Genomic DNA, 72,089 nt, shown 5'->3' with positions numbered 1-72,089 from the left:
TGGTACTATCTATTAAGTTAAAATGTTGAAAATTATTATAATTTCTTATTTTTGTATCTGAAAGGGCATGCTTTTTCCATTACAAGAAATCTTAATGTATAGCTTTTATTAAAATCCTCACCATAATATATGCTATTTGCATATGATTTTTCACAACATATTTAATGGTAGGATCTAGAAATAACTTCATTCTGTATATGAAAATTACATTAATTTCCAAATGTTACAGTTCAGCAAAGCATTAGCAAAGATGATTAAATATACATCCAATTCTTAATTATTCACACTAATGGAGGGGAAAAAAAGGTATATATGTAGTATTAAAACAAAGGCAAATTCCTAACTCATTTTTAGCTTTGGATATAATTCATCATATCTATACCTCTCTGTAACAGATCACACTTCATATTTTTCCATGGCAGTCCTATACATCTTAGATTTAATATCAGGGAATCAGAAGATCTAACCAGAATCTTTTGAGATGTCAGAATCCAAAGAATAAGTCAAAGTGGCATTTTACTAAATGTAAATTGATACTATATCAACAAAAACACATTATTTAGAAGACTTAAAATTTCTCATTTTAATAGGTAAGGAAAACACTCTGGCAGCATATTTATATTCATTCATTTATCACATAGGTACTAGATATCCTAAGCATTTTTCTATGTGCTGAGAATACAGTGTTGAAGTAAACATAGTTCCTGCTATTTAAGCATTACATTGTAATAGTGGAGATCAGACAACAAACACAAAATAGATACATACCAGTATGTATGTAGTAATAGGCCCAAACTGAAAACGATCCAGCTGTCCTTCAACTGGGGACGGATGAGCAAAATGTGCTCTATTCACATACTGGAATACCATTTGGCAACAAAAGGAACCATCGTACCTAGTACGATAAGGATAAGAGGTAAGAAAAATAAGAGTAATGGTGTTGCTATTTTAGAGTTATCATAGTGATACAAGGAAGGAGATAGTTAGGGAAAGAATATTGAATACAGAGGGAGCCACAAATGCAAAGGCCCTGTGGTGAGCTTGTGCTTGCCATGTTTGAGTCCACACGATATTTGAAGATGAGTGAGGGAAGCAGATTATGTAGGGCACTGTGGCATAGAGTTTTATTGGGAATTATATCAAAGGCAATTGGGAGATTCTGTTTAACACTGATATAGTCTGATTTATATCTTAATAGAATACCTCATGTGAATATTAAACTGTAGAGAAAAGAGGATGGATGTGTGGTAAACAATTAAGATGCTGTGAAAAGTAAGGTGGTGGTGGAAGTGGTGAGAAATATTGTACTGTAGACTTAGCAATAGTTTGTATTCTTCTTGTTTTTAGTATTATAAAGTTATTTTTAGACCATTTTTCATTTACCACCTTCAGTGGCTGTAATCTCACAACCATTTCTTTTTTAAAAAATGCATAAACAGGGGCGCCTTTGGTGACTCAGTCGGTTAAGCATCCGACTTTGGCTCAGGTCATGATCTCACAGGTCGTGAGTTCGAGCCCCACGTTAGGCTCTGTGCTGACAGATTGGAGCCTGGAGCCTGCTTCAGATTCTATGTGTGTGTCTCTTTCTGCCCCTCCCCTGCTCGCTCTCTGCCTATCTGTCTCTCTCTCTCTCTCTCAAAAATAAATAGACATTAACAAAAAGAGTTCTAAAAATTGCACGGACATTGGTCAGTGGATACTTGTTCAGCTTTTTAGAACTTTATTCACTTCAGCATCCTCTCTCAACTCTACTAAAATTGCTCTTCTTGTGAACCCTAATAATTTTGTTAAACCCAACTCTAACCTGAACCTCTATAACTTTTTTCTTAATGTATTAAACCTCTAATTTTATTTTAACTTTCATATACTTGAATTTCTATATAGCTCTCTTTTAGAGAGCATGCAAATGGGTAAAATTTGGTTATGCAATCCAAATTCCCTTTCCATAGTAAAAATATGATTTTCTTCATTGTACTGTGCCCTTAACATCTCACCGCCTTAGCCCATATGACCATTGGACCTTTAATACTTTCTCACTCTTATTAAAAATTTCCAACCTCAAATCAAATGCCATTTAATCAGGAAAGCTCTCCTTGACCTGCTGGATCAGATCTCCTGCTATATGCTTTCAATTAACAATATTTGTCATACTTATGATTTTCTACTTTTTCTGTGACTATTTGATTTACATCTGTCTCCTTTCACCTTGTTTGCTTCTCAGGATTATCTGTCTAGCACTGGACTTGCCCCAAAGAGGTAGTATGAAAAATTTTTTTTTTAATTTTTTTTAACGTTTATTTATTTTTGAGACAGAGAGCATGAACGGGGGAGGGTCAGAGAGAGGGAGACACAGAATCTGAAACAGGCTCCAGGCTCTGAGCTGTCAGCACAGAGCCCGACACAGGGCTTGAACTCACGGACTGCGAGATCATGACCTGAGCCGAAGTCAGCTGCTTAACCGACTGAGCCACCCAGGCTCCCCGAAAATATTTTTTTAATAAAAGTTTGGAAAGTGGCACTGAACTCATTTTCATTTCCAATTCTGTGTTAGGGCTCTCCACCAAAACAGAGCCAATAGGATAGATAGATATAGGGATATGGATAGGGATAAGAATAGGGATAGGGACAGAGACAGAGACAGAGACAGAGATATAGAGATAGAGACAGACATATAGAGATAGAGACAGACATAGAGATACAGATAAAAGAGGAGATTTATTATAGGAGTTGGCTCATGCAGTTATGGTGATCAAGAAATCTCACAGTCTGCTGTCTTAATTAGAGAACCTGGAAATCTAGTGGTTTAATTCTGTCGAAATCCAAAGCTGTGTGAACCAGGGGAACTGATAGTGTAAATACTGGAGTCTGAAGGCCCAAGGAATAGGAACTTTGATGTGTAAGGGCAATAAAAGATAGATATCCCAGCTCAGGAAAAGAGCAAGAATTGGCCTTTCCTCTGCCTTTTTGTTCTATTTGGGCTCTCCATGGATTGGATGATTCTGTCCACATTGGTGAAGGCTGATCTTTACTCATCCTACTGATTCAAGTGCTCATCTCTTCAGAAACAGTCTCACAGACACACTCAGATATTACATGTTTTACCAGCTCTCTGGGCATTCCTTGGCCTAGTGATGTTGACACATAAAATTAACCATCCTAGATTCCATACTGAATTAGCAATTTTTATTTCTTTTAGCCAAATTATCATGTATATATTCTTTTATTGTTTTTGTTACTAAGAATTTGAAGGACTATATTTTGAATTTATTTCTTCTAGTGGTTCTTTTTGTGTATTAAAGAATTTTTTAACCTTTATTTCTGTCTCACTGTCTTTCCTTGTCTTGTTCTGTAATCCCTCCAACCTAGCAAACTGAGATTTCTCCCATATTCCATTTCCCACTCCTTGTGACTGTCAATGTTGCTACTGTGATTGTTCTAGTATAATTTTGAATTTACCAGTACTTCATTTTAAAGAGAGATTATTTTATTATAGGCTTTCTCTTGCAATAACAATTTAAGATATTTGCTTTGGTTTTTATTTATTTATAGACACATTTACAAGGCTTACTGCTAGCTCTTTTATATTGGAATTTCCTTATTTGTCATTTATGAGTTCCTTTTTCTCTTTTTCTGTTTTTTAAAAATTGTATTGGTTTTCAAGGTATAGCATAGATTATTTTTATTGGTAGGTATTTAAATAATTTTTAAATGAAGCAACAATATCTATTTTAATAGGGCTGGCAGATAAAACACAGGAAATCCAGTTAAATTCAATGTCAGATAAACAACAGTTTTTTTTAATATAAATGTTTATATGTACTTATAACTCATACAAAGAAAACTAGTAAGTGGGTATAGTTTTCTCATATGATGCTAACTGTAGCAATAAACATTCTTGGCACAAAAATCATTTTTTGTAAAACTCTTGGCTATTACACTGAGGCATTTTGTGAAATTGCAAAGTATTTGGGCAGTCTTACTTTCTTCTTTTACTTAGAAACCTTATTTTTTGGACTTATATTCTTGTATAAGAATGTATATCTTTATAAATGTAGTATGTCGGTGATTTTAAAAATTATTGTTTTTTTAATTTTGGCATGTAGTTAATTAATTCAACTTCAAAATTAGTTTTTTCAATGCAGAAGGCAATGCAACTTACACTTCTTTTGACCTTTTTGATGCCTGCTTCTGTTCAGAATTGTTTGGGCTCCATTTATAATTTTTGGTACTAAGGGCTACATATTTTTCATCTTTCTGGTCATTTTATTATTTTCAAGTATATTTTTCTCTAAATTAGAGAAAACTTACCTTTTTAGAATTTTTTAATTAAAAAAAAGTTAAATGTTTATTTATTTTTGAGAGAGAGAGAAAGAGTGAGAGAGAGAGAGAGACAGAACACAAGTTGGGAAGGGGCAGAGAGAAAAGGAGACACAGAATACGAAGCAGGCTCCAGGCTCAAAGCTGTCAGCATAGAGCCTGATGCGGTGCTCAAACTCTTGAGATCATAACCTGAGCGGAAGTCTGATGCCTAACCAACTGAGCCTCCCATGTGCCCCATGGGAAAACTTTTCAAACTCATCCTGTATGTTACTCATTTAGATCCCAGAACAATAGCTATAAGATTGTTCTTTTCTATATTGTTTCTAAATCTATTTTAAATTTGATGATTCCTTTACTTATTCTTATATTATTCCCTTTTTTCAGCCAAATCCTCTCAATCTCACTAATTTTTCTTATGTTATTTTCATACCTTGCTTAGTGAAATTAATGTACCTTTTTAAATTTTACTGAAAATACAGAGGGGATGCCATCTAAAACATATTCCTTCTTCCTAGAATAAATCTCTCCATCTCAAAACCATGTCCTTTTATTTATTTATTTATTTATTTATTTATTTATTTGCCTCTTCTTTTTTCTAATTTACAAAGTGAGTTCATGGCGGTCATTATTGTGGCTGGTCCATATTATTCATATTTGAATGGAGACAATTACATTATGGCATGGTATTTTTTTCTCAATAATTGTGCTGCCCCTTGAATGCTGTTAAAATTCTCCTCTTAACCTGCTCTACTGATTGATGTAAGGCTGTATTAAAAATATTGTGATCAGCAGTTCAGGGCCATGCATATTATCAAGACAGTTATCTGCACTCTATCAATAAAATCAGCCATCAAGTCCGGTTCTAAAGTATGGTTTTGTGGTGTTATTAGGGGTATTTCCACCTACTCTATCCATTTTGGATATAGGCTTTTTATATTTGATGATTTCAGAGGTGCATTTTGTTTAGTCATACCTGAACTTAGAACTTTAAGTAATATTACTTAGACTGGCTCCCTCTCTTTATCTCTCTCTCTCTCTCTCTCTTTTTAAGACCCCTTGGTTCTGCTTTCCTTTATGTTGTGGCCACATTGCGTCCTATTCAATTAGAAAATCTTTAACATGCCACAGTTGAGGGTTACCAGTAAACTCAGCAAAATAGAGGGCTTCTTTCTCCAAAAATTTATAAGTCAATTAAGAAAAGGAAACTAAAGGGGTGCCTGAGTGGCTCAGTCAGTTAAGCGTCCAACTCTTGATTTTGGTTCAGGTTGTGTGTGATCTCACGATTCGTGGGTTTGAGCCTCAGGTTCGGCTCTGTGCTGACAGCATGGAGCCTGCTTTCGATTCTGTCTCCCCCATCTCTCTGTTCTTCCTCTAGTCACAGATGCATGTGCTTGTTCTCTCTCTATATATCTCTCAAAATAATGAAATAAACTTTTTTGAAAAAGAGAAGGAAACTTAATAGCTGCTTGGGTTTAATCTGGGTACTTTGGACAAAAAATTAATGTCAGGAGAATGGGGTTCTGTGTTTGTTGAAGACATTGTCAACTGTACATTTTCGTGGCCTGTATAGTGACTTATTTCATTTTTCCCCCTTTTATATCCCTCTGATCACATGGATTAAAAGTAACAATATTGGACAGGAAGTAAATACTTATATCCACTATGTTTTATAAAAATTCATAAATCTAAAATAATACAACAATGAGACATAAAACAAAAACAAAACACAATGCAATCACCCTCTTTCCTAATGGCAACAGCCAAAGTTATTACAAGTTTACAAAATCGAATTTCAAATCCAGGCTCTTGAGGTGCTATTTAGAGCCAATTAGTCAGGTCTGGATGTAACTTGGGATTTAGCCATTTTTGTTTCAATAATATAATTAACCAGCACTGCTTTTTCAAAATGCAAAATATTCAGGGCTTGAGGAAAAAACAGGCTTAATAGCAATGAAAATGCATATTTTCAATGAGAGAAAGAGAAGAGTATTAGCCATTAGCACTGTTCACCAAGGCATTTGATCCTTCCTGGCACATAGAAGGGTTACTACACTTCACTCTTATCTTCAAGTTAAGCATGATGATGCTAACTGCTTTACCCATGAATTGCAATTTGAAATTAGGTATGCAACTTCAAGACAAAAGTATTTTTTGTAACCATGAGACATTCTTAGGTATGGTGACTGTGACAGAACATGTCTATATGGAGGTAAAAGGCTGAGCCATCAATTGGAAGAGTTGCTTAAATATACCATGAATTCTCCTTCTACTGTGAATAAGAAATGAACTTTGTTTAGTGAAGCCACTGAGATTCCTAGGATGTCTTGTTTCTGCCCATAACCTAGCCTGAAAAATATAGGAAACAACATAGAGTTGTCACTAATTCCTGCCTCTTGTACAGGCTTAAGTAAAGTGAGCAAAAGCAAGTAAATTCTTTATCACTCAGCATGGACAAATGTGGTTCTGCCTGATAGGATACCAGCACCAGAGGCTTCAGCACTTGAGGCTGCCTCGATGGTTGCATATTTATAACATGCTTTATGCCAGGGTTGGGATTTCTCTGACAATAAATTTCATTAGAATAATAGGCGAGTGTGTTTTTAATTTCTGGGCATAATATAAATGAGCAACCAAAAGCAGACATGTTTTTTTGTTCATGTTAAGTCATAGACTTGAATCTGAACAGTGGCTGTTTTTGTTTCTCTTAGAAGCAAGTCTCCAAACTTTGCCCAAAGCATGACTGCTTGGCTACTTCTAAGGCCTTGTTTAGATTTGATAAACTGAGCTACAGATGCATGACTAATCTGGACTCTCCCTCAAACTGCATTAATAGAAGATACATTAGCATAGATAGAACTGAGAGAGGTAGACGGGCATTACTAACTTCTAAGGCAACAGGAAATGCGACAGGAAGTACTTTAGTGGAGTGAAGAATTCAAAATTCTTCTATTTCAGGAAATCTTCAAGTGCTTATAAGGTCTCAAGTTCTTGTTCTTCCTGAATTTGAGCATTGACTATCTTGGGAAAGTTAACAACCTTTGAAATCGATCAAGGCAGGGGATCATCTGATAATCAGCAATTGTAGATACTGGCTGTAGATTTAAAAGACTAAAAAATACTGTGATGTTTCTTTTGTCTTTTTATACCACTAGATTAGAGTTTAGTGAAATCTACAAAACAAAACAAAACAGTGAAATCCCTCCATGTTCCTAATAAATCCCTTAAATTGTTGTCTCTGTTGGCATGTGATCTTAGCTTCCACAAGGACATACACAATCATCAAAGATTCAATAGGAAAAGATTGGGACTGTAGTGTCTCTTTCAGTGCAGCCCCTGAGCCTCAACCATTGTTGACATGTATAATTACAGGCTCATTTTTTTAAGTTATCTAAATTTTGGAGGAGATGTGGGAGATTTGGATTTCCTATGAATTCTGCAAATTTAAAAAAAATTTCTAGTTGATTCAATTAGGACAAAACAAGTTTGCATGTCAAATTAAACATATCTTTAAGCCAAATATGATCCATGGACTACTAAATTGAAACTTCAGAGCTACCAGTAAATCCATTTAATTATTATGAGTGAACCAATGAATGAATGAATGAGTTTCTTCACTAATTTGTCATAAAGAGAAAGGATGACAGGGGCTTATAATGACAGTGGCCAAGAGCACAGTTGGATTATCAAGATGCCTGGGTTGCCTGAAGATAGCAGACTATGTCATTCCAAAATATGACTGTAGGAGTTTAGGACATGCCACCCCAAAATATGCTACTTTGATAATATGGTTAATTTTGAATTTTTCAAGTAGGCATTTAGAACATAGGAAATGCAATGAGAAGCTTTCTCTGAACTACCTTTATCTGCCTAAACACAGATCCTCCAACAGGACCTAAAATCCTCTCCCCAAAGTTTCTTCTACCAGGGAGACCTGCTCTTATTCTATGAGGGACTAGGAGTGACACCACATCCAGACAAACTTTGTCACAAACTATTACAGCTCCCATCCATTAGGCTAAAAGCCCATTCATCTTTCTTAAAAATAATTAGCTCTCCCCTAATAAGATTACATCCTCTCTCCTTTTTGTCTTATTAAGATGGCATTTAAGTCTGAATTCTCAGCCACCTCAGGGTTACTTACTTTTCCCTGGGTCTGTATATACAGGAGGTAAACATTGTGGTAAACTTCTCTTTTTTTCTGTGGTTAACCTTTTACTAGAAAAATCTCAGCTAAGGGCTAGAAGGGTAGAGGTAAAAATGTTTTCTCCCTTACATATAACTTATTAGATATCTGACTTTGGGAAAATTATACGTAATTTCTGTAACCATTTCTCATCTCTTATATAGAAAAATGATTGTAACTCATAAAATTGTTAGAGAGGTTAGGTGATGGCATTTGTGTAAAAGTAAATAGTTCAGTTCTAGGCAAAGAGTTGCTCATTAAATTTTAGTTATGTGGTAGATGGTAAAAATTGAAGATTTTCTGAAAGAAGAAAATTACTGAATTCGGAAATGGAATTGTAGAAAAGTGAAAGATGATTGTAAGATGACCTTCACTTTTTAATTGTACCTCCACATTCTCCACCTATTCAGCTCCAATTTCATACAAATATTGGTGTCAGTGTTAGTTAGCTTTATATATTGCCCTGAAAATAGAAACTGATCTTCAGGATATCTGGGCTTTGATATTTTCATTGTCTACCAAAAGTTTCTCCCTTTGTCACTATTCACTTGTTAAAAGATCTGTGACATTTACGTTTTCATTCTCATTCATTGCATTTTTTTATCCTCTTTGTAGATGACTTAGAGAATCTGATGATTACTAAGTATTAGTAAGGTATTCAGCTACAACAAAACTAAAAGAAACATAAGAGAAGGAACTGCTGGTAGGAAAGTATAGGTTTATCATTTCTTTGTGTATGTTCATATCCAGCTGTGTATTATATTCTTTGACTATATTTTTCTTTCATAGTATTAATTGTATTAATTTCTTGTGCATATTGAACACCAACTTTGTGGACTTCCAACATTGCAAGTGAGCAATCTCAACTTTACAGGGGGCATGAGTGAGCTGTGTGTTGAATCTGAAATTCTGACTGCTCTATCAAAATGAATTACTCATGCAAATTTTTTCTAAAGGCAATCTGTTTGTTTTGAAATGACAGTATGAAAAATATCTGAAAGTTGAACACAAAAAGCTGCTGCATGTGAAGAAAAAATATCAAGTTAGAGAAAACAATTATAACCATTATTTTAAATTTATCTTAATATGTAGCATCATATAACATCATTACTTATTTGCTTGGACACAATTTTCTATAACTATTGCTACCTAAACTCAGAAACTACATTGGAATGTGCATTTTTAAAAAATATATCAAAGTATATATAAGCAAGTGACTATTTTTCTCTCATATTGACATAATTTGCATTTATCCTTACTCTGTGGTGAATTAGGATCTTAGTAATTACAAAATAAATAGCCATTTATGATGTTACTATACATTTATTTTAAGATAAATGATAAACTGTATTTCCTATATTAGTTCATTAGATAAAACAGAATTTAATATTTTTCCTTATATCTCATTAAATATGGGACAGTGATTTAGGAGACAGTGTTAATAGAACTTCCCAGCATTTTTCTATTTATAGTGTCTAATTGTGGGTTTAATTTAACATAATGCATCATTGCATTTGACAATTGGCTACTAAGGGGAGCATTTAAGCATTTGTGCTTTCAAAAGTTATTATAATTGGTGTCTAATGTTCCACATAAATACCGTGCTATACAAAACTACCTAAGATTATGCATACAAGAAGAAGTAGGACATTGGTATTTTGATATTGGTTTCCGTTTCCCTGCTAATGGGTAACACCTGAAAGGAAAAAAAAAAGAACAAAAAATAAATAGGTTAGCTATTTTACAAAAGACCAACCAAATATCCTGGAAGCAATGATGAGACTCCAGACTCTTTCTACTTATGATCATTTATCTACATTTAAAGTGCCTGACATTATTCAATAGTTCTGTATTGTGACAAATTTCTCCCCCAATAGACTTAATTTCGATTATCCTTATATGTCTGCAAATCTCCTCACATTGTTCCCTGTTATTGACTGTTGTATATCCCAAACTTGCAGAATATTCTCTTACTCCAGGCCTAACTAACAAATCTATCTATAGATTTTTACACTTCACTCAAGCCTTTTAAATTCCAGAGCACACTGAGATTTGTCTCTATCATTCACCCCCTACACTGATCTATTCAATCACGTTAGGTGAGGCATGATGGAGGACACAATAGGCACCACAATAGTGAGTCAGAACAAGAACACAGTAACAAAATTTGATGATAAATTCAGTCCTCCATATAATAGGCAGGCAAGTTTCTGATGTCCAGAAAAAAAGCTGATGCTCGGGTATCAGGAAGAACTAAGAATCAAAACAGGAAAAGCTTAAAGAAAACAAAACAGTTATAAAGCTGGAATATATCTAGGAAAGAAATTGAAGTTTAAGAATGAAGGAAAACCACACAAGTACCAGTACAAATGGGAACAAATCAAATACACAAATCAACAAAGTATTTCTTTGGGCCACTGGATGTTTAAAAAGCTGTGTATTGTCTGCTGTCACTGCTTATGATACCAGAGCTGTCCATCCAGGTCAATACTAGTCAAAGAAATTTTTCTATTTTTTTTCCCTTCCACTCCATTAACAAGACATTTCATCGGAATAGATAGCAAGGTAAACATGCAATCCTTGGCAACACATTTTAAGTAATTTTTTATTAACTACTTAAGCACTTAAAAATGTAATTAATGTTACTAAGCAGTAAAAAGTTTCACTAAATGTACTTAATAATTTCACAAGTAAAAAAAAATAAGTAATGTTAAAGAGACTTTACATCATTTTTAATGTATCCCATCATCCGATTATATCCTATCTTGACATTTGCTAGAACTCTAATCAGATATTTTTCACTTTATCCCAGGCAAGGTGTTCTCATTCCTTTCTCCTGGCCTTTGCTCTAGCAAATGAGAATTCTCAGCTTCCCCCTCTCTTTTATTTTCAGAACCTGTTTTCAGAATAGGTTACCCTTTGACTGTGAGTAGATTTCCAACACAATGATACTGTCTGTGTGCAGGTATATATGTTTGTGTGTTGGTGGGGTGGCGGGGGGTGGATATTTTTATTTCCTTCCTTCCTTCCTTCCTTCCTTCCTTCCTTCCTTCCTTCCTTCCTTCTTTCCTTCCTGATTTCTGCAGAGACTCTTGATATTTATTTTATACTTTGGGTTAAAATCTAACACTACTGGAGAACCTGGGTGGCTCAGTCAACCAACTGATTCTTGATTTCGACTCAGGTGATGATCTCATAGTTCATGAGTTTGAACCCCACTTTGGGCTCTGTACTGACACAGCCTGCTTGGGATTCTCTCTCTCTCCCTCTCTCTCTCTCAAAATAAATAAATAAGTGTTAAAAAAGAAGAAGAAGAAGAAGAAGAAGAAGAAGAAGAAGAAGAAGACGACGACATGGATGGATAACAGGTATGCTTAATGCTACTGGGATATTGCTTCTAAGGCCTCCTTAGCTGACAGACCAGGAAATATATGTGTGTATACTAACTCATGTAATTACACATATATAATTACTTTCCACTCAATGATCTGTATCTATATTAAGTCAGACACAATTTATATAGATGTCTCAAAAACTCATCTATTACCACCACATGGATCATTTTAGCATCCTCCTCCTTTGCTTATCTTTCATTCCAACAGCTGAGAACCCTGGCTCCTAGCGTTTGTTATATATATGTTTAATTGTTCATTTCTACTATACATGTATAGCAGTATCAAAACTGCTAACATGAATTAAATCCCTGTAAGGAGCAGTTTTATCAACTGGAATGCAGTGCTTGTGTATAGTTCATTTTGCTTTCACCTTACAGTCTCCACTTATTTCCAGTATTACTTATAGAAGCATTTCCCCCCCTTCAGTGAGAGTGTTTCACACATTTTTCATACCAGTAGACTGTCTTGTCCCAGTCTGCATTCAATCCTGAGATGTCCTCCCTCTTAAATTATTTTTGAAATTTGCATACATAATATTCACTCTTTATGATGTAAAGTTCTATGGTCATAGAAAACGCATAGTGTCATGTATCCAGCATTACAGTAACTTTGGTAACAGTTTTACCACCCAAAAAATTCTCTGTGGTTTACCTTTTCAACCTTCACCTCTCCACTCCCCCCCCCCCCAAAACACACACACACACAACCCCATCCATTTCCCCTCTCTCCTGGAAACCACTAGTCTTTTTGCTATCTCAATAATTTTGTCTTTTCCAAATGTCATATAATTGGAATCATCCAGTATGTCATCTTTTCAAACTGGCTTCTTTCACTTAATATATGTTTAAAATTTGTCCCTAACTTTTTATGACTTGCTCTCTCTCTCTCTCTCTCTCTCTCTCTCTCTCTCTCTGTTTTAAATCATTGAATAATGCTGCAATGTATGGATTTACTACCATTTGTTTATTCACCTATGGAAAGACATCTTGTTTTTTACCTTATCCACTAGTGCCCTAAACATATTAGTTGTAGTTACTTTAAATTCCTGGTTAGGTATTTCCAAAGCATATTATATTTGACACTGGTTCTGATGTTATTATCTCTTCTGAGTGTGTTTTTATTTGCTTGGTAGCATGTCTAGTAATTTGTTGTTGACTGTCAGACATAATATTATGGGTAATAGAAACAGAGGTAAAAGACCTCTAATGTGAAGTTTCATGTTAATTTGACTAGAATTTGGATTGTGTTTAATTTTTGATATAACTGAATGTCAGAAGACCCAAATTCATTATTGCCCTTGCTTTTGGCTCTTGTGTTCTCTTGGAATTCCCTAAGAACTCCTCCTTAAATAGAGGAAGTGTCTTGCAGCTCTTTCAGCTGAAATCTTTTGTTATTATGCTTGAGATTTCTTGATATGATGGTAATGTATTGAAATTCTTTATAATCTTATGATGAAACTTCAGTGTTTTAGGACTATGTGTATCTGGACTGTTATCTTCACAAGCATTTCTTAGCTTCTTGCGTCTTCAGCCAGATAAGAATGTAATGCCTGAAGTCCCAAAACCTCCCACAAAAGACCACCAGAGTCGTAAGTCAAAGCCAAGCGGCAAGGGTCGTTTATTGCAGGTTCGAACCTGGTCCTCTGCGCACTCGTCACCGGTGACACAAGAGGCCACGATTAGGGTTGGTATAGCGTTTTTATAGACAGAGACAAATAGCACAGGGGAGGTTTTTTTTTACTTGTGGCGGGAGGAAGAAAGGGGGAAGGGGGTAGGTGAGGAATGTGCTAAGCAAGCAGGTTTACAGAAGTGAGAAATGCCGGTTAGTTTGTATACAATCACTCATTCCATTACATATCAGACTACATTTAGGAAGTTTTACAGCCCATTCTACAGTGGGTTACAATCAGGAAAGGTCTCACAATGCTCGTAGCAAACAGCAAGCAAAACAAACTTCTCAGCAATTGTATTTCTTATCAAAGATCCATAATAAGCAGAAAAGAGAACCTAGCTTTAAACTAAGGCGGGGCTGTCATTTGGATTCAAAGCTGTTCCTTTCATTCCCCCCTTTTCCTTGTGCCTAAAGAGCCAATCTTGGATCTTCAGTTTTTTATTTGTAATGTCTCGAGCGGTTGGTACTGAGTTCGTAAGACCATTAATTGTACAGCATTGAACCTGTCTTGGATAAAATTAATAATTTTGTTTATGATGCAGAGGCCTAACGTGAGAGCGAGAAGTAGAATGGCCAGAGGCCCGAGTAAAGCGGAGAGCAGGATAGTATTATAGACTTTCTGGGTTTTTAAATTAGAAACCTCCCAAGTTAAAGTATAGGGTATGTGGGGGTTGCCTGCAATACTTATGAGTCCGTAGGAGGTGAACAGGAGCACGCTAATGAGTGTTCCTCCGATTATTGTGGGTCCAGAGCTGCTGCAACAGTCTTGGTATGGGACACCCAGGCCTTTGGTCTCAGCTGGTTTTCGGGGTCAGGTTTTCGACGTAGAGTCAATTTTAAAGGATGGGTCTTACTCTGGTCAACCGTCCAGGCGGTGTTGGCTTCCGGCACGAAGTCTTCTCAAACCGCAAAGGGATCAGCTGGTCGGGCGTGGGTGTAATGGATCCAGGTAGCAATCCTATCGACTTTGAGAGCAGTGGGTGTGGTTAGGATCACAATATAGGGTCCCTTCCACCGTGGTTGGAGGGTCTCTTGCTTGTGTTCCCTGCACGTATACCCAATCTCCGGGTCGGTAGTGATGCGGCTCAGGAGGGGGCCCGTTTTCATAAATGGCTCTCAATCTGGGCCAAACTTCCTGGTGGGTGTGCTGGAGTTCCCTCAGGGAAATAAGAAGTTTATGATCATCAAATTTAGTTAACACATTAGACTGTAGGTTGGGAATTATGGGGGGGGGGGGGGGGGGCACTCCATACATGATTTTAAAGGGGGTTAATCCCAGTTTGTAAGGGGAGTTCCGCACCCTGAACAGAACATAGGGGAGTAAGACTACCCAATTAGCGCCAGTCTCTATGGTCAATTTAGTTAAGGTCTCTTTTAGAGTACTATTTATTCTTTCTACCTGTCCTGAGCTTTGGGGTCTATATGCACAATATAGTTTTCAATCAGCCCCAATAAACTGTGCTATCCCTTGTATTACCTTTGAAATGAATGCTGGTCCGTTGTCTGATCCTATTAGGGTAGGGAATCCGTACCTGGGCATGATGTCTTCTAACATTTTCTTTGCTACTACCTGCGCAGTCTCATGCTTAGTGGGGAAGGCCTCTGTCCATCCTGAAAAGGTATCTATAAACACTAACAAATATTTATATTTATATTTTTTAGGCTTTACCTCGGTGAAGTCTACTTCCCAATAGGCTTCCGGCCTGGTTTCGCAGGTTCTGGAGCCAGGGTTTTTCCCGTGGTTGGTGGCGTTAGTTAATTGACAAGCTTTACAGCTAGTAACTATCTGCTCAATTTTTGTCCTGGAATCTTTAATGGTGATCCTAGCATGTCTTATTAAGTCTTGCATTTTTCTTGTGCCCATATGAGTGGCTCGGTGCATCTTGGATAAGACTTTATTTCCCATTTCTTCTGGGTTGATTATGCTACAGTCTGCTGCTCTCCACCATCCGTTAAGGCACTGAGTTAAAGGTAATTTTTGGATCCAGTTTAGGTCTTCTTTACCCCAAGTAGGTTACCTCGGATCTGCAAATTTGGGCTTCCTTTGCTGAAGCCCGGTACCCCAGGGCACCAAGTGTCCGGAGGAGATTTTTGGTGCCTTGTAAGCAAGCTTCGGCAGTCTCAGCGGCGATTAAAAGATCGTCAACGTACTGCAAGAGAGTCACTTTGGGGTTTTGATTCCGGTACTCACCCAGATCCTCGTGAAGTGCCTCATCGAACAAGGTGGGTGAGTTTTTAAATCCTTGGGGGAGCCGGGTCCAGGTCAGTTGCCCATTTATGCCTCTCTCAGGATCGGACCACTCGAAGGCGAAGAGCTCTTGACTTTTGGGGGCCAGAGGCAGGCTGAAAAAAGCATCTTTTAAATCAAGGACAGTATACCATTGTCTTTCTGGGCTGAGGGCACTTAGGAGGGTATAGGGGTTGGGTACTGTTGGGTGTATGTCCATGACTCGGCGGTTAACTTCTCTCAGATCTTGTACCGGACGATAGTCCGCACTGTTAGGTTTTCGTACAGGCAGCAGGGGGGTGTTCCAGGCTGAATGGCAGGGACGCAAGATGCCTAAGTCTAGGAGGCGACGGATATGTGGCGTGATGCCATTTCTGGCCTCCATTGACTTCGGGTATTGTCGGACCCGAACTGGATCTGCCCCCGGTTTCAGCTCTATGAATAGAGCTGGGCGATGTTTAGCCAACCCCATACCCCCGGTTTCAGCCCATGCTCCTGGAAACTGTTGGAGCCAGGGCTCTATGTTTTGACTTTGTGAGGGTGGCCCCTGGTGGAGTCGATATTTATCTTTTAATCTTAGAGTAAGTGTGGTAATGGGCTGGTTGTGAGGGCCAGTCACTTGGGGGCCCCCTGGCGTAAAATGAATTTGGGCCTCCATTTTAGTGAGTAGGTCTCTTCCTAATAAGGGGCATGGGCTGTCGGGGATGACTAGGAAGGAATGGGTGACCTTTCCATTTCCTAGATCCACAGTCCTCTGGGTGGTCCAGGGATATTTTTTTATTCCGGTAGCCCCTTGGACCCAGGAAGATTTTTTAGAAATTTTTCCATGGGGCCTGATCAAGACCGAATGTTGTGCTCCTGTGTCAACTAGAAATTGAACTGGGTTCCCCTCCACTTGTAGCGTTACCCTAGGTTCGGGGAGGGGATCCGAACCCCGTCCCCCCTATTCTGCATCTTGAGTGAAGAGGGCGGGTGTGGTTTTTGGCTGCCACGGTTTTTGATCATGACGTGGCTTTTTCTTTCTAGGGCATTCTCGGGCCCAATGGCCTTTTTCTTTGTAATAGGCACATTGGTCCTTATCTAGGGGCTTTTGGACAACAGCGGCCAGGACTTTGGTCATTTTCTCAGTGGCTTTAAGTTGCCTGTCCTCTGGAGTCTCTCTATTATTAAAGACACGCTGGGCAATGTGGACTAAGTCCTGAATCTGTTTTCCCTCCAGGTCCTCTAGTTTCTGGAGTTTCTTTTTAATATCAGTGGCTGCCTGATTTACAAAGGCCATTACAACAGCAGCTTGATTTTCGGGGGCCTCGGGGTTCATGGGGGTATACTGTCTAAAGGTTTTCATTAATCTTTCTAAGTAAGCGGCAGGGCCCTCTGTCTTACCTTGTATCACTGAATACACTTTTGCCAAATTAGTGGGCTTGCGTGCAGCAGCCCGGAGACCCGCCATTAGAGTCTGGCGATAAATGCGTAGCCGTCCCCTACCTTCTGCCATGTTGTAGTCCCAGCCATCCTGTGGGGGTCGGGTCAAGGGAAAAGCTGCATTAATGAGATCAAGGTTAGCAGTGGGTTGGCCGTCATCTCCAGGAACCAGCTTTCTTGCTTCCAATTGAATTCTTTCTCGCTCCTCAGTGGTGAACAGGATTCGGAGGAGCTGCTGACAATCATCCCAGGTGGGTTGGTGGGTAAACATAACGCTGTCTAAGAGACTTATTACATCTTTAGGGTTGTCAGAAAATCGGGCATTCTGGGTTTTCCAGTTATATAGGTCACTGGTAGAGAAGGGCCAGTATTGAAGTCGGGGGTTCCCCGTCTCATCGGGAGGCCCTTTTTCCCGTAAGGGTAAAGCTACGGTGGAGTCAGGAAGGCGGAGTCCTGGCTCATGTGGGGCCCGCCTACAGGTATGTCCGGCGGCCCTTGGACTTTGCCCCCACTAGGCTTGGGCGCGGGTTGAGCCTCCTTATTCTCTAGTTCTCCTATGGGCTGGGCTACGGGAGGCTCTGCCGGCGCAGCAGGGATAGGGGCAGCTTGCGGAATAAGAGGAGGAACCTGGTAAGGGGGAGGGTCAAGGGAAAGTAAATCTTGGTTGTCGGGGAGAACAGGGGGTGCAGATGGAGTTGGCGGCTTGGGAGGGTTGATAGGTTTAGCCGCTAGGATTTGGCATGACTCTGCTATTAAGGAAGAGGCCATCCAAGGAGGTGGGTTTTCTACTAAATCTTGCCACACCAGAATATAGGGAATCTGATCCGAGTGACCTTCTTTCCCTGGTAGGAAAATTTTTTATTTTACTTTAAGGACCACAGGGAGGCAGAAGGTTCCCTCTGTAGGCCAATTGACCCCAAAGGTGGGCCATGCAGAGCGGCAATAGGTGATCAACTTCCTTTTGCGAATGTCTAGGCTTAAGTTGTGTCCTCTAGCTTTTACATCCCTGAAGTTGGCGAGAAGGAGGGAGAGAGGGGTGCTCTGCGTTTGGCCCATGTTATGATTCTGAGGAAGAGGAGAAGAGAAGGGGGCGGCACGGAGGGGGCCCTGAAGCGGCTGAAATCAGCGATGGAGTTCGCACAGGCGACCTCCGAGGGTGAGACCCCTGGCAGCCTGGCTGGGCCCCGGGGGGAGGGGCGGGAGGGAAAGCCGCAGGCAGCTGAGGAAGGAGGAAAGAGGAACAAAGGATGGAATAATTAATTCTGATCAGCCGAAAAAACACTTAATTCCAATAAAACATCCGACGCACGAAAGAAAAACAAGAGCCAACAAGAATCTCTGACAGTGGTTTCAACTTTCTGGGGCCGTCTCGGCCAGCCCAACAGAAAGGGTTATGGCTAGGACGGCGGTTATTACAAGGGCCCAGGGGTGACAATACATTTAGACTGACATAGAAGCACTCGCGTACTCGCCCGTCCGCGTCCCTCGCGGGAACTTAGGTGCCTCTTAGCATGGGCGGGCAGGTATAAACCCCCTGCTTGGATCAAAATAAATTTTGACCGCCTTAAGCCGTATGAGGATCACCGCGGAAATCGGGTTAGAGCCCACTCGAATCCCGTAGCTTATGCCGTGGGACTACACATAGGGTAAGTCAGGCGCGTGCCCCTGACTCCCAACAATCATTCCAGTCGATTTAACAGACAGACACACAGACACACATCACATCAAAATACGGGTAACAATTGGCATGCCTAGATGGTTTTTTTTTTTTTTTTTTTTTTTTTTTTAGACGCCTAGAGATATTTCTTAGCACTCTGGAAGTTCATAGAGAAAATGAAAGTATTTAGTTCGCAGGCGCGTTGGGCATAAGCAGCCCACAGAAAAGAATCCTGATGGGCCAAAAAGGCCCCCCGATGGACCAGGAAGGTCCCCAGATGGGCCAAGAAGGCCCCCAGATGGGCCAAGAAGGCCCCCAGATGGACCAAGAAGGTCCCCAGATGGACCAAGAAGGCCCCCAGATGGGCCAAGAAGGCCCCCAGATGTCAGTGGACGTCTCCAACTGACCCCGGCTGGGTGCCCTATAGCGCGTCCGCCAGGGTCACACCAGCTTCCAGACAGAACCGGTTCTCCAGAGAAGAAACACAGATCAGAGAGAAAAGGAAGAACGTTAGAGCCGGCTTACTTACCGATCGGAATCAAATACGACCCGTTGACCAGAAGTCTGGTGGGCTCGGGAAGTCTGGTGGGCTCGGGGGAGATCTCGGTGGGACCTCCAAATGTAATGCCTGAAGTTCCAAAACCTCCCACAAAAGACCACCAGAGTCGTAAGTCAAAGCCAAGCGGCAAGGGTCGTTTATTGCAGGTTCGAACCTGGTCCTCTGCGCACTCGTCACCGGTGACACAAGAGGCCACGATTAGGGTTGGTATAGCGTTTTTATAGACAGAGACAAATAGCACAGGGGAGGTTTTTTTTACTTGTGGCGGGAGGAAGAAAGGGGGAAGGGGGTAGGTGAGGAATGTGCTAAGCAAGCAGGTTTACAGAAGCGAGAAATGCCGGTTAGTTTGTATACAATCACTCATTCCATTACATATCAGACTACATTTAGGAAGTTTTACAGCCCATTCTACAGTGGGTTACAATCAGGAAAGGTCTCACAATGCTCGTAGCAAACAGCAAGCAAAACAAACTTCTCAGCAATTGTATTTCTTATCAAAGATCCATAATAAGCAGAAAAGAGAACCTAGCTTTAAACTAAGGCGGGGCTGTCATTTGGATTCAAAGCTGTTCCTTTCAAGAAAGGGAAAACTAAAGTTTGGTAAATGCCCTTCCCTTGATGTAGAAGACTCTGGCAAATCATTTTCCTGTGGAGAGTAGCCTTTATTATAGGGAATGCTGTGGATGTATTATTAAATGGTTAATTCTCCCCTCCCTTGCCAGAGTCAAGTTTTTTTTTTTTTTTTGACTCTTCACTGTAAGTCCATTGAGAAGTAAAACACTAGAAGTAAACCCCACAAAAGTGTGAGTTCCCCTAAGTCTATCTCATACTAGTATAAACCAGCCTCCAAAAATTGGCCAGAATTACCAATTACATGTTCTCACTCATGTACAGCTTCAGTGGCCACTGCTTCTGAGGAGTGGGTCTCAACTGTGCTTCTGTGTATGTGCCTGTGTCTCAATTTTTGGATGATGGTTTGCTGTGCAACCTCAATTCTCTGATGAGTCCAAGAAAATTAATTGATTATTCAAAGTATTAATCTTTTTCTTCTTTAAGGATAGTAGTGAGGAATCCAACCATTTATTTATTAAAAAAAATTTTTTTTACATTTGTATGTTTTGGAGAGACAGAGAGAGACAGAGCATGAGCAGGGGAGGAGCAGAGAGAGAGAGGGGGAACATAGAATCTGAAGCAGGCTCCAGGCTCTGAGCTGTCAGCACAGAGCCTGATGTGGGGCTCGAACCCACGGGCCACGAGATCATGACCTAGGCCGAAGTCGGATGCTTAACCAACTGAGCCATCTAGGCGCCCACCAATCATTTTATATAGTAGAGCTGAAACTGGAATTTTAAACATATTATGTTTTAAAGATACAATATGAAATTCAGAGACACTTTCTATCTACATTGCCTTTCCAGGGTGGTGTACATCAGATAGAATAACCTAAATTATGCTCATTTAGACTGAACATGAAATAATTTTCAGAGATTGACAACAATAAAGATCTATTTCTTGCTCATGTTTTAGGTAAGTCAGTTGTGTCTTTAATTCTGTCATTCAAAACTCCAGATTAAAGAATAGCACCTCTCTGTGGCATGGTTTGTTTTGGTACAAGAAGGAAAAAAGAGATTGTGGGGTATGTTATCTTTAAAATATTCTGTTTTGAATTGTCCCAGGTCACTTTCATATTTCATTAGTCTAAATAAGTTACATGAGCAAAGTTGTCAATAGTGAAGGAAAGGTCCCCCCGGCCCCCACAGCCCCTACTGAGAAGCCACAAAGAATGGGTTTCTGAATATTCTGGACAAAAATAAAAGCTAATGCAACTAGTGATATAGATGTTCACATGCCACAGATGAAACTGAACATCATTCCTTACAGCTGTGTCATATTTGAATGTTTTAAAGTATCTTAACTTTGTTGTAGTTGGTAGTTAATTGAGTTTATGTTATTTCCTTTATCTTTTGGATCTAGCCCCCTCATCCTTTGCTTGCTTGCTTGCTTGCTTGCTTCCTTCCTTCCTTCTGTTGTCCCTCCCTCCCTCCTTCCCTTCCTTTCCCTTCCCTTTTCTTTTCTTTCCTGTTGTTTTCTTTTCTTATTTCTTTTTTTCTGTGATATTAGAAAATCTGGTCGACCACTGCCATTCAGCTACAGGATAATTTTATTGTTTGCTATAGCCAAGAAACCACCTCATTTATTTTATATTTATATACTAAACTTGAATATTGGATGAAATACAGTTTTAGTGTTTATTTTCATTTTATGTTATATCTTATAGCTAATCAATATACATAGATATAAGGATGTATTGAACATTCAGACATTTGTTATTTTTAATTTGGGCTGCATTTCTTATTTTCTTTTCCGTCACCACTCATCTCCTCTAATTGCATATTGTGTTATTTGGGACAATAGAGATGAAAACAACCTTACAGAGTACAGAGTACCTTTTATAACTTCAAAAGTGGAGCTATGCAAGGTGAGTTCCATGTATAGAATAAATACACTATTTATCAAAATAAAAAGCAAGAATGTAGCCAACAATTCCTTGGCCAGCCCATATGTCATGACATTCTAAAATGGGGCAAACCACATAGATGCATTACAAGCACAGAGGCTGTTATACAAATGCTTTTATACTTTCTATACAAGTTATATTAAGAAAAGTGCCCTCAGTCTTAATCAGCACTGTAGGAAACATTTTATTGCCTTTTACATGCTCTCTTTACAAAGTAGTGCTTGCTTAATTAACTCCACCCTTACGTAACCAAAGATTAGTTTACAAAACAATATTAAAAGAAATTCTAAAGGGAGCATTTGTTGAAATAAGTTGGCTAGCCATTACTGCAAGAACAGCTTTGTGCCTACTAATGATTGGATTTATAACTGATGTCTCCTACTTTTAATGTTACACTATATTTTCCTAAATGTTTCTCAGCACAGTAGCTAGATGCAAATAAAAAAAAAAAAAGTTCTCCTACTTTCCATTTTCTTTGTAATTTACAAATGCAATAAAAGACTAGTTCATTAATGCAAAGGACAAATATGGGCAATACTTACAGCTATATACACTCATACACAAACAGAAACATGCAAATTATTATGGCAATAAATATAAAATATGGGAGAATGTATAAAGTACAAATTTCCCTTTTTAATAGAAAATCTGTGTACTGCATTTTAGTGCTCTAACTTGTCAAGGCCTCCCAACCAAATTCATGAAGAAAATAGAATAATATGAGAATAAAAAGTAATAGTAATAGATCCAGTTAATATGTGCATCTTAATGCAAACCCATTCAAGGAAACGTATTAAATGAGGCAGTATTTCAGTAGGATAGTACAACCATAATCTGAATTATCTTTGATTACATAGCAATGGATCAAATAAATGTATCATATCGTGCATATTTTGTCTTGGCAAAATATTTTTTACTCATCAGTGATGATAAATGTGAGCTATTAAAGATTTATAATATGTAAGGAAAGGAGAGTTTTGCTGACAACAAAGGATATAACAGTCATTTTCATGGTCTAGGTTGCTATGGAACAAAAAAATGCTTAACAAGATACAGGTCAATACAAACAGGGCAGGGATGAGGCTTCATTACGGTGGGAGTGGAGTATTAACATAATTGATACAAATCATGTTGAAAGTGTAGACATATATACTAATATCGTATCAGTATTACCTAGACATGTTTTACATAGATACACAAAACTTGTTCAAGGCTAGACTTTTTTTTCCCTCTTTCTTTCTCATCTGTTTCTTCCTGAAAATTTTGATTGGTAGTGTTTAGTGCAATTAGTAATTTAATGTGTGACAATGCATATATTCCTTTATTGCAGTAGCTGGTGATCTTATTTTTCTTTAATGGATAATATAGATATTGGAACTTAAAGTGGAGACATTTTCTATTATCACATTTAAAACCCAAATGGTTTCATTTAAAGAGCTATTGTTCTCAAGATTAGCATTAACATTTTTTTAGTTGCTGAAAGAATCAGGTATTCTCTTAAAAGAAACTTAAAAATATGTGATTTGTGAAAACTTTAGTAGCATCTGAAGCAAGTAAATTAAGTATGAAAAAGTAAATGTGATTAACATAGTTTATATGGAATATATATTGTAATATAGTTTAAAAATCTCAAGGCACACCATATCTTTCTGATGAATGCCTTAAGAGGCTTTTAAGCCAGTTCACTGTTAGAGAGGAAGGCTTAGTGTTAAACAAAAAAAAAACCTTCTCCACAATAGTCAGATGATTTTAATTTTCAAAGAAAATATCTTTCAAATTAAATATCAGTTATCTCTCAATTATTGCTTTCAACATAGTTTTTATACTTGTCTAGATATAAGTGATAATAAAAATTACATCTCTTATTGAGTAGAAATCAATTATATAAAATTAATAACTGGCTTCTTGATTAAAAACAATATAATATTTGTGAGTCAGAAACATTTAGTAAATTTCAGTTTAAGAAAATTTAAAATTAAAGTTGAACTGTATATATAAATTCACACACAGGTCATTCCTTTGTAAACACAATGTTGGATAAAAATTTTAAAAGACACATTGCAAAACTATATGCATATTTTACAATACTATAGTGTAAAATGTTTAAATGAATATGGTCAAAGATAGGTAGGAATTCAGGAAAAAGTACAATGGTTTGTCAAATTAATAAAAATAGAAATTATTTCTGATTTATTATTTCCTTCAGTGATACTGATTTGGAGTTTTTGTTACAAATAATATTTGTATACTCCTCTAAGTATGCTTGGTTAATGTTTGAAATCCAAGGGTTTACATTTATGTGATATTACTTCTATTAGTAGTATTGACATTCATTTTTTAAAGGCCAAAGTTAAAATTCCATAGACTTGAATTTGAGTCCCATTTCCAGCAATAACTGGTTATTCAGCAAATTACATTTGTGTTAAAATGGGGGTAATAGTAAAATCCAACTCTTGAGGTTGGTATGATGGTGACGTGAGATAATGCATGTGAGGAGGACCTTGGGATGGGGCCCAGTACATGTTAACATATTAGCTTTAAGAAACTGGAAAAGTAACACATTCTGTGTTAACAATTGATAGAATGCATTTAATATTTTATTTAAAAAAATATAGTACTCCAAAAAGTTGATATTCAATATAACATGATTAATCCAAGTATTACATTGAAAATATTATTTTGTATTGCACTGTTTTAATTTTTCTTGTTTCCTTTGAAAGCATTTAAAAATTTATCATGATTGTTTCTCTGTCCACCCCCCCCCCCCACTTCACCTTAAAAAAACAAATTAGACATATGAATAAGCACTGGACACAGTAGCTACTGATTCTAATGACTACTTAAAAAATAATCCATTGAATGCCATCTATTGCTTACCTCCTACCAAAAATATATTTTATATATGATTATTTATTATTAACATTCTTTATTCTTTTCCATTTTTCTTCCTCCCTCCTTTTCAATATCCCTCCTCTTTTCACTATCTTTCTTCCTAATATGGGAGAGTATATGATGTGAGGGGTGAAGTAATATCTACACAATTTAACACACTTTTCTCAAATGGTGGATAACTTCATAATTATCATTTAGCTCAGATATTTTGTGAAAGAAGAACAACTATGTAATCCATCTTTTGTCATGAAAAGAGCAAGGCTTGGGTAATATATCCCCACACATATGGTAACTGGACAGTTTTTCATTATATGGAATAGTGGTGTAGTACTCTAGAGAAAAAACAAGAAAGATAGACACAGAGAAAATAGATGTCCCTATCTATGGATAAGACAAAGAAATATTTAAAAAGCATTAAAAAAAGCATGCATGGCATTGCAGTAGCAGCAGCTGTGGAAGCATAAGTAGCACTAAATTATACATGCATCACTCAAAGAATAATTATGTTGTTCATCAATAATAAGCAATTATCTGAAAAAATCATCATGTCACATGCAAGCTCATTTGTAAAAAAAAAAATAAATAAAAGCACATATGTCACTATAAAGATGCTTAAATATCATTTAACACTACATATTTATCAGATTAGATGCAGTTTTCAAACTCTGTGCTGTAAGAAGAGTAGGTAGTTTACTTTTTGACAATTTGTCACAAGGAAAATTAATTTACTTTTACAATTTTGGGAAAGTAAGAAGAGAGGCCTATTATTTTTCTTTCTGAAACTGTTCCAAAGTCCAGGTGAAAAACAGGCTCCAAACCACATAAAACAAAACATTCTGTTTAAACCAACAGTCGCATTCTCCAATTATTCAACTTGTCAGCCATGAGCTGACAGTTAAAAGACCAGAATAGATGGAGCCAATCACAAGCATCATCCTTTACTGTTCCATGCCTATGATTGACCTCCGCATACATTCCTACAGTATATAGTGTGCATTCAGTATGTAATTCTCTTTGGATCACACGATGGACTTTCTGTTATTATTTTTCATGTCTCCTGCCAGGTTATTTTCTCCTCCAATACTTTTCAAAGAGTTTGGTTGGTGATGGAAAATAAATATTCTGCCACAGATATTGAGTCTTAAAACCAAGCAATTCTTTGAGGATAACACCTGAGTCAGATACTTCTCCCCCAAGCAATGCCACAGAATCATTGCACATTCAGATATCATAATATTATTATTATTGTGAATATTATTATTATTATTAACATCAAAATATTAATAGGTAACACTGGTGCCAGTTTAAACTGTATATGTCAGAGGGTAAATAGTTTATAACATTCTTGTTGCTGATATTCATTGAATATTAATATTGTGTTGCCAAATTAATTTATAAAATCCAATATCTATTTGGAAAGACATGAAAGAACATAATTTTGAACTCCTTGAGATTAAATCCTATTGATGGGAAGTCTCACTTCAGTCACTACAATAGAAAGACACAGTTCCTAAAGTAATTCCCAGGCTTGAGCTGGGTTAAAGATCCATAGCCCCTTGTTTAAAGAAGTAACTGGGTTCTTTGAGGAAAAACCCTCCAACTGTATACTGCAAAACTTCCTCTTAGACTTCTTCAAAGGGACAAGCAGCCATTTATTAGGGTGACTATGTATTAGAAAAGGAGACATAAGCAGACATTTTGGCAATTATTGCCTTTGAACTATACTATTTTCTTTTTTTTTAAAAAAAATGTTTTAATGTTTATTTATTTTGAAAAACAGAGAGAGAATGAACAGGGGAGGAGCAGAGAGATAGGGAGATACAAAATCAGGAGCAGGATCCAGGCTGTTAGCAAAGAGTCCAACGTCGGGCTTGAACTCACAAACTGCAAGATCATGACCTGAGCTGAAGTCGGATGTTTGACTGAGCCACCCAGGTGCCCCTACTTCTTTCTTTACTAATTTACTCATCCATTCATTTGCTAGTTCATTGCCATAGTTTGATTATCTGCACCTTACTTATCAGAAATTGTTTTTTTTTTTACTTACTTATTTATTTATTTATTTATTTATTTATTTATTTATTTATTTATTTGAGTGTTATTGACTCTGTCCAGTTAAAATGCAACTTGCAAGGGATCAGCAACTTTTTCTTCTTTGGTGCTATATTGCCAGTAGTTAGAACACTGCCTTGATAGATAGTAAGCATCATACTTGTTGACTAACTAAATAAAAGAATGAAAATCTTTTCATATGTCACTTAACAGTTTGGTTGCTCATCATTATCAAGACATAAATTAGTCTAAACTGAGAGAAAACAAGTAATTGAATTTCGTTAAATTATTTTAAATAGCAATTAAATTAGAATACACACACATGTGTACAGCACATAGTTGAAATTATATTGAAAAGTAGATAATCTTTTCTTTATTTATTGAATACATACCTATGGAGCACCTACTATGTTTCTGAACTTTTCTGGGCATTAAAGATGCAAAAATGGGTTCCTATTTTTATGGAGTTTACATGCAAGTTAATGAAGATAACTCAGAAACAAACAAACAAGTAAATGTATGTCTAGCTGTGATACATGCCAGAAAAAGTCTCTATGAAAAAGAGATATTAGGCAGTTCTGGAAAAAGCAAACGATGTGGCTTACATAGTGATCTGGAGGAAGAGTATCAACGGCAAACTGAAACGAAAGTTTGAAGACTTGAGTTAGGAAAATGCTTGTCACACCTGAAGATGGACAAAAGAGTCAGTACACCTGGAGATGGTTACACAAGGAAAGATGTTGTTGCTGTTGAGACCCAAGAGGCATCTAAAGTCTGGATTTTGTCTGGGGTGGGGGGGGGTCCCGTAAGTCATGTAAGGACTTTGGATACTATTGCAAGTAATATTGGAAGCTATTGAAATATTTGTTCTGAGGAGGGGGAAAAGGGATTTAATTTTAAAAGAATAATAATACCTGCACTGTGTAGAATAGCTCATGCTGTTGAAAATGGGAGAGATAATGAGTGATAACAGTTGTTGCTGTCATCCAGGTCAGAGACATTCATAACTGGAAAAAAAAATTAGTTGAGTAAGTGGTAGAAATTATAGGTTTCTAGATATATTTAAGTGGGATGGAAAAAAGGATTTCTTTTTTTTTGTTTTTTGGAAAAGGATTTCTGATGAACAGAATAGGAGAAAGGATTCAAGGATAAGAAGAAGTTCTGTTTTCTTAAAAAGAAAGAAGAAAACAACTTTCACTTAGTAGAAAAATGGAATTGCCATTTATTGACTTGAGAAAGACCGACAGCCAGATTTGATGTATCTGGATGACAGGGTGGCAGGCTAACAAACTGTATGTGCACATTAGATATACCATTATTTAAATTTTAATCTTCAGTTACCGAGTTACTAAAGTTTAATCTTTAGTTAGGAAGGAGATAGGAGAGGAAAACATAAGAATAGAGAATATAAAATTGATTGGTTAAAAAAATATAAATAATAAAATGGAGGGAAATACTTAAGAGGAAAAAAAGTCATTCAGTGGTTGTTAAGGTGAATGTTAAATTAAAAGTGTTCTTTTTCACACATTATCATTACCTTCTAATGTTGTTTCTATTAATATTTGAAATTCCAAAAGGCATTTAAAATCGCAGAAGGAAAGAAAGAACCATTTAGCCTAGAGTTTCCATATGAGAATGTTCAATTTGAATGAAACTTTTCTAATTTATTAGCTAATTAGTGGCAGTAAAAGCATGGAGTTGCTCAAAAGCCAAACAATATATATTAAGGGTGTCAGATGTGTATTTGCACAACCCCATCTGCCTGTTAACCAGCTTGCAAAACTCACTTTCTCCAGGCTTATATTCTAAACACAGCAAGCAAACCGTAAACTGCTACGGAGAAGTAACTTGTCTACTGAGGTGTCTTCCAGTGTCAGTGGCCAATGTGATTTAAAAAAAATGTACATTACTTTATTTGGCTTAAAGCCTGAATATGGTTAGTGGCCTACAGCTATCTCACCAACCTATGCCTTCATCAGATGTGATTCTTCATTTAACTACTCACTGGCCTTAAGCCATTTATAAGAGAAGCAAAACTATTTTAAATGTAAAAGTAAATTAAATACTACTGTGTAATTATGATAATTGATTATCATAAACACATAAATTTTCAAATTAACAGACCCCTTGGATGAAGTTCATTCATATCACAGTCAAGTTAAAACTATCTACAACACCTTCATCATTTAATTTTTCCTCAAATATTTGGTAGTTCCACAAATATTACAGTTTTAAGGAGCAAAAAAAGAGATTTTAGTTAAATGTATATGAGTATAATTAGGTGAATAAGTAGAAATACTAAGTGATTATTCATATTTAATCTTACAATCTTCTCATTCCTTTATCATATTTATTTATGAACATATATATATATTTGGCATGAATAATATATATGTATTCTCTTTCACTAACCACACACACACACACACACACACACACACACACACACCATGCACATTATTTGAAAGATTTCTCCCCAGTGCATCTGTGTAGCTCAGTGTGTTAAGTGTCTGACCCTTTATTTCGGCTCAGGTCATGATTTCATGGTTCTTGAGATAGAGCTCTGCATCAGGCTCAATGCTGACAACATGAAGCCTTCTTGGGATTCTCTCTTTTCCTCTTTGTCTGCCCCTGCCTTCGCTTGTGCTATTTCAAAATAAACAAACATTTTTTAAAAAGAGATTTATCCCCCAAATACAAAGCAACTGTACTTTTTGCCAGGTTTTTATTTAACTTCAACTGTTTTTTCTTTTAAGTTTTAATTGTAAGAGATAAATAGAATATATGGGGATTTCCACACTCCACAAAACTCCACATTGTTATTTCTTACACAATTGTTTAGGTACATTAATTTGAGTTTCAACATAAAAATAATTAATAAAAACAAACTAACAAAGAAAGCTTAATAGAAACTGCAAATGAAGGGAGGAAAAGAATATGAGCACAAAGGCCAATTGCAAAAGTAGCTCCCTAAGAAAAGAACAAGATTTTAGAAACAAACTTTACAACAGTTTCAAAGAAATTTCATTCATAAATTCTCCTGGAAAAAAAACAAAGTAATACAGTAAAACCTTGGTGTGTGAACATAATTTGTTTTGGAAACATGCTTGTAAACCAAAGCACTTGCTTTGTGTTGAAACTCAAAGCATATTTCCCCATAAGAAATAATAGAAACTGAGATGATTTGTTCCACAACCCAAAAATATTCATATAAAAATGATAAAAATACTGTAATATAATACAAAATAATAGAAATACAAAATATGAAGAAAAATCAATAAATTACCCTGTACTTACCTTTGAAAACCTTCGGGGCTGGTGTGAGGGAGACAAGAGAGAGGAGGGTTATCATGTAGGAAGACTTTCACTATCGCTAATGGAATCACTGCTATCTGTTGGCTCACTGGAATCTTTTTCCGCATGGTGGCCATTGTATACGCTTGCACGGATGTTGACTATGTTACAGTATTGATAAACTCTTGTCGTATACTGTATTTCATGTAACTGGCAATAAGGCAGCAGAGGAAAGGGTCTCTATCTGTAGTCAGCCTGACCTAGAAGGAAGCAAAGCATTCCTAAGCTTACTTTTCTAGGGAAAATCAAAGGCCTATTCATAGGTTCTTTGAAGGGACAGAAAATACACTAATGCCAGTTGTGGGCACCTTCCAATGTTTTGAAAAATCACTGCTTTCTGCCAAACACTGTGGCCTGAGACCGAGCATCCAAACATGGGATATGATCACCCACAATCCCGCAGCTAGAGAGAGAGAGAGAGAGAGAGAGAGAGAGAGAGAGAAGAAACATTGGTTCAGTGGTGATCATGTGACATTCAGTGTCACACTACTCGTATTGCGAGACCTCGCTTGTTTATCAAGTTAAGTTTATTAGAAATGTTTGCTCATCTTGCTGAACACTCATTGAACAAGTTACTCCCAATCCAAGGTTTTACTGTACATAATTTTAAGATAATTATGAAACCATGGAGAAGGTAAATTAAAAAGCTAGTGATTTTGGTAATTATTGAAGCCTAAAATAATTTAAAAACACAGGTAAACATAACACAGGTTATGTTAAAAACCTAGAACATGACAGATTAAATACAAAATCTTGACCAGAGTACAAATTTTAAAATATTAGAAAATGAAATAAGATGAGGGATGCCTGGGTGGCTCAGTTGGTTACATGTCCAACTCATGATTTCAGCTCAGGTCATGAGCTCACTATTCATGAGTTTGAGCCCTGCATCTGGCTCTGCCCTTTCAGAGCAGTTTGGTATTCTCTCTCTCCCTCTCTCTCTGCCCCTCCCCCACTCATGTGTGTCCACGCATGCTGATGTGCTCTCTCTCTCAAGAATAAATAAATTTTAAAAAATGAAATAAGATGAAAAACATGAAAATTCTTATACTATACACCATTGAAGTGGAAGTTAATGGTGACGTAGCATGTGCATTATTGATGTATTTCAGTGAAATGTTAACACAGAGAATAGAAAAATATTCAGTGTTATGATGAAAAGAAACTCTTCCTTTTTTCAATGTTTATTTATTTTTGAGACTGAGAGAAACAGAACATGAATGGGGGAGGGGCAGAGAGAGAGGGGGACACAGAATCTGAAGCAGGCTCCAGGCTCTGAGCTGTCAGCACAGGGCCTGACACAGGGCTTGAACTCATGAACCGCGACATCATGACCTGAGCCAAAGTCAAACGCTTAACTCACTGAGCCACCCAGACACCCCTAAAAAGAAACTCTTCTTTATATTGAAGGTGGTTTTGAATTTGCAGACTGAAAGGACAATAATATATAATGTATTCAAATTTTAAAAATTACCAAGATATCATGCTGGGGGAGAGATATTTTCCACAATGGAATGCAGATTACAGCAAAACAATCTAACTATACCACAAATGTATGTATGGCATAACTTGATTTAAGGGGGTATGGAAAAAGGTGCTAACTTAAGTAACTTTGGAAAATGATTCATTTCATTAAGTTTCAAAACTTAACATGAAAGGAAACATATGTATATATGAATTAAGCAAATGACTAATGAATGGCAGATGATCAGAGCCAGGGTTTTCACTGCTGAAGACAGACCACAGATAACAACGATGTAAGGCTATAATTTAAGTATGTGATACTGGATCAGATTCTGAGATATCAGCATGAAATCATGCTTGTTTCATATAACTAGAGATGAATACATGCAAACCTAATTATAAATATCTATGTATGCAAGAGTTCATATACATATAATTACTTCTTAATTAATTTTGACTAGTCCTGTGAAAAATAGAGTGTGTCATAATATGTGTGTGTATATGTGTGTGTGTGTGTGTGTGTATATATATATATATATATATATATATATAGTCATAGTAAAAAATATGTATATTTTTTGTGTAGGAAGAGTCATATATAAAGACTCATATATATGTGTGTGTATATATATGTAGAGAGATTCCTATATAGAGTCATATATGTATGTATACACACACACACACAAAGACAGAGACAGAGAGAGACTGACTCATTACAAAGGGTGACAAGTCTCAAGATCTATAGTCTGTAAGCTGAAGACCCAAGAGAACCGAGTATATATAGTTCCAGTCCAAGTCTGAAGGCCTGAGAACTAGGAGAGCTGCTGATATCAGCTCCAGTCAAAAAGCTAGCAGGACTAAGACCTAAGAAGAGCCAGTGCTTCTGTTGGAGTACAAAGACAGGAAAAGATCAATGTACAGCTTACACAGTCATGCAAGAAGAGTTCCCTCTTACTTAGCCTTTTTGTTCTATTCAGGTCTTCAGTTGATTTGGTGAGGCCCACCCACATTAGGGAAGGTAACTGGCTTTACACAGTTTATCAATTTAAATGTTAAACTTGTCCCAAATCATCCTAACAGATACATCCAGAATAATGTTTGGCCAAATATCTATGCATGTTGCAGTCCCTTCAAATTGATACGTAAAATTAACCATCACAAATAGATTATGAAAAGGATGGGGGAAAAAGTGACGTTGCAGTAGAGAAATCTGGCAAACACTACTTAAGTCAGATGACCAAAGTCAACATCAATAGTAATAATGTCACAATGATAGGAGGTACTCTTGATATGGTATGTTGAAAATGTTAATTTATCTCTAAGGTCATCCTCCCCAAACCATTACCCAAGTCTAACCATGAAAAAACATTAGAGAAAGCAAAATTGAGGGACATTATACAAAATACCTGAGTAGCACTCCTCGAAACTCGTTATCAACCACAGAAGTTTGATAAAGTGTCACAGATCAAGGGGGCTAAGAAGAGATGAAAAGTAAATGTAATGTGGTATACTAAATGGAATTATGAAAAGAAAATGTAATGTGGTATACTAAATAAAATTATGGAATAAAAAAGGACATAAGGTAAAAACTATGAATATGAACAAAGTATAGAGTTTAATTAATAGTAATACAGTGGTATCAGTTCCTTGGTTGTGACAAGTATATAGTGATGCTAATAATGAAAATTAAAAAAAATGAAAAAATGAAAAATACAATGAAAAAAACAATGAAATATGAGCAAAGTATAGAGTTTAATTAATAGTAATACAGTGGTATCAGTTCCTTGGTTGTGACAAATATATAGTGATGCTAACAATAGAGAAAACTGGGAGAAGATTTAAGGGACCCCTCTGTATTATCTTCACTTCCTTTAAAAGAATCTAAACCTATTCATAAAAGTATTTGTTAAAACATACAGAATGGTGGGGCATCTGGGTGACTCAGTTGGTTAAGCATGTGACTCTTGAGGTCATGATCTCACAGTTCCGTGAGTCTGAGCCCCCTGTGGAGCTCTGTGCTGACAGCATGGAGCCTGCTTGGGATTTTCCTCTCTCTCTCTGTCTCTCTGCCTGACCTTGGCTTGCTGTCTCTCTCAAATAAACAAACAAACATTAAAAAATCCATACAGAATGGTTATTATTAATATATATTCTAATAAGTCATTGCATTTTAAGGAAAGAGAAATAATCCTATGGATACTAAGATAGATTTAGGCTGACCTCAGACTTTCTCAAAAATACTCACTCACTGTTTAAGAACAGAGGCAAATATGTTCAGAATTTGAGAAAGATAGTTTTTAATCCAAAAGATAATATACCAAAGTTATTCATTCAGTACAAAGTACCAAGTATAATTTATACAACATGCACACAAACAAAACACATTTTAAACATAATAGAAATTCATAAAAAGAATGCCTAATCCATGAATTTACTTACAGAAAACTCTGTTTTCTTATGCACACAATTAGACAAAGGGTGTTTCAAACTAATCCTTGAATGGAGAGTTCAGGATAAATAGTATACTTTGATTGCTGAATCAATTTCTGATACTTACATATATTACAAACAGCAATAGAAATCAAACATCCACGGAATTTAATGTTAAAACATTTTAGGTATTTAAATTTTAATGTTAATAATAAGTTGGGAAGAAAGAAGAGAAAATGTGGGAGAACTATAAATGTACATAATTTTCTAATCTTTCAAAGCACTGTTAGTAAATTTTTAAATTGAAATATACACTTTAAACTGGGTATAAATAAAAACCTCCCATTATAACTTGTTTCTAAAGTCCACCAGGATCGTGCTTTATAAATTATGTTAGGTGATGCAGGACTTTTGTTGTTATTGCTGCTGTTGTTAGCTCAAGTACAAACTTATTCTCCCATCTCAGAGATATTTGTGCACATTATATTACAGAGAAAGAGACTACCTGTTGCCCTCACTTGGACAGACACTGTGAAATGTGGACATCTGGCTAATCATTCTTGCAATCTGCCACTTTACTTCCCTCTTCATAAACTGATCTTTTGATCTCTGTTATCCCTTCAGAGTCATGTCCTTATGAATCTATCCATCAAATGACAAACTCCTGGCCTCACTAATATTTTTTGACAGGCAGGCATTACCTGACCCTGTGAGCCTACCTAGAATCTTGATTCTAAAACTCCTCAATGTTATTTCTTCTTGTCTGTAGAAGATTTATTGTTTCAAACAGTGGTGTTTGTTTCACATACATATCCAAACCTCAACACCTGTGTATTACCAGGCTAGAGAGTATATATACACACACAACACATCCCCACACCATGCACACACACATGCACATACACATATGTACATTCATGTTTATAACAGAAGCCCTAGACATTAAAATTTAGCTGTTGTGAGTATACATTTTTCCTTTAAGTTTCAGAGTAATATTTGAAGTGTTTATAGTTATGATGTCAAGGAAAAATCATACTTGATAGAGTAAAACAGATTTTATTCAAGGCTATTGCAATAAGGTCAACACTGTTGTAATAGGGAGGAGAGATGAAATTGACTCACCTGAAACAGAAGGAAGGCCTGAGGATTTTTAAACAATGTACTGAGCTTATGGAAAAGACATTAGATGAGAGCTTGGTCTAAGAGTTAGCTCTCTGTGTTTGCTGATTGTTGCTTATCCAAGTTAGACTTCTACTTTCTCTGGAGAGTAAGAAATAGATGCACTGTCTTTCTTGATGATTACATTTTATAGGCATGACTTCTAGGTCCTTGAGAAAAGACATTACTGGCTTGTAAAATTAGCTAAAGACAGGAGAATATTTACATCTCAAAAGAGTACAGAAGATCTGCAATTACACGTTTTCTAATGTAAAAATTCTCTAAGAAAAGGGAAGTCAGGGGCCTACGGAGTCAGGAGGAAAACTAGAAAGTTTAGTTGAACTGAGGGAAATGTAAGGGTTGTCTTGGTTTGCAACAGAGCTCTTGCATAATTATATCCCCATTTCCACATCTTGCATCACCCACCAGGTCCCAGCACACACACTGCCCATTTCGACAGCCACACCACTTTACTTGTAGTATTCAGATACGCCATATTTGATTTCTTGCTTCTGTTCTTTCCACCACTTTTCTTTCTTATGTAGCTGTTTGTTTATCAGATCCAAAATACATGATTAGGGTCCCTGGAATCTCTCCTTGCTTCAATAATTTGATGCTTTTACCTTTTATCTGTTCTCCTCTTGTATCCATATAAGCTTGGTGTAATGTTATAAGAGTGTGGGCTCTAGAGTTATATTGGCTGGGGCTAATGCTGGACCAAATACTAATTAGCTGCATAATTTGGAAGGTTATTTAATCTCTTGGAATTCTGGTGTCTTGTATGTAAAATGTAAATAATTATAGTACCTATCTCATATACTTTACTTCTTTCTTCTTTTATGTAATATTTTGGTGAAGATAAAATTAATACGTGCAAAGTGAAAACCAGAGTATTGTTTTATCATGCCACTCAAACTTCTATTATTTTTTTTTAACGTTTATTTATTTTTGAGACAGAGAGAGACAGAGCATGAACAGGGGAGGGTCAGAGAGAGAGGGAGACACAGAATCTGAAACAGGCTCCAGGCTCTGAGCTGTCAGCACAGAGCCCGACGCGGGGCTTGAACTCATGGACTGTGAGATCATGACCTGAGCCGAAGTCGGATGCTTAACCAACTGAGCCACCCAGGCGCCCCTCAAACTTCTATTATTAATTTCTGTTTATGTCTTCTTCTAAGCTATAAGTGACATTAGAATGAAAAGTACTTTTTATGTTCTTTGGTGTGTCTTGTGCCTAGAACAGTTTTTTTTCTTTAGTATTTATTATTAAATGCTAACTGAAAGCAAGTTCAGTTACTGAAATTTTACATTACCACATATAAATATGATGTCAAGAGATTTCTAGTTTTAAAATGATATGAAGAGATTTATGGTTTTAATCTATATTGATATATTTGTTAAACATTAAAATAAATATTAGGGAATAAAAATTTCTTTTCATTTGTTTATCTGTTCCATGTTTGCTTAAACTCCTTCCTTTTGTTTTGAAATTTCAGTTTAGAAAGTAATATTTTTTAATCCTCTGGGAGGAAAATACAGCAAAATATACACTATTTAAAAATGTAAAAACTATTGGGATGATTTAAGAGAGCAAAAATTTCCAAGTTATTGAACTATTTATTATTTTTTTAAATCACTAATCTGAAGTTTCAGTAGAAAAGGGAAAAAGTAGCAATGTTTACTCCCTTCATCTTTTGGGGGAACTTTAAATGTCAGTCAATCTGATTACTGCTGACATGGACTTTTCACTGACATAGATTTTTCCCCGAGGTCATGAGTTGTTCCCATATGATAGGCAGTATTACCAAAGTATAGGCTGGACATGGTCACAGAGAGAATCTGGAATGGAAGAGGCCAAACGATATTTTGATCCTCTGCGAACCACTTTGAAAACTTGGTCAGTGCAGGTAATGCAGTTTACATTCTAGGACTGCCCACAGCCCCTGAACAACCCTAAGCCTCTCAGGATGCTGGATTACTTAACTGGTAATGAAGACACAAAATAAACAAATTGCTACAGTAACATATGAGAAAAATTTTTAGGCAGCATCCATGTAAATACCGAGTGGACCTAAGCAGAACCATGGTATTTCAGAGCAAATAACTAGGATAGACTTTTGAAATTGAAGTTAGAATTAAAAACTATCCGGATGTAGTATAACTATAGAAGGCAGAAAAAAGGGTCACTTTTATGTAATAGGTATTTATTTTATATTCATAAGGAGCTGTCCTTGGGGACAATGTCTGGATACAGATTATATAGCAGCAGAAAACTAAGCAACAATGTTAAAATTCTTAATTTATCAACTAAAAATAGTACTGTAGGGGAAAATAGAACATGGAAAATTTGCAAAGAAGACTGCGTACTGGCCATAAGTATGATAGACACAATTTAGCTGTCATTTTCAAGTCTTTTTAGTACTCATTTTTTAAAGAAAATTACAGATTACAGAGAACGATAGTAAAAGAGTAAAGCAGTCAAATATGAATTTCTCACTCATCTTGATCTCCAGGATTCTGTACCCCAGGGGCAAGCTCTGTTGCAGCATGCCAGTTAATAGAGACACTCTTAAAACAAGATGACAGATACTTAGACAATGAAAAATGAAAAAAGGTCTATAATTTCTTTCCTACTATTAAAATGCTAGTGAAAAGTGATTGCACATTGGTTATTATTGTATAAAATAACTCTTATGGTAAAAAGCCATACATAAAACATATCTAGATAAAACTATATGAATGAGCTTAACTCCTAAATTAATCTCTTGTGAGGAGGTATGTTGTCATCTTCAAAACTGTCTTACACATTGAATTTGTTTTGGTGTGTAATATTCTTTTTGAAATTAATTAATTAATTAATTAATTTGGTGCAATATTATCTTAAAGCGGCTGTTTTTATTCTGTAAGTAGTGTATTAAGATTCTTGCATGTGTGTGTAGGGCGCCTGGGTGGCTCAGTCGGGTTAAGTGTCAGGCTCTTGATTTGGCTCAGGTCATGATCTCATGTTTCATGAGATAGAGCCCCACATCAGGTTCTGTGCTGACAGCACAGAGCCTGCTTGGGATTCTCTTCCTCTCTCTCTGCCTCTCCCCTGCTCTCTCTTTCTCTGTCTCAAAAAAATGAATAAACATTTAAAAAAAAGATTCTTGCATGTGTGTGAAAATTGTAGTTTGTAGTTCAAGTTTTATATTCTCCTTGTCATTTTCTCTTGAAAGAGAATTTTAACCTCAAAAAGATAATTAATAATCCTCCAATCTCAAAATTTTATCTTAAATAAGATATATAGCTTATAATCTATATATTATTATATTATTTAAGGGACCAGCTGTAAATAAGTAGAAAAAATACCCTTATATCAGAAAGTATGGAAGTCTAAATCCAGCCAAATATTCAACTTGCTTATGGAGTAAAATATTCTGAAAACAGACTCAAGAAATCTCTACTTGAGGCAGCATAAGATTTCCCACTCAGTCTTGCTCATCAGTCAGACAGAAGAAGTAGATAAATTTTAGTCCAGCTCCTCTATGTCCCAGTAACCTCTTCTTCCTAACATGCTGTGTTTTGGGAAGAAAAAATTTGATTTTGGGCAGAGATACCAGAAAAGTGAGGACAGGGATACTGTAGTTGCTCAAGTGTGACAGAATCCAGGAAGGAAAAGAAATAGAGAATCTTTAATTTTTGTCTATCCTAATCCTGACTGACTCCTGAACTCTGCATGCATAGAGCAGATCTAATCAGCTAAAGACAAAGTATGAAGTAAGATCAGAGCTGCTTCCCAAGAAATAGAGTTTCATGTTCAAATCCTATAAAGATAATTGTTTGCCACTTCAAAAGAAACAAACTTCGTTGGAGAAAACAAACAAACAAACAAACAAACAAACAGAATCTAGAATCTCTAAGTCATAATATCCAGTGTATAATTCAAAATTACCCAACATAGGGGCGCCTGGGTGGCACAGTTCGTTCAGCATCCAACTTTGGCTCAGGTCATAATCTCTCAGTGAGTTTGAGCCCTTGTCAGGCTCTGTGGTGACAGCTCAGAGCCTGGAGCCTACTTCATTCTATGTCTCCCCTTCCCTGCCCCTTCCCTGTTCATACTCTGTCTTTCCCTCTCTCAAAAATAAAGAAACATTAAAAAAATTTTTTTTAATTACCCAACATAGAACCAAAAAAAAAAAAAAAAGAGGAAGAAGAAGAAACATATCCTCAGGAAAAAAAAATGATATAGACCCTGAGATAACCCAAATGTCAAAAATGTCAGTCAAAAATTTTAAAGCAACTATTATAACTCTTTTGAATGAATTTTTTATGAATATTCTCACTGTGAATAAAAATAATTTAAAAGACATTTCTGCAGGAAACTAGAAATTATTGAAAATGTAAATTATGTAACTGAAAAATATAGTGTCTGAACTATAAAATTCACTAAGTGGATTTAAAGCAGAATTAATATTACAGAAGAAAGAGTAAGTCATTTCATGATATATCAATATACATTATTCTTGTGAGAAACAAAAAAAAACCGATTTTTTTTAAAACCAGAGTGTCAGAGACCTTTGATATAATATGAAGTGATTAAACATGTGTTTATTAGTGTGACAAAAGAAAAAGAGATAGATATGAGAGAAAAAAATGTTGAGGAAATAGTTGCTGAAATTTTCTCAAATTTGACAAAAGCCAGAAATTTACAATTCCAGTTTAGCTGAATATGTTAATGTCTCCACTTCATCCTGGAAAGTGTCTGAGACTGGATAGTGAAGTACAGAATTACCTACCTATAAGGCAGAAGTTTGCATGGAGCCAAACATTTTATTCCTTAAATTGCCCCCAAATTGAAACATATATTCAACCTAGAACACATTGAAAGTTAGTGGGAAAATGGATTAACCAATCACTATATGTACTAGTGCATTATGGGAGAAAAAATAAAAGCGAGTTCTCAACACTATACCATAAACAAACATAAATTGAAGATAGAAAAATGACCTGAAATGAAAACAAAATGCGTATTTCAGATAAAAATATAAGCCATCATTATGATATCAAGATACAGAAATATTAATTGCAGATATAAATTCAGAGTTCTCAAATGTTAGTAAATGACTATTTATATTTTGAAAAACACCTGTCCAAACATAGAGACTATGATTCAGGGACAAATAAAGGGGTTTACATAAACCTTACATAAACAGTTTATTATGTTTAATAAAGGAATTATGATTTGGGGAACAAGGAAGAGGTTTTGTATCTTTCTATCTTCTTCTTTGCTTATATGTTTACTTTTGAACTAAATAGTCTAAACTTGTTTGTTGATTAATACCCAGTATAAAAATTAAGATAAAAATAATTTTCAAAAGAATAGAAAACAAAACAATGGAAATAAACTGATGAAAAATAATAAATATTCATAATATACATTGATTTCAACATAAATTATTTAAACAGATATGAGTGTTTTCACATAAAAATGTCAAACTTTTTCTTTGTACTTCCTTCCTTTTTTTTTTTTTTTTAACTTTGTTAGAACTATACTATTCCAATACTGAGAACTATTTAATTCCAATACAAACACATCATCTGGACCCCTCTTTTGGGAGTTATTATTATTATTATTATTATTTTTTGTAATACTTGCAGTTAGGCCTAGTAAATGTATCTATCATTGATTATGATTCATCTATTGGCTCATCATTTGAGGAACAAAAATAAGTATTTTTATTTACTAATAAAACCCACCTTCTCTATAGACTGTATTATGATTTCCGTGTGTTATATAAACAAAGTTGTAGAAAATAATTTCACTGAAAGTTTTCTCACATTTAACCTTGATATGGACTGCTGTGTTTGTGGAAAATAATATGAATGGAAAAAAATTCTACGAAAATAAATGCATTATAATTGTTAATGAGATATCTTACCTTGAGCTCTCTGGAAAGGAGAAACTGGGGTACACATGTACTGGCAATGCTCTATTGATGTGAAAATCCAGGGGATCAAGAGAAGGAGTGATAATTCCCTAGAGAAGAGAACAAGGGGGAATATTTTTCCATGTTTCATCTTTAATTGGTTAAATCTGTTCCACTGGGTGTTAACTGTCCTTCATACAAGAATGAGAGTCTCTCCTTTTCTGTAGGCTCTACATGTAGGTATGTTAAATGTGTGACAGTGGTGGTGACCAGAATTTAATGGCTATAGGAAGAGAATGATATCCTGACTAAAATAACCTACTCAAGTGCTTGATTCTGTATTAGGAGGGATAGTGGGGCAAGGCCAAACAAATCTGGGATGGAACATAAATTCAGTCAGTCTACTTGGATCTCATCTGGGAGCAAGAGGCACTGGCCTCTTTCTGGAGAGGAAGGGAATGGAGTTCCCTCCTATCAGTTGATGGCCATTTGCAATCTTCCAAAATAATTTATAAAGGGATTAACAAGCCAAGGTTATTGCTTTGATGTTACAGTTTTTCCTGGTTATAATTGTTATTCATCAGTTTCCTCTTTTGCTAACCATCCTAGGTCTGACCTATAGTTTAGCTGGTGTGTGTAACTTGCCTCTAGACCTTCAAACTCGGGGGATCTGAGCATGAAAATTTATACATTCTCTTATGAAACACTCTCTTTCAGAAAGATATGGCAATAGAATTCTAAGCTGGTGATTTTCCAAAGCTGTGCTTTTCCTGTTTAATTTGGCCCTTCCGATTTTTCAATTTTGCTTTGTGAATACTTTAATATAAACATGTTTTGCTATCTTGTCTGTGCACTTGTACTTTCAGATTAGGTAGGACATTTCACATTATTAAAAAGTCCTTCCTCATTATTTTTACTTCTACCTTTGGATGTCCCACATGAATTTTAGTAATGTTTACAACCTTAACTAATTCTTTAAACAGAAGGATAATGACAGTTTACTAAACAATTTAGAGTCAGTACATCTCATAGAGAATGAACAATTTAGCTGCACGAATTATGTGGATTTTAGTAGTTGATACATAGGATTTTATTAACGTTTGGGTAGAAATTTGGGGTAATTAAAATAAGCTAAAAATAGTACATTCATATTGTGATTCATTGTTAGCATACCCTAGTATTAAACAATATTAAAGACCTATTATCTTAACAAGTGTTTATATCTGGGCTATTTAACTAGGAAGCCTACATATGTTTATCATAACACTAGTTATAGGTAATAAATGACAATATTAACATCTAAAAGTATTTTGAATATTTATATAAACAATCAACAAAATAATATAATTGTTTGCTGTTATACTTACCATATAGTTAATCTTAAGATATGATGAAAGGTGGTAATGTGTGTCTAATATTTACTGAATGCTGGGATATTAGATTTGAAATGGATTATATTACTTCCATTTCACAAACAAGAAATCAGGAGCTCAGAACTATTAGTGCTTCTCCACTATTAAACAGCCAATAATTCAGCATTTAAAACCAGGTCTTTGGGGTACAAATTTGGAATGAATGCTATTTGGTTAGTACAATTTATGTTTATTCTGAAATAATTAAAAAAAATTTAATGTTTATTTATTTTTGAGAGAGACAGAGACAGAATGTGAGTGTGTTAGGGGCAGAGAGAGAGGGAGACACAGAATCCGAAGCAGGCTCCAGGCTCCAAGCTGTCAGCACAAAGCCTGACGTGGGGCTCGAACTGACGAGCTGTGAGATCATGACCTGAGCTGAAGTCGGACGCTCAACAACTGAGCCACCCAGGCACCCCATATTCTGAAATAATTTTAATATTCATTTTTTTATATTTGTACTCTCCCATATTATATTTAGACATGACTAGCAACATGTGCTTAATAGGTTATTTCAAAATGAAAAAAAATACTTACTTCTAAGTTTCAGGCTTCAAATTGCTTTTAATTACCTACCACATTCAACAGGGGGAGTTTCAGGGAGATTTGCAGTGTCTGAAGAAAAGAACACGCAAATGAAATAGGAAGAGAATGCAGAGGTGCAACAAAAGAAAAAAAGTGTTGTGAAACTGAGTTCTAGTAGGAAACATACAGGGTGCTGGTGTTCATCTGAGCACAGAATGAAAAACGTCCTTAGGTATCTTTGGGAGATAAATGGATTAAGAAAAGTCATTCAGGTATCTAATGAGAAGAAAAAGAAGCAAACTTCACTTATCAGGTATGGAAGGTTACTCAGGTTGATATCAGGTTTACTCACAGTACAATACAGATCTAAGAAGACAGGAGGTATCAGTGTATACAAAATGTTGAGAGTTCCTATGATCCCAGAGTATTTTACCCAGCCATGATGCCATTTGATTAGAAATATGACAGGCATGAATTTTCAAATATGAAATAACTCAGTTATAGAGCACTGATAAATAGTTGTGAGAAAAAACATTGTGAAATGGCAATTAAGAAATAAATAAAAATTAATATACCACGAAAGGAAAAAAGTGAGTGTCCATTAACACTGATAGCCCAGAGCCTGATTGGGATTCTCTCTCTTCCTCTTTCTCAGCCCCCTCCCCCCACTCGCATTCTCATTCTAAAAAATAAATAAATAAATTTATAAAAACAAACACAAAATTATTCTCAGGAGGTTTTCCTAATGTGAGAGAATGTGTTGGCAAGAATTACAGTGCTAATTTTATCTTCTTTATTGATAGAGAATTAATATACACTACTTTATATATTTCTATACCATATGTGTATATATTCCTGTTGACAAACACACACACACACACACACACACATATATATGTACACACAATATACATGTGAACAGCGCTCGCCTCTTAATATTTCATATAATCTATTCTTTTAAGTTTTTATTTAAAATCCAACTAGTTAACATACAGTGTAATATTAGTTTCACATGTACAATTTAGTGATTCAATACTTGCATACAACACTCATTGCTCATCACAAGTGCACTCCTTAATCCCCATTCCATGTAATCTTTTTTTTTTTTTTTAAACACAGACACAGGCTGTGTTAGGAAATAACATGTCCTTAGGTAATAATTTTGTACTTTTCTGCATCACTTGAATTCTATGTGTCAATGTATCAAAAGCAAAAACAAAAATAAAATAATAACACTTCTTAATGAAAAGAAAAAGGTACGACAAAATGTTTACAACTTATTTTTGAAAATATTTGTAAACAGAAGCTCTGTTTTTGTGATGTGGACCAGTTGTGCTGAGGACATTTTTTAAAGTGCTTAATCAGATCATCATAAAAATGACACATTAAATTATAAAAAGTAAGCAGTTATAAGCAAATATTCACCAGGAATTTAATTATGGACCACCAAAAACTTATTGTAAGAAATATACTCCTAAAGTACACTCAGGATTTTGAGTCTCAGTATATTCAACCCACAGTAATATTAGAATAAATTTATGAAGCATTCTGAGAAAAAAAATATTAATGCTATTCATCCTGATAGTTTACCATTATTTTACCCACACATTCTTTGATAGTGGTGTTTAATTCTATTAATAATGTTTTTGATAATTAAATTTTTTGCACAGTAAAAACTATGTTCACGTCAATATTTTACCAGTATGTAATATTTGACTAGATATTTACAATAATATTACAACTGTCACAAACAAGGAAAAAAAAAAACATTGTATCCTTGGAAGATATTCAGTTTAATTTTTACAGTTAGACATGCACAAGTGATATGGAAAATATTTTCAAGTTCTCAGTATGCCAAAAGATAATAGTATTTCAATAGTCCACAGAGTAAGAAAGGAAAACAATAGAAGAGTATGGGATGCTTTGGCACAGAACAGCTAAAACAGAAATTAATGTTCACTCAAAGCACAAAATTATGTTATTTGAATCCATGTAAGTATGAAAACAAGTATGAAAAGTATGCACATCTTGAAATCTAGGTCTGGATATATTTTCATATTATCTTTAAAGAATCAAGATTAAGCAAAAATTGTACAATTGATCATGAGTTTAAACATGCAGATTTTACTGTGAATTTAAATCACTTGAAGGAAGAGATTCCCATTTAAAAGATTAAGGTCTACAGTAGGTGCTGAATCAGGATCATGCTTTCTTGCTGATTGATGGGTCATGTACATTAATGGCTGGTTAGAATAATTATCACACTGTAATTTACGTGCCAGACTGGGACATGCCATAGGTCTCATTTACTATTTTGTCATAACTACTTTTCCTCACTTGCAAGGTTAAAACAAACCAGACTATTCTCACAAGTTCGTATGTGTTTCAAGACTTTTAAATAAGATTATTAATTTATGTGGGTATTTGTAAATGATGCAAATTCTAGTGGGCAAACAATAATGATAACAATATTGATTCTATTAATTAATTGATTAATTCTAATTAATTCTATTAATACAAATAATCAACCTTTCTGTCCCATAATTTCTTTGAAATATGTAAAGGAGCATGTGCCTGAAGATAGGGATGCTATTCAAATATTTTATGTGGTAGATACCAGTCAGAAAATGTGACTCTGCTGTTATCATAGATGTTTGCCTTGAACAACCTACATGGTTTTTCAATAATATGCCCCTGCTCTCTTATTAAATAACAAACAGATTTCTTATTGAATAATTTTAATAGCTCTCTTGTTGAATAACAAACAAGTAATATCTCAATTATATTAAACTTGATTCATGGTCAAGTGTAAGAACAGATCTAAAACAGATTTAATAGGGCCAACATGAAGTATAAAAGAGAAAAGTGCCTTGTAAGCTACTGATCTTATGTCTCTCTCTCTCTCTCTCTTTTTTTTTTTTTTTGTCTAGTCCCTTCTCTTTTTCATTGCTTACATTTCCTCTTATTCAGTTCTTATTCTGTTTTAAGACAAGCATTATATAGTCACTTTTTTTTTTTTAATTTTTTTTTTTTCAACGTTTTTTTTTTTTTATTTATCTTTGGGACAGAGAGAGACAGACAGAGCATGAACGGGGGAGGGGCAGAGAGAGGGAGACACAGAATCGGAAACAGGCTCCAGGCTCTGAGCCATCAGCCCAGAGCCCGACGCGGGGCTCGAACTCACGGACCGCGAGATCGTGACCTGGCTGAAGTCGGACGCTTAACCGACTGCGCCACCCAGGCGCCCCTATATAGTCACTTTCTATTACCTTATTATGCCCCATTTTTATTTTACTTTTGTTTTATATTTTCTAAACACTTTTATTTTTATTTACTTATTTTTTTTAATTGAAGTATAGTTGACACACAATATTACATTCACTTCAGGTGCACAGCATAGTGATTTGACAACTCTGTATACATTATGCTATGCTCACAAGTGTAGCTACTATCTGCCACCATCCAAGGCTATTACAATATCATTGACTATATTCCCCATGTTGTCCCTTTTATACCCACGTTTTATTCATTTTATAATGGAAACCTGTATCTCCCGCTCCCCTTCACCCATTTTGCCTGCCTCTCACCACCTTCCCCTCTGGCAATCATTAGTTTGTTCTCTGTATTTATGGATATGTGTCTGTTTTTTGTTTGCTTGTTTATTCTTTGTTTTAGATTCCACATATAAGTGAAATCATATGGTATTTACTTTCTCTGACTTATTTCACCTAGCATAATATCCTCTAGGTTCATTTAGTTGTTGCAAATGGCAAGATCTTAGTCTTTATTTTATTATTATTATTTTTTAATGGCTAAGTAACATTATTGTGTGTGTGTGTGTGTGTGTGTGTGTGTGTGTGTGTATGTGTGTGTGTGTGGGGGGGGGGTACCACATCTTCTTTATTTATGTATGGATGGACACTTGGGTTGCCTTTTGTCCTCATGTAGGCACCTCCTCCCATATATAACAAGACCCATATATATGATGCCCTCCAGTCAGTAAAATTTGATGTTCACAATGTTATACTTCCTTCTATTTTATCTCAATGCTATCAGTTAGTGTTTAGTCATTTGTATACATGAGAAAAAAACAAGCTAACATTTATAAAACTACAAAAAAAGTGACATTTTTATATAATATTTTACAGGTTCTTTCTAAAAATGTAATTAAAATCTTTTCCCCCTAATTCTGAAATTCTTTCTATGTTAACAAATAGTTTTATTATACTTTTATTAGGAAGGTTTCAAATTGAGTCAATATCTTCTTACAAAGTGTCATTTTAGAAAGCTCTTCATAGAATTCAGATGCTTTTGCTTTGCATTCTCTTATATTGATTTTGAAAATTTATTTTTTAAAATATTTAAGTTTATTTATTTATTTTGAGAGAGAGAGAGAGACAGAGAGAGAGAGTGAGCATGAGCGGGGAAGTGGGCAATTAGAGGGGAAGAGGGAGAATCCCAAGTAGAATGCATGTGGTTCAGTGAGCAGAGCCTGACATGGGGCTTGAACTCATAAACCAAACGGTGAGATCATGACCTGAGGCAAATTCAAGAGCCAGACACTCAACCAACTGAGCCACCCAGGTGCCCTGAAAATTTATATTTTGAAAATTGCAGTGTGGAATTAAATTTGTCCACCTCTTATTTTATTGGAGAGGAATTATCTAATAGTTTCATGAGAAAAAAACATACACATACATATATTTTTAATGTACAGGCACACATCTTTTTACACACATTCACAACACACAGTTATGTGTGTATATATATATATATGTAAATTCATATATGATAAATATTATATATAAATAAAGTAAAATGTAAATTATATACATGAATATACATATATATTAACCTTTGGTATTCACTATCTCACTTTGCCAAGTACGTCAGTATATTCTTTTTCCTGTGAAGTTTACTCTGATATAGCTAGATGGGAGGAAAAGTATATAAGATGAAGCTACCACAGACAATTTTGAACACATATGGAAATGTAACTGTTTTCTACAACTGTTAGAGAAAAATCTGAAGTTGGAAAGAAATAAAATTGTTTTAATGATCAACTTTCAATGAGATTTGTATATTTCCTGTTTATTTCTACAGAAAAAGTAAATCCCAAGCTTTTTTGACCTGGTTTGGCTCATCATGAATATAAGGGAAGCAAAACTCAGATCAACATGACACAGATTATACTTTAGAGCTAAAGAATGGGCTTCACCCTCAAAGCAATTGCTGTCAATACTGCATATCTATTCTTGCCAATCAAGTGTTAGATATCTTTTCCTAAATTTTTTATTGGCATATACTTTTAAAAGAATAAAATGCATAGATTGCAGACATTAATTATGGCTTTTTGGGTTTTAACAATTGTATACACCTGTGTAACCACAACCCCAATCAAAATACAAGACATTTCTATTATCTCAAAGAGATCCATTTGCCTCTTTACATTTAATTTTCCCCAGAAAGCAGTCACTTTAAAAATTAATAAACTTTATTGTTCAAAGAAGTTTTAGGTCACAGCAAAATTGAGGGGAAAGTATAGAGATTTACCATATACCCCATTCCCCCCCCACATGCTTATAGCCTTTCCTACTGTCAGCATCCCATGCCAGAGTGACTGGTACATTTGTTACAATTAATGAAGCTGTATCAACACATCATCATCACCCAAAGTTCAGAGTTCATAGTAGGGTTCACTCTTGGTTTGGTTTTGTACATTCTATGGGTTTTGAAAGTTGTGTAAGGACTTGTATATATCATTATGGTATCATACAAAATAGTTTCACTGCCCTAAAAATCCTCTGTGCTCTGCATATTTATCCTTCCCTATACCCAAACTTCTGACAACCACTGATTTTTTACTGTCTCCATAGTTTTTTTTTTTTTCATTTTCCAGAATCTCATATAGTTGGGATCACACAGTATATAGACTTTTCATATTGGCATCTTTCACTTACTGATATGCATTTATGTCCTCTCTATATTTTCATGGCTTGATAGCTCATTTCTTTTTAGCACTGAATAACATTCCATTGTCTGAATGTGTTACAGTCTAATTATCCATTCACCTACTGAAGGGCATCTTAGTTATATCCAAGGTTTTGTAATTATGAACAAGCTGCTATAAACATCTGTCCAGGTTTTTATGTGGACATAAGTTTTCCACTTCTTTGGGTAAATATCAAGGAGTGGGATTGCTGAGTCATATTGTAAGAGTGTGTTTAATTTTATAAGAACCTGATAAATTGTCTTCCAAAGTGGTTGTACAAAAGCATTCCCACTAGTAATGGATTAGAGTTTCTGTTCCACATTTTTGCCATGGTTTGGTGTTAGTGTTTTGGGTTTGGGCCATTCTAACAGATGTGGTATCTATTAGTAGTATTTTATTGTTGTTTTAATTTGCAGTTCTCTAATGGTATATGATAATGACCATCGTTTCATGTATTTACTTTCCATCTGTAGATATTCTTTGGTGAGGTGTCTGTTAAGGTCTTTGGTTCATTTTCTATTCAGATTGTTTGTTCATTTGTTATTCAGTTTTAAGTGTTCTTTGTATATTTTCGATAGTAATCCTTTATCCAGTGTGTCTTTTACAAATATGTTCTCCAAATCTGTGACTTGTCTTCTCATTCTCTTGACATTTTCTTTAACAGAGCAATTTCTTAATTTTAATGAAGTCTGCCTTATCAATTATTTCTTTCATTAGTTGTACCTTTGGTGTTATATCTAAACAGTCATTGTCATACCCAGGTCAAATAGATTTTCCCCTATGGTATCTTCTATGAGTTTTATAGTTTTTCATTTTACATTTAGGTGTATGACACTTTTTGAATTTTTGTGAAGGGCCTAATGTCTGTGTTTATCCCCCCCCCTTTTTTTTTTTGCATGTCTGTGGCCTGTTATTTTTGAATCAGTTGTTGAAAAGACTATTGGGTCCATTATATTGCCTTCGCTGCTTTGTCAAAGATCAGTTGAGTATATTTATGTGGTTTTATTACTAGGCTCTCTATTGCATTCTACTAATGTATTCTTTCACCAATATAAAAGCCTTGATTACTGTAGATTTGTAGTAAGTCTTAAAGTCAGGGAGTGTCATTTCTCCAACTTCAGTGTTCTCTTTCAATATTTAGTAAGTTATTTTGTGTCTTCTGCCCTTCAATATAAACCTTGATACCCACAAAATAATTGATACCCACAAAATAATAGTTGGGTAGTTGATACCCACAAAATATTTTTTTAGGGATTTGTATTGAGATTGCATTTAATTTGTAAATTAATTGGGGGGTACCTAGGTGGGTCAGTCAGTTAAGAGTCCGACTTCAACTCAGGTTGTAAGCTCACGGTTTGTGGGTTCAAGCCCTGTGTTGGGCTCTATGCTGACAGCTTAGAGCCTGGAGCCTGCTTCAGATTCAGTGTCTCCTCTCTGTGCCTGTTCCCTGTTTGCACTGTGTCTCTCTCTCTCAAAAATAAATAATTGTTAAAATTTTTTTTTAAAAATTGTAAATTAATTGGGAAAACCTAACCTCTTGAAAACATTTAGTCCTTCTATATAAGAACATCAATTATCTCTCCATTTATTATAGGGTTTTTTGACTTCTCTCATCAGAGATTTGTAATTTTCCTCGTATAGATATTGTACATATCTTGTTAGATTTATACTTAAGTATTTCATTTTGAGAGGTGCTAATATAAATAGTATTGTATTTTCAATTTCAAATTCCACTTACTCATTGCTGGTGTATAAGAAAGTGATTGACTGGATCTTACATACAGCAGCTTTGCTATAGTTGCTTATTAGTTCCAAATTAAAATTGGTCATTTTTTTTTTGAGATTTCCTACACTGACAATCTGTCATCTGTGGACAAAATTTTATTTCTTCCTTCTCAATCAATACAATTGTGTGCCCTTTTCTTTACTTATTGCATTAGCTAGGACTTCCAGCGCAACGTAAAAAGAACTGGTAGGAGAGGACATCCTAATCTTAGTGTCAAAACATCCAATTTCTTACCATTAAGGATGATGTTGGTTGTAGATTTTTTTGTACATGTTCTTTACCAAGTTGTGCAAGTTTCCCCCTATTCCTAGTTTGCTGACTTTTTCGTTTTGTTTTGTTTTGTTTTTGTTGTGAATCGTTGAATTTTGTTAAATGTTTTTTTCTGCAGCTATTTATATCATCAAATGATTTGTCATCCTTAGCCTATTGATGTAATGGAAAACATTAGATTTTTTGTTTTGAACAAGGTTTATACCTGGATAAATCTCACTTGATCATGGAACATAATTCTTTTTATATATTGTTGGATTTGATTTGCCTATATTTTGTTGAGGAGTTTGCATCTATGTTTGCAAGAGATAATGGTCTGTAGTTTTCTTGTAGTGTTGTTTTGTTTTGTTTTTCTGGTTTTTGTGTTGGAGTAATGCTGACATCATAGAATGAGTTAAAAAGTAGTCCCCTTGCTTCTATCATCTGGATAAGATTGTAGAGAATTTGTATAATTCTTTTTTAAATGTTTGGAAAATTTACCAGTGAACCCCTGTTGGCCTGAAACTTTCTGTTTTGAAAGGTTATTATTTGCTGATTTAACTTCTTTTGTAGTTTAGGCCTATATATATTGACTGTTTCTTTTTGTGTGACTTTTAGGAGATTGTGTCTTAAAGGAATTGATCCGTTTCATCTAGGTTATCAAATTGTGGGCATAGAGTTGCTCATAATAGGACTTTATTTTCCCTTTAATGCCCATGGTGTCTATAGTGATATCCCCTCTTTCATTTCTGATATTAGAAATCTGTGCCTTCCTTCTTTTTTTTTCCTAGTTAACCTGGTTACAAACTTACCAATTTTATTGAAGCAACCACTTTCTTATTTCTTTTATTATAGATCCATTTTGCATACTGTATTATAAAACAGACAAATGGAATTGTATTTCATCTGCTCTGTAGTTTCTGACTGTAAATCGCTGGAATGCTTTTGAGATATATCCATGTTGCTGCACTGTATCAATAACATATTCTTCTTTATTATTGATTAGTAGTTCATTGTATGTAGATATAGTTTTTTATTATCCCATGTGTGGACATTTTGGTTATCTTTAGGCCTAGATAATTTTGATTATGGCTGACATGAAAATTCTCTTGACTTTTCTTTTGTGGGTGTTTGTTGTATTTTCTTGTATAAATGCCCAGGTATGGAATTCCTGGGTAATAATATAGACATACTTGTTTATACTTAATTTTAAATTAACTGAAAAATATTCTTTTCTTAAGTAGTTTTAGTTTACATTCTGGCCAGCAGAATGTCAATGATCCAAGTTGCTCTACATTCATATTTACATTCAATAATGTTAGCTTTTTTAAAAATTAACCATTCTGATGAATATGAAATAGCTATTATTTCACTTTACTCTACTGTTCTCTTAAATTCCTGAGCCTTACTTCTTCACACATACTCAGCAAAAGACTGGGCTAACATAAAGAAAAAATATGATTCAAGAAATTTTCTCTCTAAATATACAAACATCGCTGTATTTGTACACATCCATCTTTCCCCCCCAACTTTATTGATTTATGATTGACAAATTAAAATTGTATATATTCAATGTGTACCATGTGATGTTTTGATATATGTATACACATAAATATGATTGTCACATTTTTGCTAATTAACGTATCTAACATGTCAATAATTAACTTTTTTATGTGTGTAGTGAGAATACTTAATCTACTTCCAGCAAATTTCAAGTACGCAATACATCATTACTAACTATAGTCACTACTCTATACCTTAGGTCTCTAGAACATACTCATCTCACAACTGAAATTTTGTGCCCTTTGATTATTTCTCCATTACCCTTCAGCCCCTTACAACCACTATTCTACCCTCACCTTCTGAGTTTGAGATTTATAGATTCCACAAACAAGAGATCACTTTTTTCTTTTATTTATTTATTTTGAGAGAGAGAGAGAGAGAGACAACACAAGTAGGGGAGAGGCAGAGAGAGAGGGAGAGAGAGAATCCCAAGCAGGCTCCCTGCTGCCAGCACAGAACCCTATGCAGGGCTTGAACTCACGAACCATAAAATCATGACCTGAGATGAATTAAGATGTGAAGACTTAATTGACTGAGCCACCCAGGCACACCACCACAAATGAAACATCATGAGGTATTTGTCTTTCTTTTTCTGGTTTATTTCATTTAGGATAATGTCCTCAGATTCATCCATATTGTTGCAAATTGCAGGATTTCTTTTTTTAAGTCTGAAATATATCTAAAATATATGTCTATGTTTACAAATATATATTGTGTTTTAGATAAGTTATAAAATATTTGTAGTTTAGTATATATTTTGTGATATTATATAATATATGTATACTGCACTTTCCACAAAATACCTACATATGTAATATATATACCACATTGCCACACAATATATACAATATCACAAAATGTAATATCTATCACATTTTTAAAGTTTATTTATTTATTTTGACAGAGAGTGCATACTGCATGTGCACATTTGAGTTGGGGAGGGCAGAGAAAGAGGGAGAGAGGGTTCCAAGCAAGCTCCTTGCTGTGAGTGCAGAGCCTGAGGTAGGGCTCAAACCCATGAACCATGAGATCATGACCTGAACCAAAAGCAAAAGTCAGACAGTTAGCTGACTGAGCCACCCAGGTTCCCCTATGTATCACACTTATTAATCTATTCATCCATTGACAGGCACTTATGTTGTTTTCATATCTTGGTTATTGTGAATAATATTTCAATTAACATGAGAGTGCAGATATCTCTTCAAATTCCAATTTTATTTTCTTTGGCTGTATATTCCCAGAAGTAGGATTGCTAGATCATAGTTTTATTTTTAGCTTTTTGAAGAATCTCCGTACTGTTTTCCGTAATAATTCTATTTACATTCTTACCAACAGTGTGTAAGTTTCCCTTTTCTCCACATCCTCAGCATAGTTCCTTTTTTTTTACTTTTTTATCATAGCCATCCTGACAGGTATGAGAAGGTATCTCATTGTAGTTTTTATTTTTAGTTCCCTGATGATTAGTGATGTTGAACTTCTTTTTATATGCCTGTTAGATTTTTGTATGTCTTCTTTGGAAAAATGTCTATTTAGGTTTTGCAGATTTTTTAATTCTTTGTAGTTGTTGTTTTTTTTCTTGCTATTGGGTTGTATGAGTTCCTTATATATTTTATAATTATAAATGTATAAGCAACTAACATAAGAGCACTTAAACATATGAAGCAAATATTAACAGATCTAGAGGGAGAAATAGACAGCAATACAATAATATTAGAGGACTTTAGTGTCCCACTTTCAGCAATGGATACATCATTCAGAGAGAAAATAAACAAAGAAAAAGTGTATTTTAATAATACTATAGACCAAATGGTTTTAAGAGACATATACAGAATATTCTGTTCAATAGGAGTATAATATACATTTTTCTTAAGCTCACATGAACATCTTCCAGGATAATTCATATGTCAGCCCACAAAGTGAATCATAATAAATTTAAGAAAATTCATAGTATATCAAGTATCCTTTTCCAACCACAAGCATGAAACTGTTGAACAACTGATGGGTGGATGACATCAAGAGAAATAAAAAAAATATATTGAGACAAATGAAAATGGAAACAAGATGCCAAAACTTATGGGATGCATCGAAAGCAATGCTAAGAATGAAGTTAGCAATAAAAGCATATATCAAGAAAACAGAAAGATCTCAAACAACCTAGCATTGCTCTCAAGAAATTAGAAAAGAAGAACAAACTAAGCCCCATAAGCAGAAGGAAAGAATAATGAAAATCAGGAGAGAGACAAACGAAGTAGAGACTGGAAAAACAATCAATGAAACTAAGATACACAAAATTGACAAACCATTAGCTAGACTAAGGAAAAAAAAAGAGAAAATACTCAAATAAACATCATCAGAAATGAAAGGAAACATTACAACTGATACCACAGAAGTACAAAGAATCATAAGTGATTACTGTGAACAATTACATGCATGCATCCCCTTGTACTCTTTCCCCATCATAATGATGAACTGACAGTATTTCTTGTTAATGACTGTTTTTACTCCTCTCTTCTGTATACTCTGCATATTCCTTAGTCAGTCTCTTTAATGAAAAGTTGTATTGCTGACTTCACTTTGTCTCCTTTGTCTTCAAATCATATTACAGTCTCTTCATCAGTATTTAAAGAAGCTTAAATCTCTTTAATCAAAATTAACATCATACCTACCCCTCATCTATCACATACTCTTACAGGCTATAAACATTTTTCTTCACCATATCTTCATAATTCAATACATCATTATTCCATTCAACTTACTATTGTCCCTACTTCTTCACACCGTTCTTTTGCTAAAGACATCTGTGACTTCTGTGTGACTAAGTACAAATTTATCTTCAGGATGTGTAATGGTCTAGTCTTCCAAACAATATTTGTGGTCTTTACTGCATCCCTTTACTGTGGGCTTCCTTTTTTGGGCTTCTATATGAACAAACATCCACCCTTTCTGTTTCATTTCCACCTCCTGGGATATTTATTCATAGTTTATTTTGTAGGTGGCTCCATATGACTCTTAAATGAGTCTTCTCTTTGCAAACTACCTTCTTGTTTTGTTAATGTAAGTACAATTTGAGCAATTGCTTAATCCTAAAGTTTGGGAGAGATCATTGATTTCAGAATATATGACTATCAACCTTTAAACTATCATCAACTCAATTATAATGGATTAACTTTTTAAATATCCTTTTGTGATTCACTATCCATCAATCCATTTATAATTTACCATCTGCCCTGGAGTGTACCTCCTTTGTATTTTGAACCCATCTTCTGCTTTTTATCCTGTTAACACCTCATCTCTTCCTCTATCATATCTTAACTAGAGTGTATCTCTCTAGATTGTATTTTGTGTAATCTATTCTATACCCACTGTCATCTTAAAGATAATAAAGCAAGCAGAATGTGTCACTTATATTTAAAAAATGTTTTAGTGACTTTTCATTGTCCTTGCCAAACATCATCCTTGCAATCTGGTGCGTTTCTTCCTCAACTAGCTTCCCTTTTCACCTTTTTGTATGTCACTCAATTCACTTCATCAAAACAACCCCCCTTAGTTTTTAGAATGTGCTGAATTTTCTCTAAAACATGAGCCTTCACATGATTTCCACTGAAGGAAAATTTCTTTCATTCACCCTATTATATTAAATTCACCAGGTTACTACTACTTACCCTTTTGATCTCAGTTTAACAATTAGTTCTCAGATTAAATTTTTCTTTTTCCATACTAGCTTAGCTCCTAAATACTGAATTTTTCCACTGGACAGTACAATCTACAAGGGCATAAACTGCATCTGTTTTCTCCCCTGACAAATTTGTAGCATCTACACATTCGTCTGGTAAAGAATGGACAGTGACAAATTAGATATTGAATACATCAGTATATCACAATCTCTTTCTTGGTTATATTGCAGAGACAGGGGATTGATTAATCCTGCACAAGAATAACTTGTACAAGTTAAATAGTCATCCTTTCTTAGGTTAAAAATCCAATTTAGCACCGTGCTAATTTAAAATAAGTAGTCTATGATGTTTCAAAGTTTTAGACTCTGATCACAAAGGGTAAAAAAAAAATATTTAATAGATGTCAAGAAATGCATAAGACAAAATTGCGTTTTATTGATTTTTAAATTCTTTCATTTTCATAATTTCCTAAATACCATGAATATAACTGTTTCCCTACAATGTACATTTATGAAAGCAATCTGATTTACAGAAATATTGTTTCTTTAGAAACTTATGTCAACAGTCATGCTAATTAATCATTGACAGAATGAAATTAAGTCTCACTAAATAGGAAGGATCATCCACTGAAACGTTCAATTAGAAAGTGAGTAGTACATAATTTATCACTAAACTAGTCATTTTTCTTGCTCCTTTAAAAGTTGAATATTATTCTGTAAAGTGAATATGGCAAATAAATTTTATTAATTAATACAGATAATTTAGAGTAACTTATATGTTGAATAATAAAAACTGGTAATTAATAACATTAGTTATTATAATTTAGTGACATATTTTGTAAATTTCCAACTAAAACAATGTCTTTCAGTATTCCCAATAAGAGGAATCCAGTATTTCCTCAACATTGGCATCTAGAAGGGCCATAAAATGAGGCAATTTCCATAAATGAATTCTCTGAGGAATTTAAATAATTATTTTAGGTATGTGTATATTTTTCCCACTTGTGAAATTAGTGACTTGGAGTAGATGGAACATAAAGCATCTCTAGGGTGAAAGGTTTCCTGACTTTGACTTATACCTACAACTTCTGTCACCAGAATCAATGCTTACTTCATGTGGAGGAAGTTTTGCCCATGTGCTATGATCTTCTCAAATTTCTTTCATGACCCCTTCCTCATGACTCCCCTGGTGCTGATAATTTGTTGCTACCAACAGAAGAGTCTTTAAAGTGGGGCATTTCTTCCTACAGATCTTTGAGTAAAACACACATCCAACAGAATAGTTATAACTAACTCAAACTGAGAACACCATGGAACAGGGAAATAATATTTAATTTTTTATGGGGAGGCAGGAAGGGATGAAGTGTACCAGTATGTGTGGCATTAAGACAAAGCTAAAAAGGCTATATATTTCTAGGCTGACAGAGATTCTCCTACCTCACTGAGGATGTGTGAAATGAAAATAATTTTTACTAAAAAGAAAAATATTTCCTAAATCTTCTTTAACTTCTTTAAGTTTCAGCTTCTCATTTGGTAAAATAAGGCTAAGAATTCTCCTGCGCATTTAAGTAATATATTTCCATCAACGTGTTCCAACCAAAGACCACTAGGAACATGCCTGTAGGTGAACAAGTGGGTTTATTACCAATTGCAGAGAGGCAGAACACACACTATAAGGAATGGTAGGAGGTCTCATAAAGAAAGCATTAGAAAGAACCTGTAATTGGATTTGGACTTTTATTGGGTAATTTGGAAAGAGGGTATGGAAATGACAGGGGTCCACTTTGGATTGGGTGCTATTAGGATGCATCAACATTTCTATGTTTGAACATCTCATTAAATTTATCTACAGGAAGGGCATGTTAGAGCAAGCATAACATTGTATTTGTTAAAGAAAAAGCAGTCATTCATAATTGCTGAGAAATGGGATGTTTTCACTTTCATTGGTTGTACAATATTGTTCTTTCTCACTTTATGATAACCTCTGTGATTTTATTGATGTTGGTGCCTACAATATCATATATGTCCAACAAGAGAACAATGTGGCCTAGTTATGAGTATCAGACCATCATCTAACAACACTAAAGCCTAGCTGTTATTGTCTTGTCAGATCACTTCCTGAATGTAACAGGCTGCATTTTCCTTTCTCACAAGAAAGAAAGAAAGAAAGAAAGAAAGAAAGAAAGAAAGAAAGAAAGAAAGAAAGAAAGAAAGAGAAAGAAGAAAGAAAGAAAGAAAGAAAGAAAGAAAGAAAGAAAGAAAGGAGAGGAAGGAAGGAAGGAAGGAAGGAAGGAAGGAAGGAAAGAAGGAAGGGAGGGAGGGACAGAGGAAGGAAGGAAAGAAAATAATGAAGAAACACTTGATAGAGAAAAATTCAGGATGTCCAACATACCATGCAGAAGTTCTAAAAAGAGAAATAAAAAAAAATGGACAGGAAGGTATTATCAAATTAATACTTAAGACAGTATTCCTCAACTTTAAGCATAACATTATTTAATGTAACACCAAGTACAAAGAAAAGTTTATAAAAGCTTCTAGAGAAAAAGCAAAAACATAAAATAAAAGATCCTTTACAATGGGACAAGATTCATATTACCATGATAGTGCTCAGGAAGAGTGCCAGATTCTAGCACAATGGATCAATGTATGAACATTCTGAGGAAAAGCAGCTTTTTATCTTGCATTCTAGAGGCAGCCAAACTTTAATCATGCAGTGACTCAGTAGATTTACCTCCACTAAACTATTTCTGAGGCAGTTACGTGAAAATATACTCCAATAAGATGAGAATGAAACAAGGAAAATGGAGACTTGAGATAAGTGAAATGGTGCAATAAGCCATGAGCACAGTGAAAGAACCTGCAGGCTGAGCTGTGAAGCAGGCCAAAGAAAGAAACACTGTCTACAATGGCAGAAAACCAGCGGGCTCAAAGAAGCATGTCTTAAGGCGGTGCTCTCAAACTTTAATGCACAAAGGAATTATCCAGACATTTTAGACTGTCAGTTTCAATTAGGTAGGTCTGCAGTAGAACCCAAGAGTCTGCATTTCCTGCAGCAGTCAGTTGATGCTGATGCCATTTGCTCCATAGTCCTCGCTATGAGTGGCCAGCTGTGCCCCTGAGCAGTACATTCAGTCATTTAACATACAAATTTGTGGTTCATACCACTAAAACTTGTCACATGTTTCTCTTCATTGTCCTTAAAACTAAATCTTTATTCCTTTCTATGGTTCTAAACTTTCTTTATAAAAATAATTTTATCAGCTTACATTTCCAACTTCAACTCATATCCCACTAAGCATCATTGATTATGCTCCAATCATACTGGCACAGTTTCATGGATGTTCTAACTTTAGAGTGTTTACTTTTGCTGTTGCCTCTGCCCACATTTTCCTTTCCTAGCTGCTTGTAACACTTGGAGAAAATGTATATATCACTTCTTCAAAAAACGTTATTTTTTTTCAGTTTATTTGTTTGTTTGTTTGTTTTTACTTTTAAGCAATCTCTACACCCACCTGGGGGCTTGAATTCACAACCCCAAGACCAAGAGTCACATGCTCTTCCAACTGAGCCAGCCAGGCCCTCTTCTAAAAACGGTTTTAAATCGCAAACCCGTTTTTCTCTATTATAGCACATTGTCCATTGTTACCATAGTACTTAATATAGTAATTATGCTAAGCATTTTTATTTTCTCCCTCCTTTATATCATATGAATACGATGAGGATTAGTTCTCTCTATTATTTACAGTTATCCACAGTCCCTCCCAAATACTTGATACTCATTAGACACTTAATACTTGGGGAAAGATTATATGACTAGCACCATGCTGAGAAACAATATGAAAGTTATTGAAGTTATGAGACAGAGAGGCTTAACGTGGAATGGGCATGATGTAATAATGTGCAGGAGTCCCTCCCTCATCTATGGTTTTTCTTTCCACAGTTATAGTTACTCATAGTCAACCACCATCTGAAAATATTAAATGGAAAATTCAACAAATAAGCAATTAATACATTTTAAGTTGTATAGCCTTCTTTTAAAATTTTCTTAATGTTTATTTATGAGCGAGAGAGTGAGAGAGAGAGAGAGAAACAGAATGTGAGCGGGGGAGGGCAGAGAGAGAGGGAGACACAGAATCTGAAGCAGGCTCCAGGCTCTGTTGTCTCTCTGTCAGCACAGAGCCCGATGCGGGGGCTTGAGCTTACAAGCTGCGAGATCATGACCTGAGCCGAAGTCAGACGCTCAACTGACTGAGCCACCCAGGCGACCCAGTTGCACACCTTTCTAAGTAGTGTGATGAAACCTTGCACTGCCCAGTGAATCATTTATTGTCCAGTGTATCCACACTGTGTACACTTCTTAATTGTTAGTCACATACCAGATATTTATGTATAGGAAAAAATTAGGGTTTCTAATGTTAGGTACTAGCTTTGGTTTCAGGCATCTGTTGGGGGCCTTGGAACATATCCCCCAGGGAAAAATGGGGACCTATGTAAAGTAGAAAAGTAATGACTTTAATATATCATCATCTCAGTTGTCTTTTCAACTACTTTCAGATATTACATCGCTTACTCCCATAGTTTTAGGAATTATTATTTAGAATTTTGTATCCCCAACTTATTATCTTTATTTTGCTCTTTTAAGATCGAAACACTGAGTAGTCAAAGCAACTATAACTATGATTCAGTTGCCTGAACAAGCTCCTGTAAGAGAATCTCCATTGGTTAGAAGGGTCTTCAGTGTAGAGCATTGTTCATTTTCTATTCAACCAAAGGGTGGAACAGACAGGAATATGAGTAAAACAAATACATGGTATTTATAGTACCTTTATGGAATATGAATCTAATCTGTAAGGGTAAATTATCAAGGAGCCATAAAAAATGTTGATAACAGGTAACACTATAATAGTATACCCATTCAGAGTGTCAATAACATAAAATACCATCAAATACAACATGTATTTTTTAATCACAAACACTAAATATATAGCAATGATATTACTGTATTAGAGAAATATTTTAAAGGAAATTATATATATATAATTTTATACATATTAAAGGGATATAAGCATGACTGTTTTGAATGTGTCTAGATACTAGCATTCAATAGAAATATTGAAATATTTGCACACATTATGAATTAAACTAAAATTTCATTTGTGGTCCTGTAATGTCTTTCCAAAGATTTTTTTTTCTCCAGTGTTTGCTCAGTGAGCTGGAAATTTCCTAAATTGTCCTAGAGATTCTTATTCCAGCCTTGAGATCATTGACTTTCCAAAGCTATTGGTGTGAATATTCAAAGAAATTGCCTGTGCATTAAGTTTAAATTAGCTGTCATTATTATTCACAAAATAATGAGACTGCAAGCAAATCATGTCATTAGGAACAGCTTTCACATCAGTATCATATTTTCTCCTCTGTTTACTGCTAAATGTGCAATTTACCTAAAGAGGGAGTGTAAGTGAACAATGAGACAAGAATTAAGTGAACATTTGTGATGTGAATTCTATGACCCAGGAAAGCTAAAATGAGAAATTAAAAATATATATTATGGAATGCCTGGGTAGCTCATTTAGTAGAGCATGTGACTCTTGATCTCAGAGTCATGAGTTCAAGCCCCACATTGGTTGTAGAGCTTATTTTAAAAAATAAATTAAATAAAAACTATATATATAATGAAAGTACTATATGTAAAATATAAATAAATATAAAATGTCAAATATGCAGACATTTGCCCACAGGGAGAGATAAACAGCAAGTGAAGTGTCATCATTTTCAGTGAGGTGTCAATATTGAATCATAACCCAAATATTTATTGAAGAGTAACAAATAAGCTATTTTCAAGTAGAACTCAAGGAATTTATATTAAAATATATAATATTGAAATAATTTCTTTACCTAGTTTCTTGCCCATTCTTTTAATTCTGTGATGAATGTTTCATAGTATCTTGAGTTTTTACTCATTGCTAGCCATGTTTCTGAATCTCAAGTATGTATGTCTGCAGATGTTAATTTACTATTCTTTAATTATGTCTTTACATTTAACACTCCTATCAAATATTGAAAAAGGCATAAAACTTAAAATTAGAGACATTTAGCTTTGAATCATAGCTACAGCATGTAAAAGCTATATGAATTCAGACAAGTTAATTAATCACTCTGTGTTTCAGAAATTTTTATTGAAAATGACATAGAGCATTAAATGAGGTAAGGGGAAATATATATTAATGACCTTAGGTGTACCTGACACAAAATAAGTACTAATTATAAATTATTTTACTTTCCACCTTCTTCTCTCGAATTTCAAACAACATCCTGGCACTCTTTTCTTTGCCATCAACTATTTATATATTTCAAACTAGCTTGATCCTAAAATAAAACATGTTTGTTCTTTAAAAAAATTTTTTTACTTTGTTTTTATTCTCCTCATCTTTGCTTCAGTTTTCATGCCTCTGGTCTTTTTTTTTTTTTTTTTTTCTTTACCCTTATACCAATATAATAGTTGAACTATCAGAAAGGAGGATATCTAGGTAAATATTTTGGGAAAGTTAAATCAAATAGGAGTTATCAAGATACAGGCAGGGTTGAAAATGTTAAATCAGTAAGGAAACAATCACTACCATTGTTGTAGAGACAGTGCACAGAAGGAGGTTCCTACTTGCCTCCTTTACTGATCTTCATCAGTTGTTTCTTGGACAACAGAAGACTCTTGACCCCAAAGAAGACAGCCCATTGACTGGCAAGAAGCCAGGACATTAATTTTCTCTGTGTTTTGTGTCCTGAGACAAATACAGTTAGTTGCTACAATAGCAGAATATTAGAAAGAACTATTGTTCTGCTAAAGATCTGACAGTACCCCATGTTCATGTTTTATCTGACTACTGTCAGCATAATTTTACTTATTTATAGTCCATGAAATTTTATGAAATAGATTTTTATTATGTTAAAGTAGTCATGTTTCTGTTGATTGTGATAACTTCCTCCAAGACAGACTTACCCTAGTTAAAAAATTTTGTTCAAAAGGCAATATAGTAGAACTTATAATTTATACTTTATTACATATTTATGTATCTCTTAGGTGAGTGCCTCATACTCTCATCCAGCTGTGTCTCACCCAGCAGGATGGAATAGAACTCAGGTCAAAGCAGAGTTGAACCCAATGAGAACTTTAATATGAGAGTTTCTGATTATTGCACTTTTTTTACCATGCACTATTAGATTTCATATAATAAATATTCAACATGGTAGAAATCTATAAACTGCCTGTTATCTAAAGTTGAGAACATTTGTAATTCATAAAAAATATACTGATCCTTTGATCTTTTCACTCTTTCTTTCATAATTTTTTTCATTTAGGAAAAAATGACAATGTGGTAAGAGTGATTACTCTAACTGCACTATGCCCACTTTCAGTGTTTCACTAATTAATAATATGTTGACAAAATAGATCCATACAGACACTATAATTAGTGACATTTTGATATGAATGCCTAATCCATATGTTGTATTAGATATATGTATTAATGTGATATTTGTTAATGTACTTCAAAATAAAAAAATCCATGAGTATTACATATATTAAATTATTAAATAAAATATTACAATGTGGACCTCACAAAAGATGAAAATTATTTATCACAGACATACATATAGTATGTTAATAAGTTTTATTTCAGGAATCATATATATTATATGTATATTTAATTTTAACATAAAAATGATAAACTTGTTAATTTTACTCTTGTACTTTTAACAAATGGTGCAGTGATTTTTATTATATTGAAGGAAATAATAATGAAAACCTACTATAATTAAAATGTGATAGAAAATTTATTACATCTCCAAGATGACTATGATTCTAAATTTAATTTTTAAACTTGTCTAAAAAATTAATGAAGATATTGTCAATTATGATGTAATAATGTCATAGAAAAGACAGAATTTAAAAAGGAATTTAAATAGTCTGTCTACAGGTTAATAGATCCAGATATCATGGAGATATATGTATTTTTAATTATGCTCGTATTTGGATCCCATATACCAGAATTAAAGGTTATTTAGATTACTGCACCAAGTCTTAGGGAAGGCAACAAACCCAGGTTGTTTCTCTAGGGTTGTTTGGGACTGAGTTGTGCTCAAGGTTTAACAGGATTTTAACACTTCCTTGCTGTACCAGTCTACTTACTTACCTGGGTTTCAAGCTGTGCACATTCACAACCTGGAAGTCTTTGTGTTGTTTGCAGTTCATCAGTGTTTGTACAAAGATGTTTAAATATATTATTCAGAATTGCTTGTGTTGTCTATATCAGAGGTTTCAACACAAGTATCTAGCTCATCATTCTACCGGAAATTCTTATTTTTCCCTGAACTAACTCTATTCAGGTTTTCATGACCACTGGTCAACCAAAACTAGTTTAGATGATTTGGCAATGGCTTTCATATTGACATATCTATGGTCAATTCTCACTTCTCATTTTTTTCAACTCCCATTGGCATTTGAAACAGCTAATTTATCTCTTTTCCTTGAAATAATTTGACCAATTTTCTCCAAGGAAATCCCACTCTCCCGTTTCCCTCCTGCCTCACTGGAAGCTCCTTATCAGCCTGTATGCTAGCTCCCTCCATATTATTTCTAATTTTTACATGCTATTATGCCTAAATATTAGTCCTGTGAAATTTTTTTCCCTTCTTTATATATCCTACTCTTTTTTTTATTTCTTTGAGTCCAGAACCTGATATTAATCAAACCTATCTGGGTCTGACTTCTATTTGGCATCTCCACATAAGTGATCAATTGGTATCTCAAACTTAACATGGCAGAAACATTTGGAACTCAACAAATGGTAACTGTGTCCCTCAAGTTGCTCATACTGAAATCTTGACTCTCCACATCTCACATTCAATTCATTAACAAATCTTTTGTTTTCATTCAAAATATATAACCAATGTCTGACCATTTCTCACCACCTCCACAGCCACCACTTTCATCCAAGTCACCAGATGCTCTCCTGGACCACATACATTACCTCCTCTCCTGCTGCCCATTCTGTGTATAGTTAATTCTGTGCAGGCCTCCTCATTATCCTTTGGAAGAGTCTATATTACTCCTCTGCTCCAAACTCCCCAATGTTTTCACATATCTATAGGATATTTCACCCCTATTCACTCTCTAAAGTTATATCCCTCTTTGCCTCCCTGGCTTAATCTACTCTGACTACACTGTGTTTCTCAATGTAACAAGTAATGCTCATACCCCAGGGATATAGCCCTTGCCATTCTCTGTACCCACACTCCTTTCATAAGATGTCCTTCTCCCCTTTAAGGTTTTTATAGAAAAATCACATTTTCACACTCTGGTAAACATATATAAAATAAAATCCCACTGCTCAGGCACTCAGTAATCCTTCTTCACTACTTCATTTTTTTCTCTTGTATTGTATTCCTTATATGACATTTACATGTTTTAATTATTATGTGATTAATATTCTGACTTCCTCAGCTAGAATGAAAGCTTCATGATTGGAGTTTTTTTTTTTTTCTGTTTAGTTCATTCCTGTGTCTGTTTTATAGAAAAGTGACTAGCACCTAGTAAGTGCTAAATAAATATTTGTTGACAAAATTAATTAGGTAAAATTCTCACAGGAATGCTTGATGCCAGAAAACATATTGACTATTAAAGAGAAAATAGTATCTTCCAAAAGATAATTAGATAGTAAGAGTTTTAATTGATTAAAGAAAAAAATAACAGAAGAACAAAAACCAGTATATGGCTAAATGAAAGTATTAATACCATTTTTTAAGCACATGTAGGACAGGTACAAGATCAAAGAAAAGAATAATGCTGGAAATTTATTAATCTTGAATTATAGCTATCAATCTTCCCACACTATCAATCATGCTTTGTTATAACAGGTTCATAGTGGTTAAAGGAAAATTTATCTTAATAAGTTATTGGAAGAACTTACAATCCAATACCAATTACATTTCATTTCTCAGGGTGAATGAAAAATATTGCTGCCATTACATAATACTTGAGACCAAATAAATTCAAAAATTAAATTTCACATTCAAATTCTGATTCAGTAGGACAATTTTCATAAGTCAAAGTGGTGAGTGACTATTCATGCATTAATCTGCTGAGCATTTTTTTTATTATTCAGAGCATATCTATGTACTGCCTTCTGAATTAAAATAAATAAATAAAAAGGAAAATAGGCCCTTCATATCTTTGTACTTACTTTGCATTTAAAATATATAACTTGACAAATGTCCCAGATTCTTTCAATTTACTCATGCTTCCAAAATGCTGATAGACCATAGACATTAACCCTATATTATTTTTCATTTGTAACACTATTCAACCTATCACCAATTTGCCACCTTTCTGTTTCTTCCAAATACCTGTCAAAATACGTGGCCTCTGAACAAATCTTGGAAACCTTACCAAAGCTATGGGTAATAATATCCAGTAATTGGTTATAATTTAGCACATTTCCCCATGTCTTACTTCTCAAAGACCAAGCACATAATGTTTTATTACTTAGAAATGGAGAGAGAGAGAAAAATGTCATCTCTTCTTATTTCCACCCAATAAGTCAAGTGATAAGTTTGATTTTCCATATGTGTTTGTTTAAATAAATTGCTCATTCTTATTTCTCCCATTTCTTTTCTATATCCATTGTTCTCCACTTCTTGTGATTTTAGTTGGTCATTTTTTAAAACACATTTTCTTTTTCTTATAAATCTCTTTATATCATTTACATAAACCAAAGTAAATTTGAAATAAAAAAAAGTCTTTACAAACATGTCACAGAGGATTTCTTATCATTGTGCAATTATTTTTAATACTTTGAGCTACAGAACCAAATACTAGTGCCATGAAAGCAGACACCATTTCAATTAAGGTGAGTCTTTTAGGACAACAATTTATAATTCAAAGCTTAGATAATAATAGATAAGCTAATGTTATTTATTTCTAACTCTCCTTCCTTTTTATTCCTTGGTTAAATCATTGAGGAATGCCTGGATACTCTCTATAATTTCAAAAATTTCAACTAATTTCCATAGGCAAAAATCTTACTCTTTACCAACAGTTTTAGAAAACCCCATCATTCTTGAATAAGACTTATGAGATCTTCATAATATAATTTTAAGTTTACATAGCTCTGTTATTTTCCTCAAAAGACTTCCTTCCTCCCAGCCTGCCTGCCTGCCTTCCTTCTTTCCTTCCTTCCTTCCTTCCTTCCTTCCTTCCTTCCTTCCTTCCTCCCTCCCTTCCTCCCTCCCTCCCTTCTTCCCTTCCTTCCTTTCTACCTCCCTCCCTTCTTTCCTTTCTTTCTTCCTTCCTGATATTATTGACTATTTTCCTTATGCTGTACTTTTCATCCCCATAACATACGTATGTTGTAACTGAAAGTTTGTACCTCTTAATCCCCCTCACCTATTCCTAAACTAATTTCTTTTTTTTTTTTTTTTTTTTTTTTTTTTTACGTAATTGCTCACCCAAAATGGATCTCACATCTCCGAGATAAAGAGTCTCATGTTCCACCAACTGTGCCAGCCAGGTGCCCACCCCCACCCACCCCAGGCCAATTTCTAATGAAATATATTTCTGTGTGTTTCCAGTGTTTAATCTCGCAGTCTGAAATGTTCAAAGATTTGTAAATCTTTTTGAGTAGGAGGGTTCATTTTCCTCTGTATTGAAAAATATGTTTCATATATTGGTTATATTTTTACTATATTTTGCCAAACAGCTATTTGACTATTGTATAGTCAGATACATTCCACTAATATATTTAAAACACTCAAATGTTTTCTCATTGGTTTTGGTATAAAATTCAAGTTTCCCGTACAGAAGATCTATGATCTAAACACACATCTCTTACTCTTCTACACCCTCACTGTGCAAAACTGAAGGACCCGCATTTTCCCAAATGTAGGAAACAGTTTCAGGTAACTTTCACTTTTGTTCTTCTTCTGTGCTTAGTGTACCTCATCAGCAGGCATAATCCTCTTTACCCTACAACCCTGCCCGTATCTGTCATCATATTTGTATCTAAGACTTTTGTATCTGACATGTATTTGTCAACTACAAACTATTTTCTAGGAAAAAAAAAAGAATTTATTAATAAGAAGAAAAATGGCAGGAGAGCAAACCATTTGCTTGTAGGTAAAAATAATTATTTTGGTTTCCTGAAACCCTCTTTAGAATTAAGTTAAACAGTAGTTTTTTTTGTTGTTTTGTTTTGTCTTATTTTGTTTTTGACGTTAAACACATTAAGAAGGTTTGCCGTATGTATTTAAGAAATAGCTAATTAGTACATATCATTCCATGTGATTTTATGAGCATTTTAAAATTTAATCTCTGGGACACCTTGGTGGCTCAGTTGCTTGAGCGGCCTACTCTTGATTTCAGCTCAGGGCCTGATTGCACGGTTGGTGAGTTTAAACCCCATGTCAGGCTCTGCGCCGACACCACAGAGCCTGCTTGATCCTCTCTCTACCTTTCTCTGTGCCCCTCCCCTGCTAGTGCTCTCTTTCTCTTCTATAAATGAATAAGTAAACTGAAAAAAAATAAAATAAAAACTAAAACTTAACCTTCATAGAATTATTTCCTGTTACTTTAATACTCATTTTATAGATGATGAAACTGAGGCTAAAAAGAATTAAGTAACTTGTTCAGTGTCAGACAGGTAAGTAACAAGGCAACATTTGAACAAACTTTTGACTTCAAACCTGATAATCTAATGGAATATTTGATGGTGCCCATTAGGGCCCCTCCCCCCCCACCCCCAAAAAAAGTTTTAGGACCAGGAACAGATTCCAACAGAGAGCTAGCTAAGTCTTTGAGATTTTAATTAATTCATAGCAAATTATTTTTTAGAATAGATTTTACTTAACCTCAAAGCAGACACTGATAAAAATATTTAGGTAAAATTGTTTGTTATGATCATGTTTTATTTGCTCTAGTTTACAAAAAAAAAATGAATATTTTAAGGAAGAGATTCTATCTAAACTCTTTAGATAACCCTAAGCATTAACTCTTGTGCACTTGAGTACAGTATATTCTAGCTGAATTTATATTATAGTTTAAAGCTATTCAAGTTAAATATATCCATTTTGACCTCTATTTAAGCCTCTTTTGAAACCAACATTTTATTGGTTTTAACTATATTGATTTTTCAATTGAAGATAACATTCCATTCACATGAAAGTTCATTTGTTACAGCTTTCCATTTATAAGCCCCTGTGTCTTGATTTAATGTTATTTTCTTGCAGAAACTAAAGTTTGTAGGTCAATCTTGAAGAATGAGTATAACCACAAATATAGCAGATGCCTCATGAAATTATCTTCTTTGCTTCTCTGTGACCTCTGTCAAGGAAATAACACTCAAATCTGCGTCAGCATGAACAGCTGTGGATGCCGCTGTTAGATAGCTGTGACCTATCCTCCCAAGGGTAGTGCCCAACCGGGAGGGAATGGTGATTTTCGCAGAGTCAATGTTATTAACGCCAACATAAATCAGAAAATACTGCTTCAAATCTAAAAATTAGATGCCGCAGTTCATAAAAAGAAACAAACTTCCTTTATAATAAATCAAACCAAGTTCCATGTAGACATTTATGAAAATGATAATAACAATTGTATAAATATTTTTCTATCCCTCAAAACTTCATCTAAAATAAATGTGTAAATGGACATAGAAGTTGCACATGTCTCTTTCAGAGAAATACGTTAGAAATCATACTCTTCAGTTGAAAGAGCTTTTAAGTAGAACTGTACAGTGTGGCGATGGTAGGAGGAAACATTGCAGCTATTTTTATGCAGTTTAACTGCTATCTGCTTCTTATCGTGCTAGACCAGTTCATAAGTAGTGAAGAAAATGCAAAATGAGGGATTTGATTCACATGGCCAAATGTATTCACTAAAATATAATTTTCCATGTTATAATTTAACCATGTGACCAATTACCCATTCTATTTATAAACCCATATTTATGTGTGCATATATAATTTATATATAATGTAATATAATATATTCTATATATGATAATATATATCATATAAACACATATAAACAAAACACCTGCACACATTTACGTTCATATCATACATACACTGAATGTACTTTGGTTTTTTAAGATTCTCTTATTACTTCTGAATAGCTTTAAGCTGGTACTACATGATATCTATAGTAAAATGCAGCCTGAGGAAGCTCTTAATAAAAAGAAAATGGCTGTATATGTTTAATTAGCATATTTGTGTTTCTGTTAAAGCATGTTTAATTCTATAGTTTTTCATGAGCTTAAGAAAGTAAATCAAAATAACCAAATATTTTTGCATGTAGAAATGTGTGGAAGAAACCTTTTGGCTGCTAGATAGGACACAGGTATCCAAGTTTTGACCACAACGTTTGAATTAGTGATACCAGAAAACTTCAGTCTTAAACTATCCCCAAGTTCTCATCTGGGATTTTTTTTTTTATGTTTACTTATTTTGAGAGAGAGAGAGACAGAGACAGAGAGAGACAGAGGTGAGTGGGAGAGGGGCAAAGAGAGAGAGGGAGACGCAGAATCCGAAGCAGGCTCCAGGCTCTAACCTAAACTGAAGTCAGATGCTTAACTGACTGAGCCACCCAGGTGCCCCTCATCTGGGATTTTATTCCCCAGATGTAGTTCTGAATCCAGGAAACCAGAAGGGTCCGTGAAAAAGAACAAACCAAGCCTCCACTCTCATGATTTTTAAAACCCAGTGAGTGGCAGCTCACAACGAATAGATAAATTTATTTGTTATTTATTGTTATTGTTACTTATTGCAAAGAGTAACATTGGTAAAAAAAATCAGTTAAGAAAAGGACAGTGAAAGAAAACTGATATTTTAGATGGAGTGGATAGGGAATTTTTCTTAATAAGGAGACAAATAAAATAAAATAAAATAAAAGTCGCCCCGGGTGGCTCAGTTGGTTAAGCCTCACACTTCAGCTCAGGTCATGATCTCAAGGCTGGTGGGTTCAAGCCCGGAGTTGGGCTATGCGCTGATAACTCAGAGCCTGGAGCCTGCTTCAGATTCTGTGTCTCCCTCTCTCTCTCTGCCCCTCCCCTGCTCGCACTCGGTCTCTCTCCTTAAAAATAAATAAACATTAGGGGCGCCTGGGTGGCTCGGTTGGTTAAGTGTCCAACTTCGGCTCAGGTCATGATCTCACGGTCTGTGAGTTCGAGCCCCGCGTCGGGCTCTGTGCTGACTGCTCAGAGCCTGGAGCCTGTTTCAGATTCTGTGTCTCCCTCTCTCTCTGCCCCTCCCCTGTTCATGCTCTGTCTCTCTCTGTCTCAAAAATAAATAAACATTAAAAATTTTTTTTAAAAAAATAAATAAACATTAAAAACAAAAATAAGGAGACCAAAAAAGCAGGATCTAGAATTATTGGTGTTTTGGAAGACAAGGTCTAGGAAAGGAGAAGCAAAGGCCTCAAACGTGTTTGCTCTGTGTGTTTGAGGAAAAGCAAAGAGGCCAATGTAGCTGCTTTGGAATGAGCAAAGGTTAGAGCAGGAAATGGGGGAGGAGGGAGCAGCTGAGGGACCTGGTGTTCTTTTCAGTCCATTTTAAGGAACTTGCCTTTTGTTCTAGGTGATATGAGAAAGCATTGGGGGGACTGGGCAAAGGGGTGACATGGAATTATTAGGTTTT

Source organism: Panthera pardus, unplaced genomic scaffold, assembly GCF_024362965.1.
Source record: "Panthera pardus isolate Hobbes unplaced genomic scaffold, ASM2436296v1 HiC_scaffold_1, whole genome shotgun sequence".
Classification (NCBI taxonomy): Eukaryota; Metazoa; Chordata; class Mammalia; order Carnivora; family Felidae; genus Panthera; species Panthera pardus.
This window is presented reverse-complemented; position numbering follows the sequence as displayed.